This window comes from Populus alba, chromosome 13 (genome assembly GCF_005239225.2).
Source record: "Populus alba chromosome 13, ASM523922v2, whole genome shotgun sequence".
Taxonomy (NCBI): domain Eukaryota; kingdom Viridiplantae; phylum Streptophyta; class Magnoliopsida; order Malpighiales; family Salicaceae; genus Populus; species Populus alba.
The window spans coordinates 5,792,639-5,864,727 of NC_133296.1; the positions used below are offsets into that span (position 1 = coordinate 5,792,639).

The following is a 72,089-nucleotide window of genomic DNA, read 5'->3' on the forward strand; positions in this document are numbered from 1 at the left end:
ACTCCCATTTCATGTACCCAGTCGAGAAAATATTAAATTTTAAAAAGTGACTGAACTTGCTGTTTAAACGCTGCATTATATATATATAAACATTAGATAAAAAGATGCGAACCAAATATATATATATAGACCCAAAAGGGAGATTGAAATTTTTGTTTTTTAATGAACTAGAAGCGTGTTGTGTATTAAGAAACTCCAAAGTCAAGAAAGCTAAAATGGAGGCAGAAAACAAGGAGATAAAGAATTTGTGTAATAAGAAGCCAAAATGCATGTCGCATGTAAATAATTAGCATTTATAAAACATAACTAAAAGATGAGATTTAAGATCAATAAGAAAAAGAAAGAAGATAAATTGATAAGGCAAGAGAAACAATTAAAAAGAAAAGGAAGGGAAATAAATAATGGATTAACAAGGACACTCAAAGGCTTTATTTTTTATAAACCTATATTGTTAGAAAAATTTTGATGAAATAATTATATATCTTAAAATATTATCAAATAAAATTGTAATTGGTTATAGATTTTGTTTGAAATTTAATTATAATCTCGTTTAGTGATCTTTTAAAGTGTTATTAGAAATGTGTCGTTAAATTTTTTTTTAATAATAACGATGTATAATAAACAGAGTTTTAATATGTTTTAGTTGATCTATTTTTCTTTAACTTTTTTTATTTTCTCTTTCATTATATCAATTATTGGATATTAAATTATATTTTTTGACCATTAAATTTTTATAAGATTTTGAGTTGACTTTTATATATGTTAATTAACTTGCATGAAACATGTATTTTGACCTTTTATTAAACAATCATTATTTCTAATAATAGTGATTATATAAAAAACTAATATTAGAAACATGATTGTGTTTAAATTATGTTATTTTTTAAATATATTGTTTTAATATACATTATTTTCCTATAAATTTCATAAAAGTGTGCTGGAATGGTTAAATACCCTAGACATAAAAAACAAAATCAAAACAATAGCCAGAGTAGCTAGCTTTATACTCCATTACGTAATAATGGCGGAAGCAACCACGGTGACAGCGAAAACAACCACAGAACGTAGTTGGTTTTGCTTTTGATCTTCTCCAAGGCCAGCTGAAATAGACAGAATATTGGTCGACTTTCAGTACTCTGGGCAAGACCTGGTTCAGGGCAATGGCCGTCGCCGCCCTTAAAAACGAAGAGAACAACCTCAGATTTATTCCGCAGTAGAAAAATCGTCCCTAATGCGCCGATGTCAGCGACCGACACACCTTCAGAACCACCTCATGCCCCGTCTGATTACACACTCTTTCACGAATCATTTGAAGCCAAGTATAAGATAACGAGTAAAAAAAAAAATGATGGAAAACATGTCAACCAAGAGAATCTGGGTAATGATGTGAAACCTTGCATAAAAAATTGATTTCATTTATGAGCTGCCGGCCACAAAATCATATAGCGATGAAAAATGACTTCGAAAGAATAAATTCTTGAGAACCAGTTTTGATATGATGTGAGACAATATTAATACTAAAAAATTAATTAAATTAAAAAAATTTAAAAAAATAATAACGGAAAAAATCAAATTATAAAAAGAAATTAAACTAATTAAAATTTTAAAAAAATTTACTGGTTCGATTTTATATGCCTAAAATTAAAAAAACCGAACCAAACAGAAACCGAAAAAAACCAATCCAAACCGAAAAAAAACCGAGCCAAACCGAAAAAAAGCTAAACCGAAAACCGAGCAAACTAGTTTAAACAGATTTTGTCCTAAAAAACCATACCGAAATGGATCTGTTTGAATTGGTTTCAGTTCGATTTTAGTTTTTTTTTTTAATTTAGTGTTTGTTATTATTTTTTTGATAAAAATCGAATCAAACCAAAAATGATCACCCTAATTGATATCATTTTTTAAGATTTTTACCATTTCTATTTTTTTTTAATTTTCCCTCCATTTTCTTTTATATAATTTTAGTTTTAGTTTACGAAATGCACTTAAATAGAAAGAAACTAAAAAGGAGGTTAATGAATGAAATAGATAGAATAAAAAGTCAGACATCCAAACAAAACACAAAATGAAAAATAAAATTACCTCTCAAAAGACGCTAGAAAAGGTAGTTTCTCCAAAGATAAGAGGAATCCATTTCAATTGTAATTGAAATATTATCATTAAACAATAATGCCAAAGATTGATAAAATTGAAAATGGACTGCACGTCTTTTCTGTCGTTCTTTCTCCTTTTTTTCCTTTTTAAAATGCAATTTTATCTTCAAATTGAATGGCAACAACTTTAAATGCCAGCCTATTATGTCTTAATCCCTTAGCTGGGCGCCTTACAATTAGGAAAATATTAAGGACTTTTTGAGTGTATCCCTTAAATATTATTTAAGTCTATTTCTTGTTAATTAGGTTTTTGGCTATTAAATAGTTTTAGGACTCTTAAATTCAGATTTTTAGTTTTTAAAATATAATTTTTTATATAAATCTTGATAACTTGCAATTAAATTAATTTTTTTACAGTTAAAAATTTAAAATATATATAAACATTAAACAATTAGTAGTATGTGTGTGTAATTAAACACGTGTGAGCTTGTCACGCATGCTTGAACTTGTAAAGTATAGTGTTTTATTCATATTATTCGAACTTTTAAAGTACACCAGGGAAGAAGTTTTATTAATATCTATGAATTTTTATTATGATAATATGACATTAGAATGAATTTCTTATTTGAATGAGTTATTTTTCTTAATTGTATGTGATGTGAATAGAACTTATAAACAATATAGACATTAATAACAATTCTATGAACTTTTATTCTGATAATTTTTATTTGATATATCTATGGATGTTTATTGAACTTTTGAGATTTTTTTGGTATTGCTCTCTCTTTATGAGCACAAGCTTATGAGTCTTATAACCCTTTTATTCTTTATAATAACAATTTTTATAAGGAATAATAAGAAAATATACTATTAGAAAATTAATAAATATAAGTAGAAACATCTACAGAATTGTTTCATTGGTAAATTGTATTCAATTTTATCAAAAAAAATATTTTCCTTGGTATATTCATTGGTAAACACAGACAAAAAATATTTTTTCGATACATATCAAGGGAATTACGAAATGAAAATGAGGAATGAAAAAAAACAAAAAAATTAGATGACATGTTATTTTTACAGACAAAAACTACTAATGGATTTAAAGTCGTTGGTTAAATCCGTTTGTAAATATATATGTAATATTTAATATTATGATCTAACGAGTGACACTTTCTCTCATTCCCCCACTTCTTCTCCTTCCTCTATTTTTCTCTACAACAAACAACACACCTCCCCTTTTATAAAAAAAAAAACAAACAAAAAAAAAAACCCTCCCACTACAAATTTAGCTACCCTAACACTCAGTTTGTTAGTATCCTTGTTCTGATTCAAATTTTATTAAAGATTCCACACTTCAAGTAAGCAAAACTATCTATTTTTTTATTTGAATTTAATTTTAAAATGTTAATTTTTATTGTATATTTTTGTAGTATATGTATTTTGTTTGGTGTTGTTTTTTTTTTTTTTTCCATAGAAATTTGTTGTATGATCATATGATTTGTACATGTTAGGTTTTGTTTGAGATTTTATAAAATTATATATGTTTGCAAATTGATGAAATTTATTTATTTTGAATTTGCGACTTAGGTGTTTTGTGATGAAATAAATAATGGTTTATTTAGTAGGTTTGTTTTATATTTTTTCAATTTTATTGTTGTGTTGAAATTTTTGGTAAATGTATAGAAATTTAAATTTATGTAGATAATTGATAATGAATTAAGGGTACTATTAAAATAGATTGAATAAATTTCAGTTAAACCAATCTTTGCAAATTTATTTAGTTTACGTAATTAATTAATACATGTTGTTATCAATATTCTATATAGATTTAATATAAGTAATGGATGATTGTTCATAGATGTATCGATATATATTCACTTGAAGGGTTGCGTAAGATGAATTATTATAATAAAATTCAAGATATGATTTGTACATGTTAGGCTTTGTTTGAGATTTTATAAAATTATATATGTTTGCAAATTGATGAAATTTATTTATTTTGAATTTGCAACTTAGGTGTTTTGTGATGAAATAAATAATGGTTTATTTAGTAGGTTTGTTTTATATTTTTTTCAATTTTATTGTTGTGTTGAAATTTTTGGTAAATGTATAGAAATTTAAATTTATGTAGATAATTGATAATGAATTAAGGGTACTATTAAAATAGATTGAATAAATTTCAGTTAAACCAATCTTTGCAAATTTATTTAGTTTACGTAATTAATTAATACATGTTGTTATCAATATTCTATATAGATTTAATATAAGTAATGGATAATTGTTCATAGATGTATCGATATATATTCACTTGAAGGGTTGCGTAAGATGAATTATTATAATAAAATTCAAGATTTTATTAATTATACATTATCTAATCCGAAATATATTAGTGAAGACGGTATTAGATGTCCATGTAAGAGGTATAAGAATAAAAAGTTTCTCGATCTAGGTGTTGTAACGTTGTATCTTATACAAAAAGGATTTGTAGAGAGATACATGTGTTGGTTTGCATATAGAGAACCATATGTTCCTCATGAAAGCATTGTAGAAAGAATAATTAGATCAACTTCTAGTTTTAATAATTCACATGGAGTTGTAGATGACAATAATAATTCATATAGATACTTCCTAACATGCCTAGATTGCAAAGATTATTCATGTCACTAAAGACTGTTAAGCACATGACATGACATCATTCACATGAGGTGGGGTCTAAGACATTTAAACTTTTTACCTCTGAATTGCACTATTTTATTGTGTTTAATTTATATGATATCATTAATGGATTAAATTTGTTAGTATATGTCAAAGAGCATTGAAACTTTTTATTTCTGAATTGAACTTTTCATGTTGTTTATTATATATAGTATCACCGACGGAAAAATTAAGATATTAATTTTAATAATATTATTAAATACTTTATCAAAAAGATTAGCAATGGGATTTGATCATGTTCACATTGAAAATGAACCACATTCAAAGAAGACATCCTAGCATCTATTTCAGATATTTTTTCCAACAACCTCAATTTATTCTTAGCGGAAATCATCGTATAGTTGGTACAATCCTAGGAAAAATAATCCCGAAATTCATAATTTTATAAAACAAATCAAAGCCTTAGCTGCATCCATCATTTTGTAGTGTAGTGGTTAATACAAATAATTAATTTTCTCAAGTAAAAAAGAAAAAGGATAAAAAAATAAAATCCCTCCACATTGACCGACAGAAATGCTGGAACCGTGGGCCCAATAAGATTAATTTCATGGCACTACAGTCCCAAGATTGAAAGCCAGTGCATGACACATGCTGAACCGTGAATGATTTAGGCAGTTTTCACTTTTGTTTCATTTTTTATTTTTTTAATGTATGAATTTATGTATAAACATATGAATTCCCAACAGTATATACCACTATACATCTTTTTGGGCACAAAATAACATGATGGGTGACATGAAAATGACACCAAGGAGATAAAGTTAGGCAAGTGGGAACTCACCAACTCATTAGAAAATAAAATAAAATGGTAAGTTGACTTTGCGGTGAGTAGTCTCTTTTCTTCTTTTACATGCTCGCTATTTTAGAAAAAAGTTTTCAAGTCATAGGTGTGGTGGTATCCCCTCTATATAAAGCACCGCTCTGTGTGCTCTCTCTTGCCATCACTACAAGTTGCTTATCTGCTTTCACATCTATCAGTATCTGCTAGAATTGTCTTGTTTGATCATTTCGATTCAACATGGCGGGTTCTCTGAGGCTTCTGGCTCTCCTTCTGGCTCTCTCTTTCTTGCTATCTTCAGTAGCAGTTCCGGCAACTAGTGAGTTTCTAGCTAAGAGGGTTTTGCTTGTTCATTTCATGATGTTAACGCTTACCTCAAATTATTGATCTTCATTGACTTTGCTTGCTTTCATAGGAAGCCTCAAGTCAAATGACGAAATCCCATCACAAGTCCAAGATTTACTGCCTCAGGTCCTCCCTCCCTCCCTCCCTCCCTCCCTCTCTCTCTTAATTTCTGTGGGATGTGTTAGTGAGTGGTTTTGAGGATTAAATTGGTTGTTAATTAATAGTTCATCAATCATGGAAGTTTTCAGAAGCACCAACAATAATTCAGCATGTAAATGATTCTTTTCTTTCCTCGGTTAAGTGATGTGCTCATGTCTTCTTCTTCTTCTTTTTAAAAAAGAAGTTTTTTGAGAAGGGAATTAACATTTATTTACCATTATGAAGGTAACATAAATCAAACCAAAACCACCAAGATTATGAAGGTAAAATGAATGAAACCAGCATCATGTTGTAGTTGTCAACTGTCAAGCGATAGAATCTTGTTTCTAGTTCTTGTCTTCTCTCCACCACCCAACTACTATCATTCCACACAGAAAGCCCTGTGTTCTCTCCCTCGCACAATTCTTTACTTAACGTACACGACCCTCTCTCTCTCTCTCTCTCTCTCTCTCTCTCTCTGTTGTTTATATGGAATCTAAACCTTAATTACACAATATTCATGAGGGAGTTTTATTTCTTCGCAGGATGCTGTGATTTCGACTGGTGGAGAGATGCTAATTGATGCGGGAGAAGGGTATATTGAAGGGAGGATGGACCTAGAAAGCACAGACTACCCGGGAACTGGAGCAAACAATCACCATGATCCGAAAACCCCAGGGAAAGGTTAGAGTGACAAATTTTAAGATTTTATGTTCGTGCATGAAGATCGAGAAGAAAAGGTGTGGGTGTCGTTGTTCGTGGTCAGCTTGTTTTATGAAGGAGATATATTTGTTTGTCCAGAATAAACCCTTAATCCATTGCTATGAAGGGATCTTTATTTGTGTATAACCTATCTTTAATTCGAAGTTGACGTGCGGTTTCATTTTCTACAAGGGAATGTTCTCTGTATAAAATATGGTTCCTTAACTTTCTTGCTCTTTGTAATTTATTTGTATTTGCTGTTATTTAGTATTAATGTATGCATGATCGTGCAATTTACGGCCTTTATATATATATATATATATAAAACTATTGGATTTCAACTCCTCGTTCAAGCAAATGCTCCAAAAAGCAACTTTGAGTTTAGGCAGCGTAATTAATTTTGCCTGTCATATCCCATGATCCGTATAATTGTACCCCATCCACGTTGATGCTGTCATTCTTGTACGAGACCAAAAAATATGGTAAGAATTTTTACAAAAACATGAAAACACAGATTAATTTTTTTTTAATTTTATTAAAATTATTTTTTTAAAAAGATACTTGATCTTATTTGACACACAACCGGTTCTAATATATTTCCTGCCAAAAAATCATTACCACGAAGTCGTGCTCCTAATTAAATTGTATTTGTGGTTATCATTTAGGTATTTTTAAAAGTGTGGTATAATTGTATTTTAAAATAGTTTTTTACTTGAAAATATATTAAAATAATATATATTTTTTTATTTTTTAAAAACTATTTTTTGACATCAACCCATCAAAATAATTTGAAAACATACTAAAAAATATTAATTTGAAAGTAAATAAAAAAATAAAAAAATTTAAATTTTTTCAAAGCGTTTTTAAAACATAAAAACAAAATCTTAAAATAACAAATTAAATATTATATAAACTTTTATATATAATTCAAGTCTAATTACTTCTTATATTTTTTTATATTTTAAATCATTCTTCAATCTATCAAGTAGATATTATCATACAAAATGGAAAAAATATCCTCTCTTAAAAGACTCAAACCACCTAATTTAAATAATAAACTAGAGTATTGACGTGCCTTGTGTTGTGTGTCCAATCAATTTTTTTTTTTATGTAAAAAAATCCAAGTGATAATTATATATTTAACGTAAAAGAAATTTAATTTTTTTTTTTTTAAAAGGTTACTTGTATTAAGAAAAATGGTTTATGTACATAGTTCAAAGGGGCATACCCCAAAGAAGAAAAACAAAATAACCAGAGAAGACTGGTTCTCTTGGTTCGGGCTACATGCCCTGGATCAAAGCAGGAAAAAAGAAAAAACATACCAGATGATCGTGCCTGTGTTGTTCTAGGCTGGAAGGCTATAGAGTTCCAGATGTCTTGATGGCTTCTTGGAAACTTCCACCCATCCCTATCTATGTTGTCTGATACTTTTGCATTCCATGATAGCCCTGTAGAGGATAAAGTCCTCTGAGGAATAACGTCTCACTTAATCTTCTTCCATCTGGCAGCCAGTAGTCAAACCACAATGAAGTTGATTGTCTTTTGCTCATACACGCGACCATCTGCCCTCTACACCACTCTCTACTCTGCAAGATCTTCCTCCAAAACCAGGATGGGTTGGAGGGCATGTTTATGTGCCAAAAAGGGCGCCCTCTAGACAGGTTGGAATGCACCCATGGAGACCATGTTGACTTCTGGTCAGTTCGTAGATGCCAAACAGGGCGCCCTCTATTCCAGGCATTCAGACATCAGTCCCCCCCTACCTTGGCCCTTGTGGTGTTTAGGAATGTACCTTTCCATAGGAAGGCAGCTAGCAGAGCTCTTTCCAGTTTTCTGATTCTGAAGTATGGGAGAATGAATAAAGTGGTCCAATAGACCTGAATACAGAACACCACTACTTTGATGAACTGCAACCTTCCAGCATAGGTGAGTGAAGATGATGTCCATAGCTTGAACCTAGCTTGGATTCTCTCCACTGGAGGTAGGCAATCTCTATGAGTTAGTCGGGTTATAATAAGTGGGACTCCTAAGTATTTTACAGGGAGGTCTTGTTGCTGAAATCCCAATTGTTGTTGGATTGTGTCCTGTATTTGGTCGTCCACTCCTAACAGGTAGCGGGAACTTTTTGAAAGATTGATGGAGAGCCCTGATAACATGGTAAACTCCTCCATTTAGTTGACGGAGTAATATGGAGTGGAAATGCAATATTCTTGAATCCATGTAACCATTCTGTTTGGGATGCCAACAGCCTTTAGTCCTTCAATGATAAATTGCCAGCTAATTGTATCAAAAGCTTTCTTGAGATCTACCTTCAATGCACATCTAGGAGGCCCCTTATTAAGATGGTTGTTGGGGAGCAGCTCCTGAGACAAAACAATGGCATCCGAGATTTGCCCTATGATGTCTAGCAGAACAGTCTTTAGTCTGGTCACAATGACCTTAGAGATGCATTTATATATAGATAATATTACAGTAGGATATGAGGCGATAGCCGTGCATGCTGGAGGGGCATGAGGGGGTTGTTGAAGAAGCACCTGATTGCAACTTTGAAATCTTCTCCTATTATCTCCCAGCTGCTCTTGAAGAAAAAAGCAGTATAGCTATCAGGCCCTAGCTAGTGCCTTGTCATCTGGAATGGAGTGCGAAACATCTTTGATCTCTTTGTCTGTGATTTGCATGGACAAGTTAATTTGCTCCATTTTCAAATGTTCTAGGAGGGGATATGAGATGGTTTGTTGGAGGAGATGGGGCTGACAGGAGGCCTTCATAGTAAGCTGCTGCTGCTGCCACTCTGCCCATTTCCTGATGATCACTAACGAGGTTGCCTGAAGCATCCTTTAAAGTATGTATCTTGTTGCGTGCTTGACGGTGGATCATAGATTTATGGAAGAAGCTGGTGTTCCTGTCTCCAAGCTAATGCCATTGTACCCTGGATTTTTGCTTGCAGTAGGCTTCTTCATCATCACACAGTTGTGTGTACTTTCTAGTTACCCTCCTTTGTCAGATGGTTCTGATCCAACAGGAGATTTGAGGCTACCCTCTATGGCGAGCTATGATCTGACAGGTTCCTCGGCATGATGCTTGAGTATCATGGCCATTGTTCATCAAAGGGGGGGCTCCCAAATATCCAGTCAAGCCTTTTCTGTATGGTATTGACCCCTTGTTTCCATTGTGCCAGGTGTCTGCCGGTGTAATAACAAGAGAAAGATGTATTTTTTTGTCTTTTATGAAAATATACTTGTAAACTTTTTAGGAATTAGAAGTATACAAAAACAAAACATGTTTTTTTTTTTTGAAAAAAAAATTAATTTGAAAGTTTTGAAATTAATTTGGATTTTTTTTTTATTTTTTTACAATATTTGGATTTGTTTTTACAAAAATTCTTGAAAAATATGGTCAACAATTAAGTTATAATAGTTCTTTTATTTGTTATTTATTTTATTTAAGATAACTTTTTAAAATTAAATATGTTTTGCAATTTCATTCTCATTTGATTTTTTTCCTAACAAATTTGATACTTATTTTTTTTTTTTTTTACTTTAGTAAGTTTTTAAAATTGAAATTTTTTTTCCTGATTTTCCCTTCAACATTAAATTGAGTTGAGAATTAAGATTTTCAATTAAACTCAAGTCTAATATTTTACAGGTTAAGAATTTAATATAAGTTTAAGACATTCGTTATAGTTTGCTTTTTTTTTTTTTGTTAAGCTTATGTTTTTTTAAGTTTCATCCTTCTCCATTTATTTAATTGGAGATTGACTTCATTTTTCTATTTGTTTTCTATTGAATTTCACTTATTTTTAATATAATTTGAATTATCTTACCCTTTAACATTCGATTGTTTTATAATTAAGCTTTAAAATTTTATTTAGTTTGTTTTGACGGGGTAACCCTGATATCACAAACATATCTCGGATTTTGCATGTCATCCGGCTAGACTCGGACAAGTTTTTTTTACATTTTTTGGAATATTTTTTTTCCTTTAATTTCATTCATCAATACTTTCATTTGCCAGGAATTGAGCTTTGAATTTTTTGTATTTTTATTTTGATAAGGTTATCACATTCTTATTTAATTTTTTTTCATCATTATCGAATAAGATCCTTTAACATTTGATTTTTTTTAAGAATTGATTTTTTTTTTAATTTTATCATTCGACAGTTTGATTGATTGAAAATTGATTTTAGTGCTTTTATTTTATATATATATATATATATATATATATATATATATATATATATCTTTTCTTTCAATAAGATCATCCCAATTTTATGTCCATGACTATAGTGTTTAGTTAGTTAACCTGGTTTTACTTGGAGGGCTTTTTTTTTTTTTAATTTTTTTTAAAGTTTTTCCCTTTAACATTGAGTTGTCTAATAATTAAACTTTCTAATTTTTATTCGATTTGCAAAAAATACTCTATTGTCATGGCCAAGTCGCATATTTAGAGTACTAACTCGATGAGTTTAGTTCAAGGTTTTTTTTGCAATTTTTTTCACTTTACCTATTATTTTTATGCTTTTTTTATTAATGTTAGAAAATTAGTCAAGATTATAAAACCTTAATTGAGTCATGGACATGAGTCTCAGATTTATTTTGGTTTTTTTAGAATACTTGCATCACTTCAGTACTTTTTCGCATTCAAAGAAAATCGGGTTGTCACAAGCTATCTATCTAGTCCTACCCAAAATATTAGTGAGAGATATTTTACCCATAATTAAAAAAAAAAAAAAAAAAAAAAAAAAAAAAAAAACCTTCGACGGTTCAGATTTATAGCAACGGGAGAGCCCTTGACTAATAATCTGATGAGCTCTCTAGGCAATGGACATGCCCATATTAGGTCCTCTGTCTAGGCCATAGCCCGTTGATATTTGTTGAGCCCAATCACATGGCACATCATTCTTTTCATTACCTTCAGATTTCTCGCAACCTTTTTTTTTTTTTTTTTTTTCTTTTCCGGATGATGATATTTTCACGAGGTTTCTATCCACCGAGGGCCTCGGTAAAATATCATTATCCTTTTTTTAACAGCTGAGGGGTAAAAATCATAATTAAAAAGGCATAATGAGTTGCCATAGACGGAAACGTTGGCCCATCAAGTACATTGGTTGGGCTTAACCTAGATTGAGCAAGGCCTGGCCTGCTATAAAATTGAGTTGACTGCGTCCTTCTACGATGCATGTTTTAGAAAAAGTTAGATTAACATCTCTTTCTTTTTTGTTTCCCTCCCTTTGAAAAAAATGTCGAAAAAAAACGTTATTTGATATTTGATTTGAAAAAATCTACACTTTAGTTTTATGACTTGATATGCAAACTCTATGAAAACTTAAACCACAACTTGACATTTTCCTTCTTTTTCATTATAGAATTTGATATTTTCTTTTTTATATATAAAAAAAAATAAATAAAGAACGACATTGATGTTAGAACACAAGTATCATCACTCATTTTTACCCCTTTTCTTCAATATAATTTCAAAAAATTAAAAACATATAAAATTATAAGAAAATGCATTTTCAACGCAACATTTAATAATTTTTACCCTTTTGCTTATCATTTTAGTATTTATAGATTTTATAAATATAAAAAAAAAATTAACAAATATATTAAGAAATCTGCATTAAAAGATTCTGATTAAAAAGATTTTATTAATTTATCTCTTAATGCAATTTTTAAATGTAATATACAAATAAAAAAAACACATTTTTAAATCAACGAATAATGAAATTTTCATTAAGATTTCATATATTTAAATAAATTATGAAATACAAATTATAATATCTTAAATACCTTCTCTACGCTCTGAGTTTTTATTTCAGTCAACGAATAGTGTTATTTAATTTAAGATTTTTAATAAAAGCACAAAAAAATAATTGTCATATGAAAACCAAATTATTTTCATAACAAAAAAGGAAACATCGTGTTTTTGACATGAAGTACTACTCAAGAAATTGTCAAGACATAATTATGATGGCCAAAAAGGTTTGTCTATGAATAGTTTTCAAAACTTTCTCTATCTAAAACATACTTCTTTGTTTATGTATTTTTTTATATAAAAATATAATATTTCTTATTTATTAAATATTTTCTTAATAAAGAATTATTATGATTTGATTTGGAAAGCAAGTTTTAAAATGAGAAATATTTGGAAAGCAAGTTTTAAAATGGAAAGCAAGGTTTCATGAGAAATATTTTTAAAAAAGTACACATATTAGTTTCATATATAATTATTTATAATGTAATTGCCAACATTACCATTAAGAACTTCTAATCATATTTGAAAAAGTAAGTTATCATTATATAGTTTTTATAATATAATTATAAAAGTTTTATTTGAAAATAATTTTATTTTAGATTATTAAAAAATTTAAAAAATTAAAAAGCTAGCAAAGTTAAGCCTAAACGTTTAGGCTTGCCTAGACAGCCAGATCTACACGCCTGACATTAAAAAGAAAAAACAAAAGTCTAGGTATGCCTTTTTTTATTTAAAAATGAATGGATTGCATGGTTTTTTTCTAGATAGAAAATGTGTCATCCATTTTAACAAATTTTGGTCACCTCTAATGGTTTAAAAATCAGGGTATTTGAATTCTAAAATTTAAATTTCAATATATTTTCATCTAAAAACATTAAAACAATACATGATAAAAACCTCAATGATCTTATTTTCAAATAAAAAAAAATTATAATCAGTCTTAAAACACAAAACTCAACAACCAAACCGAATAAAAAAACCTTCACGGGTTTGATATATTTTTTTAGTATGATTACATAAATATAATTTTAAAAAATTAATTTAAAGAGATTTTTTTTATCAAAAATTTTAAAAAATATATATCTAAGAAAAAGGCCAATGACCCCAGAAAAAACACTTGGGCATGCATTGTCCTAGGACCTTATACCCGCACACTTGGTTTTCTTTTCATAGTGTCAATGACATGTTGTTCGCTCCTCAATTTTTTGTATGTATAGCACACAATGCGTTGTTTTGTTGACTTTCAAAAACCTAAATTTCTACTTGTGTTTTAGCCTGAAAACACAAAAAATAATATATATATATATATATATATATATATATATATATATATATATATTAGGAATCTTAATAAATTCATTGCAAACTCGAAAAAAAAAATGCTTTTAATAACTCTAGAGAAATCAAAATCCAACTGAATTAAAAAGAAAAATTTGAGGTCTTGGACTACATTTTATGATGTGTTCAAAGAAAAACACCTCCTCTATTGAGCCGGATCCCTGCTAAGCATCCATGGCTGAATGGTTAAAGTGCCCAACTCATGTCTCCAAGAAGAACTCATAGACAAAAATTAGTTTTTATTCATAGCCAAAATGTTGTAGAACAAACACTTTTTTGCTCTTCTTATATTTCTAGGGACTTTCTCTATCCTCTTAAATCCTAGAAACCGAAATGCATAAAAATAGAGTGTGTTTGGTATTGTGGTAGTTGTTGTGATTGTGGTTTGAAAAAAATAGTTTTATAAAAAATACTTTTGGTTGATGTTGATTTGATATTTATGTACGTTTGGTTAAAACTATGGTTAAAATTGAGGTTGAACAAAAAGTAGTTTAATGTGTTTGATTAATAATGCTTTTGAAATTGAGGTTATAAAATAATTTTAAAAATATATATATTAATATTAATGGTTTTTAATTTAAATATAGTAGATTTAACTATTGTTATTATATCATGAAATAAATAATACTTTATATAAAATATTTTTCATTATTTCATTAAACTATCTACAATTTCATCATGTATGAAATATATATAACAAGGACTACAATTTTTTTTGGTTTCTTAAGCACGCAACAACATAGGGTAAAATATAATTAGGAACAAAATTGGAATTGCGATGAAATTTTGCAAATGTTACGTTATCAAGCGATCTTTGTCTAATTTACATAGTGTCATTGAATAATGTTAAATACTAGTTTTTTTGAATAAAACACAATTAAAAAATTAAATGTAATTTTTATTTTACTAGGTCGAACTCGGTTCAATGCATGTTGAGCTTTGTACTGAACTCGGCACGACCGGAACTGATCTAACCGGAACAGTGTAGCATGCTACACTGTGCATGCTAATTGCACTATTCAGTGAACAGTGTTATTAGCATGCACAGTGCGCAAAAAGCAAGAATTCCTTGCTTTTCTTTACCTGTGTTTCGGACGCACAAATAATGTGAGACTTATGAACAGTAAATCACGTTTTTTACATTACCAAATGACTAAAAACTGTAGTGTAATTAAAACGCAGCCACAACCGCATAAACAAACGGCCTCTAGATTTAGGTCTGAAACGTGAAATCTTCAAAACATAGGGACAAAAAAAAGAGTAAAACTTTAGGGACTAAACTATATATTTTTTTTCCTAATGAACTATAAAATAGAAAGAAGGGTTGTTTTTTTTAATTTTTTTTTAGTATTATATATATATGCTCCCTATTATTTTAATTTTTTAATTGACAAAATTAAATTCTATCTTGCAACATCGAGAATCAATTGAATGTTGTTTTTTTTTTATTCGAGAATAAACCATAACATGCAAACTAAAACAAATAATGGGGCTTGAAACCATGTAAATATAATTTGGGAGAGTGAATTTTTTTTTTTAAATAAAAATTTAATGACTATAACTGTATACTTTTTCAAGGATTAAAAAAAAAAAAAAAAAGACTAACTCAGATACAATATAGCAATTTATAGTATAATTGTGTTTGTCTGCCTCCATAGTAAAATAAATAGTAAAAAAAACCTTTTGTTTTATTTTTTATAATAATTTGTGATATCAAATCCTTATATTCTTATAATTCAGGAAAAATTAGTTCTCCACCAAATTTAATTTGATTTTTTTATAAGTCCCGATTTATAATAGTTTCTACACCGGGCAATTAACGAGTTCGGTATACTTTTCCAGACGATTAATATGTAATCTGACGACAAAGAAATGATCACTTTTTTTTGTTGACATTTTTGGGAAGGTCTCACTTTACTTAAATAGAAAATGATCATTTCTGTAAGCAAACTTTTCAATTGGTAGCTAAGCTAGTCTTAGGATATAATGTTATTTGCCTAATTGAACATTAATCTGACCCAATCTGCATGCAAATTACAAGGAATTGGACCCATTTGCCTGCAATTCCCTTGGTCCATTCATGACAACATCCATAGCACATTCCTGTGATTTTATTAAATTATTATTATAATAAAATTCTTAAGTGATTGACTAAAATAACTTACTTTATTCTTCTTATTTCGAGTTTAAATCTTATAATTGATACCTAAAAAATTAAAATTTAATAAATATATTCAATCAGTGTAAAAATGTGTTTTTAAATTCATTTAATAAGGATGGACTTATTTTGATTAAGGGGGTATTTAATAGGGTAGCAACGGTTGTTTTTCAAAGTATTTTTTCGCTTGAAAATACATTTAAATAACATTTTTTTATTTTAAAAAAATTATTTTTGATATTAACTCATTGAAACAGTCTAAGAACATAAAGGCATTTAAATGTTTATTATCAAACCGCAAAATTATTAGAAAATAACCTTGCTAGTAAGAGTAGATACCTTTTTTTTTTGTTTGTTTCTAATCTCTTACTTTTTTTCTTGTTTCTAAGATGAGCAATCTGGCGGGTCTTTTATCAAATTAACATGGTTTGATAAAAAAAAAATTAAGAAATAGCAAAGGAGAAAAAGTTTTGGTAAATAGTACACTTTTGACTCAATTGCTATCAGAAAACACAGTTTTATTAACCACCGTTAATGTCATTAGCGGTTGTTTTAAACAACCACTAATGACAATAACAGATGTTTACAAACGCTAACTACCACTATTATCAATAGCGGTTGTGTTAAGTAGCACAACCCACCCCAAAATTTTATATAAAATAAAGTTTAAACCACCACAATTAAAGGCCAAACAAAACCACAATATTACGAAATCGTAAACCCATAATTGAAACAAAAGTTATTTTAACATTATTTTTATTTGTTAATTATAATCCCAAATTAATGCGTGTGTTTTTTAAACATTGTTTTTATTTATGTGTATTTTTTAAGTTGTTAATGGATGATTTCAAATTTTAAACAATATGTTTATATGTTCATTTATTAATTAATGATATTAAATCGTGCTTATATAAACTAAGTATGAAAATGCATAATATATAAGACAATATTAAAATTAACATGACAATTAGTGAAACAATATTATAAAAGTAGTAATATTAAAAATAACTCTTAACTAGAAAAATAACACAACATAATAATACATCTAAGCCTATCTATGTCTTCTATGACAATGAGTGGATGGATCAGCTTCATCAATAACATGACTTCCATCTGTTTGTGTAGTCTCATCCTCTAAGACAACATCAATTAGGCTCAATGTTTCTCCTAACAGGTCAAGTGTAATACAACATGTCTCACACCAAGAAGATTCATAATAACAAGGAAGTCCATCATCATCGTCGAGATTATGAAGATCAGTCGCAATATGTCAATCATCATATAACAATTGTTTAACCTAATATGAAGAAAATAGAAATTATTAATTCATAAATAAAATACAATGTTTTTTTTTGTCAAAGCTTATAAAAAGTAAATATGCTTACAATATTTTGAATCCAATGTGCATCTGGCTCATACTCCATCTCCTCGCGTGGAGGAACTTGCGTTGAGTTAGGTATAATGATTCAACATGTTATACTCAAGTACTAACACATGTATTCCTCCTTAGAAATTATCGGATACACCTCTCTAAAAATAAAATTTCTCTATGCATAGCATATCGATACACGTTGGAGATGGTGGATCATCCAATTATAATCAACGTGTCTACTCGAATGACTAATGGAATGCAATTGGTCACTTATATCTATGTCAGATGAGATGTGTTGCTTAAAGCTAAATTTTTGCATTATAAGATTCAAACAATGCATTTCAATAAGCTCAAAAATATATGAATGAAAAATATGAAGGGGACAACTGATGTACATAAATCTATGGTTGATGTGCATATAACAGGAGCAACTATATCTTTTGAAAAAGGGTTCCACACAACATAGTAAAACATCAATAATGCAATTATTTCTTATCATTTATCAACCCATGAAAAGTTATTTCCCAACATTTACAAATACAAAAAAAAATTTCAACATCAACCTATGCAATAATTTCTTAACATTTATTAATATCTAAAAAATTAAATATCAACATAAGTAATTAATTGTCATCATTTAACAACATCTACCCATGAAAAATAATTTCCCAACATTACCAATATCAAAGAAATTGAACATCAACACAAGCAATTAATTCTTATCATTTACCAACATCAACATAAATAATTATTTCTTTCTCATAATTTACCAACATACCTTAGTTGACTGTTATCTACTAATTATTTTGTTACAATAAAAATACAAAGCATAGGTTGGATTATGTTCAAAATATCTACCCCCACACCATTTGTTAATAAATAAGCAATGAAACTTATTAAATAAAGTTTCCATGAAAAATATTATTAATCTAAACAACATAATTTATATGTTCAATAACATATTACTTGTAACCTAATGAAAGTTGTAGATCAACCTCCAAAACTTGGATAGAAAAAACAGGTTTCTCAATTCATGGTCACCCCAAATGTAAATGCTCATATGATCATAGCTTTATGTACAAAAAAATACAACAATTAGTAAAACAACTCATATATACATACATACAAAAATAACAAATTTATTACATTTATTTTATATGTAAAAGCAATAACCTTCCTCCAACTTGTTTTAATTTTTCCAAGCTAGCTTGACACAGATGCCTATACAAACATGTAAGGATGCCTGAACCCCAACTATATAGTGGAATGGATTGGAAATCCTCCAATAGTGGTATGTATTACAATGGCACTTGCATCCCATTGAGATCCATAAAAAGTATATTGCCAAACATGTAAAATATGTACGCTCTAACATACATGTACAATAGAACATCAAGTTTAAATTGAAATATAGACAAATGAATATGTTAATTGAATTATTAGTATGCATTAACATATCATTGTAGGATCTCACTATCATAATTATCGGTTAATTCAATAAAGTTTTCCCAAAGCCATCCAATGGATAAAATGTTTCCCTTCAAACATTTTAGAAAGGGATACTTGTCCGATTGCACGCTTGCATAACGTGATTTTATTCTAGATAACCATAGCAGTAACTGCTCGCCCATCTATAGGCAAGTTAAGAAGAATAACAACATCCTACACTATAGGTGTCATCTTCCCGACATGAAGGTGGAACATATGAGTTTTTTTATCTCCATCTCTTAATGAGCGTCGTGAGCAAGTCATAATCCATCTTTATATGCTGAATACATGTAATATAATAAAAACCCGTCTATATGACATATGGGATCATAAGATTTAGAAACAACATCAACTTATGATCTGCAATACATCTTACCCAAATCCTGCATAATAAAAAAAAAGATTTGATGTATTAACATAAATTATAGGGTCATCAACACAATAATTAATTATTTTTTTAAATAAAAAAAACATATATTTCCATTCCCTATGACATATGATCTATGTAACTCCTGCAACTGTAGAACAAAAGGATCAACCGGACCATGATCCATGTACCAAGAAACTCTACGTGTAGATAAAGATAGCGCACCTTTCGTATACGTCTCATCTTAACCAAGTGTACCTATAAAATACAAAATATAATTTAAAATTAGAAAATAAATACTATAAACAAACAATTAAAATTAAATGACAAACAATAATAAATAGACATGTCATTATCTAACTTAACACATACATTTTCTATATTCACAAGTTTTTTTATTATGCCCTAATTGACCATATATATCACATCTATATTGTGAATGCCCCTCTCTCATGTCCATCTCATTATGCAATCGAGTTGAATTTTATCAACCATGATAGGTTTTCCATCTCAAGGGTCTAGGTACACTTGAGAACCATTATACTCATTACACTCTAATTCATCAGGTAAATGATTGAATGGAGTCCTATATATGTTCTTATACATTCGAACACTATAATATTGATCAACATACTTAGTAATATCAAGATGCATTTATGTACAATATGCAAGAGCATGAGAACAAGGTCGATGACAACTCTACCATTTACCACATGTGCATGTTTCATCCGTCAACTTAACTATTTATCTAACATCTAACTTTTTTTTTGACACCTAGTTTATAAAGGGTGTGAACCTGAAAAATGTTATCATTAATATTGAAAAGTATTGCAGTATAATATTTGGATCTAAGTATATTGGCATCCAATTCTAGCAGAACAATAAGAGGCTATAATTGCATTTGTGTAATGTGATCTAAGTATATATACATCATTTTTTGGTTTAACAAAATAAGCTTTAGTCCTAAAAATGTCAATTGGACTAAAACAGAAATAGGCAAAGCACGTGCACTTTTCAAACACATGATTAAAAGATTCAAAAATGTTTGTTGTCATATTGCCATATCAGTAACCCCCATCATAAAAAAATGTTCATCTTTCTTACGGTTCCCTCTCAAGCCATTCTTTCTATTCTGAATGACAATTACCCATATCATAAAAGAATACATTAAATTTACACTTTGAAGATTCATAACACATCCTAAGCAACTTTTTTTTGGCTTAAAAATATTTGAATTTATGATTTGCCAGGTGTCTAACATAATACCAATGATATCCAATAGGTTCAAGCCATATTATTGGCATTGCATGCTTAATACTAGCATGTTTATCCGATATTATACATATAACCGTATGATCACTTGTAATGTGACGTTAAATGAGTAGTAAAAATCATCTCTAGTTGACATTATTTTCTTCTCTAACTAGTGCATAAGTCAAAGGAAAAATCACATTGTCTCCATCAACATCAACTGCAACTAACAACTTTCCACTGAACCTTCTGTACAGGGTTCCATTCATATTGATAATTGGCCTATAAAATTTGAACCCTTAAATTGCAGGATCAAATTCCTAGAAAACACTACCAAAAACAATGATTTCACCATCACGTTATCCATTATGTTTCCACTCAACAACTGTTCCAGAATTTGATTCTTGTAAAGCCACAAACAATCTAGGTAACATTTCAAATGAGTCCTCATGTGTTCTAAAATGTTCCTCAAGTATCTTTTGTTTTGTAGCCCATGTATTATAGTAAGAAATTTTGAACTTATAGTGCACATTAATTTCTTCTTATACATTGGAAACAATATAGGTAAGTTGATACTTGAATAATAGTTGCAACTGTTGATATAATAAATTTAGTATCAAGCTAATGATCATCTTATTTATGTATGCATTGGTATATGTGTGTTTAGTTTCAACTTTGACATCTTAAAGGAATCTGACCTTTTATGGTCTTTCCCATGTAAATACCATTGACACTCAGGTGCATGAACACACTAGTTGAACAAATATTTGATCTAAACATTGAACATGATATTCAAATTCAAGTGAATGTGTAATATGTCATTACTGAATAGCATTCACCAAATCATCTTTAGTTTTAATTTTTTTTCCCAACAACCAAATCATCATTGCCAGCTGATGTTTTTACAATAAACAAACCAATCATTACAAACCATGTCATCAACTCCAGTATCATGACCAAATTCTAGAACATAGGCCTTATCACATCATCATCATTATTTTATGTTTCAACTAAACTCATGACACCCTCATCTTCATTATCACTAGAATCGGAGGAGTCATACTTACGTTGATCACAATAAACAATTTTAATTCTATTTTCATCATAAATTCCCATAATCTTATCTTTCAATGTCTTGTATGTACCAACACTAGCTGAATGTGATAATTGTTTAAATGGTCGAGCAGGTATAGGCATAAATATATTAGTATCTCCATACTACATATTATATGATCCAATAAGTTTAGGTTGGTTACTCACATACAACTCTATCATCTTTGTTCTATTTTGGAAGAACATTTCCATCATATTTCTAAAACCCTCATCATATGAAATCAGTATTGAAAAATACCGATGTTCCTTAACAAGACACCTCTAAGTGATATCTATTTCAATATCATTATAATTCAACTCAAAAGTCTTCCACTTGTAACTTTTTTGGTATCTTCAAATGACACGCCACTGGTACCATTCAAGAACACAATATTTTCGCCAATATAAGTGATACTATTATTTGAATCAAGAACAATAATACCATCACAATGACACAACATAAAGAAGTTTAAAGACATTTGTAAAATAAAATACTCATTTCATCAAAAATAAATTATCTCACAATTCAACACTAACATAAATTGCTATTATATAAACCATAATAATAGCAATAAAACTATAATTAAATTCAAAAGTTCGATTATGATAATTTTTACAACTAATCAATTAAAAAATTTTAACAATTAAAAAATAAATTATGACAATTGAATGTTCAATAAAAAATGATCTCAATTGACAAAATCTACAATTATCATACTTTTCCCAAAAATTCAATGCAAACTCTAGTCTAATTGCATCAATTAAAATCAAATTTATATCAGTTCAAACAATATAATTAAATATGATAACTAACCCAATAATCAATTTAAACTCTAATTTCTCTAATTCAATCATAATTAATTCCATAAATCCCATAAATTATATTAAAATACATATTTGCAATATTCAAAACGTAAAATTATCTAATTATTAAATACAAGATAAATACCTAATTATCAAATAGCAGAAATACCTAATTAAATCAAAATAAAAAATTTATCAATTTAATAATTAAACCCATCAAACTAACAGACAATGCAAACGTCTTACCTTCATTTTTGTGATGTATAGTTGGTAGTTTGACCGGTTGTGGTGGTGGAGAGGCTTGACACAAAAGCTTGGGCTAGCGGTTTGCAATAAAAAAAATAGTAGAAATACTTGTGGATATAAGAGAAAGATGATTCTAGTGTTATGATGGTGGATTGGACGGTGTTTTGGGCGATTAAAGATTGTTTTCTCTTGAGGTTTTTTTTACTCTTAAGAGTCGTGATTATGGAGAAAAAGAATGGAGTTTAAAAATATACTATAAACACGATTTAGAATCACGGTTTTGTAATAAAACTTTTATTCAAAATTGTAATTATTAAAGAATCACTATTGAGAATAACAATTACATTAAAATCGTGATTTTAAATCACAATTTTTATTTAAATTATTATTCTGAATATTAGTTCTTCAACAATATGATAAGCAACAACATTTCTTTAACAACCGTGATGTCCACCAATAATTTTTTTTACAAACTATTCCATTTTTGTAGAACTTTTCAAAACTGTGTAACTTCTGATAACTTTCTCAAAACTGTTCTGGTTTTTTTTTTTTTTTTTTAAAAAATCCAATCCGGCAAAGGCATTGAAGGCGGCGTAAAAGGCGAGAGCCTTAGGAGAGGAGTCTTTTGTAACTTTCTGCTTTTTTCTGACGTGGGCCCGAAAAAAGTCCTTTTTGCTTTTTGCTTTTGTCTTTCTTTCCTGCGTAAGCTACATCCTTAGCCACTACATCGCTTGGTCAATAGGTCACCCCCTTAGCTGACTTGGATGCCAACTGCCACCGAATCCTATTTCCTACACTTTTTCTGAGTAATTCACTTTTAATTTGTCTTTTCCTTGTTTTTTTCTTAGTATTATATAAATAATTTTAACAGGAGTCCTATTTTTCAGATTGAATTTCAAAATCTTTTTAATTTGAGTTTGAAAAAAAGATTAAAATTATAACATTTCAAACTTAAAAAAATTCAAGATTTTTTTTTATTAACGTGGGTGTTTAGATTAACTTGTATTCACCTCGACTAATTCCATAAACTCTAAAGTTAATGATTATATAAGCTTCTAATAACTATTATATTAGCAACTACATGGCTCGAACATAATACTATAAGGGAAAAAAATTCAAGATTATTGTTTACATAGTAACAAGTGATTTGGATCCAAATTATATTATATATATATATATATATATGTTTTAACATTACTCATGAAAAAAATTATTATTTTATTTTAAGTCTAACTAGTCTCATCACTAATTTATTTATCATTAAAAATGTTTTTTTTAATTCCCTCTATTTAAATGTTTTAAGTTTGGATTGTGATATAAATATATGGAGTTATATATATATATATAATTGTTTTAATAAATACTGTAGATTCTGTGGTTAATTTATTTGCATTCCTATTTTATTAAAAAAAACGATTTAATGATTTTAAATGAAAAAAATATTAAAGGTTATTGAGGAAAACAAAAGAGTTAGAAAAAAACAATTATCCAATTTTAGAAGTTTGAGCATTAGTTTCAAGGAATCTGTAGATAAATTCAAAGCACATAATCAATAGTACAACTTGTAATACTTTATTCTCAAAGTTTATGCATAAAATAATCCAGCACCCTATCATCTTTAAGCTGACATAAATATAACAGGTGGCAAAATTAAGGAGATCATGACAGCCTTTTCTCCTATCTATGAACCAACTAAACTTGATAAACAATAAACAAATTGAATATCTTGAAAAAAATAGGGGCAAGAAAGTTTTTTCCTATAAAAATAAAACTTCTGATCCTTCACGTTCTTTATGCTGCTATCCTCTGCTCCTTTTTCAGGGTGGACTTGTTGGAAGTATGCTAACTTTGAGAGGGTTTGTGGGTTTTTAGTGAGGGAGAGAGAGAGAAGCTACTTAACTTTATAAAGCTTGTTACTGTCTAAAAAGAAAAGAAAAGAAAAGAGAAAAGAAAAAAGCCTATCTTTTTCCCTCTCTCTTTCTCTCAATCTTTTTTAACATTCTTTTTACTTTTTGTTGCAGTACTAATTTCTATATGGGTTTTGGTGTCACTATTATTACTACCCTTCAAAGTCTGCAACTTCTATTTTGATACAAAAAAAAAACCATGAAGGGTGAGTCTAAAGATCCAGCTTTCAAGCTCTTTGGTAGGAAGATTCCTGTACCTGATACTCAGTTTCCGGCCGAACCACTAGCCAAGGTACTTACAGGGATATGTGTATGTATATAATGAAAAACCCATTTTGGTTTTTGGTTTTGAGTTGGGGTTATAGTTTAGTTTGCTAGCTGAAAGTCTTGAGATTTTATCTGGGTTGTTGGTTTTGTATTGGTTTTTGAACTAATAGATGTTTTAGGCTGTGTTTTGGTACAAGAAAGAATGAGCTTGAGCTTAAATGAATCTTGAAATGATTGTTGTAGAGGCTGTATGGTGTTGTTTCAAGGTATTGGTTTGTGGTTGAGTAAACGCTGGCATGGAAAGTGGTCATTTCTTGATGGGAAATAAATAGTTAAGGTATTTGCGTTATGAGTTGTTGTAAGGCTTGCAGGTAAAAAATAAAGGATGTTATGTGTTGTTTGTAGAAACATTTTTAATGGAAAATAGTGTTAAAAAGGAGGTGTCTATGCAATGTTCTGTTTCCTCTGTTGTTGAAACAGGAAACTTCCTTTCTTTCTTCGTTTTTCTCTTTCCATTTGCTTATTGCTTAGAAGGCATTTACCTGTTTGAGGAATGATAATAACTGTAACTTTGAATTTTGGAAAAAATTGGTCCCAGAAAATATATAATTTTTTTTTAATGTGAGATATTCAAGATTGGCAATTTTGTGCATGTGCGATTTTAGTTCGATGGTGAACATACGATTTTCATTTCTGATTTTATCGTGAACTTGGTGTACATGGAAAGATGAAACTACTATTTTTAGGGAAATTTGTGAACTATTTCTGCTTTTCTTCTTTTATAAGGAGATAAAACTTTGTGAAAACAGGTTGTGTGTTGCATTTGTTCTTCCTTGTTCATTTTGAATTAAATTCTGAAATATCTTCATATTTGATTCTAGTTTAATTGGAAAAATATAAATTTCTAGACTAACATGATAAAATACATAATATTGTGATCGGAGCTAGTCATGTGATTTTGGTTTTCCAGTTGATGGGTAGTGGGGCTAAAAACAAATAATTCACCATAGTTTTTCTTGTGCTGTATCAAAAATTGATTCAATCATGCCAATCAAACTCCCAAGTGCTTAATTATTTTTTCTTGGAAAGTTATAAGCAAGTTGATGATCAGCTTCGTTTCCCATTCTTTGTATTCTGTCAAAAGTTGCCTTTTTCTTTATAAATATTATGTTTCTTGAATCATGCTTGAACGTGGTAATTGCAAATTTGGTGGCTGCGAATGATCACTTCAAGGCACGCTCATTTTCGTTGAAGATAAGAAGGAAGCAGGAGTGCATTAATCTCATTTGGAAATGAATTAAATTATTATTTGTTTTGTTCTCTTTATTATTATTTAGGGTCTTTTGACATAAAGCTACTCTAATTAAATGCAGTGAAGATATATCAGTCCCTTAATTTCATTTCACCTTTGCTAATCTCTCTCTCTCTCTCTCTTAAATTTTCAATTCTATAACTAGTCAAATGTTTTTTTTTTTTTTTTTTTAATATCAGGGAAGCTGCAGTGAGATAACAAGAGTAGAAACCAAGGGTCCTAGAGAAGACAGCTCAGAAGAACCTGAAATGTTCTCTGGTTCTGGACAAGGCAAGGAAGAAAGCCAAGCTGCAATGCGAGAGAATGAGGCACAAGTAATTGCTAAGCCTAAGGAAGGTCCACTGGAGAGTAATGGCACAGACCAAGAGAAAGTCCTTAAGAAGCCAGATAAAATTCTACCATGTCCACGATGCAACAGTTTAGACACAAAATTCTGTTACTTCAATAACTATAATGTCAACCAACCAAGGCATTTCTGCAAGAATTGCCAAAGATATTGGACAGCTGGGGGATCAATGAGAAATGTCCCTATTGGTGCTGGCCGGCGGAAGAATAAGCACTTAGCCACTCAATTTCGTCAGATATTAGTATCTTCTGATGGGATGCCTATTGCCAGAATGGAAAACTCAGACTCAATCAGTCACCAACTTCAATCTTCTGTTGAGTCTGCAACCACCTTGAGTCCCTCAGTAGCAAATGGAATGGTTCTAAAATTCGGTCATGAAGCACCTCTTTGTGATTCCATGGAGAATGTGCTTAATCTTGGAGACCAAAAAAGATATGTTGAGATAAGTTCAGTCAATCGTCAAGATAATGTAGAGGAGCTGTCTTCATGTGGATCCTCCAAGACAGCTTCCAATGCTTGGGCAAACGAATTGCGAGAAAATATTATGCAGAAAGAGCAAGTTGATGTGCCAGCATCTTCTAACGAACTCAGCGCGCCAAACTCCCTGCCTTGTTATTCTGTTCCTTCATGGGTTTTTCCTTGGAACCCGGCTTGGAATAATGTTGCTTCCATGACCGCAGCTCAGCACTCCACTGGCCAGGCTTGCTCGACAAATATTCCCAATCAAGTTCAATTGTGCCCCACACCAATGTTGGCTGTTCCCAGCATTTGCCCTCCAAACATTCCTTTACAATTTGTTCCTGCTTCTTATTGGGGTTGCTTGCCCACATGGGCTGCTGGAACAAGAAATGAATCATTGAGTGGATCGAATGGCTGCCTTTCTCTATCAACCTCTACTAACACCAGTTGCAGCTCAGGAAATGGCTCACCAACCCTAGGCAAGCATTCTAGAGATTCAAAATTTATTGATGAAGAGAAGGCAGAAAAATGTATATTGGTCCCAAAAACACTAAGAATTGATGACCCAAGTGAGGCTTCAAAGAGTCCTTTATGGGCAACATTAGGTCTTAAGCCTGACCAGAAGGATCCCACATCAAAAGGTACTATCTTCAAGAATTTTGAAACCAAAGCAGAATGCTATGGCCATGTATCTGATATCACTCATGTACTGGAAGCAAACCCAGCAGCTCTTTCTCGCTCTCATACATTCCAGGAGAGTGGCTGAAGGACACCTGCTGAGATTTTCCATTATGAACCTCACTTGCGACCGTGATCTTCTCTAGGCATAACCATGGGGATGTGTTTTCTGTGGAGAGTATACCACATTGATCTTCCTTCACAGCGCATGAGATTTCTGCTCAACTAATTCTGATTGAAGTCTGAAAGGCAGGTTCTTCAGAATCAATCGCTACATAATCAGCGGTTCTGTCAACACATCTCTTCAAGTCGTCATTGTAAATAACAGAGGTTGTTTAATGCGTGGTGGTTATGGTCCGCGGCCTATTCTAGGTTCAACTAATACACTCATACCTACCTTACTGCTTGGATTCTGCAGAAAAATAAGATGAAGCTCTGGCTTGTATGTATAAACTAAAGCCATCATCCATTGGAAGGCTAACCAAAGTTTTCGGAAGTCCAGTATCTTTTCTCAAATGCTGTAATTTGTGTTCTCGTTTGCTATACCTCAACCATGTCAGCTGGAATAGTAAATCTCTTCTAGAGTTTGTATTGTTTTGCACTTGTTTACTTAATCTTTTTGTGCCCGAGTTTGTAAAGTCGAGTAATTTAGGTCATGCCTAGGCTCTTGAGTAAATTTCACCTGAAGTTCTTTTAGCTCGCTAGGGGCTCCAAGAATGATCCGTCTCAGAAACGAAAAGTGTACTATAGTATGAGTCATATAATTTGGAGATAGAAATCAAAGATATTCAAAATATATATTTCTGTCTGCTGTGGAAGCTTAGCAGGCATTTCGGATCATTTTATATACTTTTCAAGAATATCCCAGGTTGACACTCCAGACATGATGCAGGTGAAGATTGCCATGGTGGAGATGTCACATTAAGGGAGAGAATCAGGAAGCAAACAACGCATTAGCTGCTCATGTTTGGATACACGACATGTTGTAACGCCTGCTGGTACCACTGGAACTTTTAATAAAGTCTTGCACAGAAAATTAATTTGCACTTTACAGTTCATATCTCCCACAACAGACAATTTTACTTAATATCATGTAGGATTCCAGTTTCCTTGCTTCATTTGTGAAAAGCTGGTCAGAATTCTCAACTCTTAGATGGCAAGTCTCATCTGTCCACTTTTTCCTCCCAAATAATATGTCACAGCTTTCAAGTCCATCCTCAATCAAAAGAATTTTCATTGTTGATTTACAAAGAAACTAGTCTAAAACATCTGCTCTAGGCGAGTCAATTTTGTCCATGGATTCAAGTAATCAAATGCATTTCCGAGTGCCACTCAGTATTTCCAGCAGGGGAGAACCTTTTAAAACATGGTGAGTTTGTTTTTTGATCTTGTCGTTTTTAAGTTAGTGTATGATCCATTTACATGCTTTCTTTAATCATAATAAAGCTCATCTTTGAACCTTTGCTTATATTCCCTTCTTTTTTTTTCCAAAAAATGTTCCATTTCCTATGTCAGGAACGATTCACCACTCTTAAGGAATATGTGCCATATGAGTAATCTCCATGGAAAGAATGGTTTCAGCAATTTCCTAGATAAAGCCGTAAAGGCATTCTTATCATCATTAAACAGATTAAAGCAGATTCCAATTCTTGCCTTTAAACCCTTCAGAAAATGTTGCTGGGGGAAGGGTTTTTGTGTCCTTTATGACCTTTCCAGCATGTTTGCCAATTTAACTTTCAAAATCAAACGCCCTTTAGCACAATTATACGTGGGTTAAGTAATATTGCTCTTGGGAAAGATTTTTGAAGTCGCATCTTATGATATGCTCGAGTTTTAGACTCCTATGCTGGTTGACAACATAACCAAAATAAATAAATAAATAAGACGAGGAAATTTCTAAGTTTCCTTTGGAAGTTTGGAAACATGAAAGAATTGAGCAGAATAATAGTTTGAGCAAAAGAAGCAAACAGGACTTGCCTTATCGTATTGCTTTTAATCTAAAACGTAAGACCAGCCAAAATCCTGAATTTTACAGATAACAGGAGATCAGCAGGATTTTATCTAATAATCTCTCTTAAACAGTTTAACAACGAGGATCTAAAACAAGATCTTCATGAGTGAAAACAACAAGTAATTTCCAAGTTTCAAAAATAAAACCAATTTGACAGTGTCTTTTCTATATTTTGTTTGCAAAGAACTGCAAGTGACTTGAAAATATATATTTTTAATTGATCTTAATCTAGTAATATGTTGATTAATGGAACCAAATCTCTTAAAGTAAGTTTTACTTTGCGAAGCATATCTTGCTTTCGCTGATAAATGCCAGAGCATGAACAAACATTTCTTTTTTAATGTTCTTTCCGTGCATGAAATAGAGATTGTAAGGATAATTCATTTTTTTTTTATCCGGTAATAAATCTTCTTGTTGGGTAAAATAAAATTATGATTGAGGTTTATATACAGTAAAAAATATATATAAATTATTTTTGTGGTTGCTTTTTAAAAATATTTTTTATTTGGAAATGCATCAAAATTATTTTTTTTTAATTATTTTTTGATATTTACATTAAAATGATCTGAAAATTAAAAAAAAATTAAAGTAAAGAAAAAAAATAAAAAAATTTTTAAATTTTAAAAAAAATAATTTTTAAAATGCAAAAAACAAACAGAATTTTATGAAACTCAGTTAAACAAACCACTTCACAAAAAACTGTGTTTTAAACTCAATTTTTTGATGGGACTTTCACAGTATAAAACACAGTTTGGTATATTACTAAACACCTAACTATATTTTTTACATCGCAAACATAAAAACTAAGACTAAACAAATGCGCCTTAAGAATTTTTTTGGTAGATTATAATCCATTTCTGCTTGAGGAAAAATAATAAACTAATTTTATCATTCCTTTCACCTTGTCGATACCTAATCGGTCAATCTTTCATTAATTCAAATTAAAATCTTGTCAATGGAGGCTGCTATGATTTTTGTTGTTGCGAATTAAGTTGACACTGCTGCTATGTATGGAGTTGCTACTCTGTGTCTATGCTGCTGCTGCGTGTGTTTTGCTCGAAGGACTGCTACTGCATTTTTCGACTGTTGCTTGGAGATTTTGCTGCTACAGAAGTGAAGCTGTTGTGTCTGGTTTTTTTAAGACAGTTGTTGGTTCTTTGTTATCCTAATCAACTCAAGCTCTGACAACAAATGTTTGAAACTAAAACACAAATATTTAACCTCCCTGCCGGGCTCTTATTAATTGATCACCACCCTTTACTACATTTGTAATTATGAATACATTAGTAGGAAACTACAGCCTCTATCTAACTCGTCTAACACAAATTCTTTTTAATCAAGAATTCCTACCTACTCTTGGATTTTATCCAGCAATGAATGCATCAATAATGAGTATCTTTTATTATATAATTATTACATTTTATGTTTATCACAAATTCTGTTTAATTATATCGTAGTCTCTTGTAACAACAGAAAAGCTGAAACGGCTTCAGAATTGACATCCAGGAATGGGAACTGTTCATAGCTTTTTCAGGAGCTTGACATGGAACAGCAGAACACAGTGATGGCCCTGTACAAGTCACTGTGTGTGTGAGAGAGAGAGAGCATTCTGGAGCGTGTTTGGCAGTGTAGTAGCGGTTGCTTTTCAAATAACTTTTCATGCCGAAATACATGTCAATGATTTTTTTTCATTTTTTTAAAATTATTTTTTACATTAGTACATCAAAATGATCCAAAAAATACAAATTGCACTCAATTTTTTTTTTTTTTAAAAAAAAAATTTACCAAAACACATGTTGCAACGGAAAGACAAACGATGCCTTGACCTTTGAAACAAGCTTTCCATTGACCCGTAAAAGAGAAAAACAACTAAATTTAATTTCTTCCTTTCCTCCATTTTTTTGTTTTTTTTAACCGACAGAATAGCTGTGGTCTTGGCATGCTACCATCAAATTTCGACCATGTTTTGAGAACCATCCTGGGTACTGAATCTAGGTCAACTTTATAAAAATTTATTTGAGAATAAACTTAGCATCCTACAACTTTTCTTTCATGCTTGTATTGCGCAGAAACAGGCAAATAATTGCATTCAACGTGCAGGCCTGTTCCCTTGTCATTTCATTAATGATTCAACAGTTACAGATTTTTTTAAAAAATATAATCTTTTGTTTTTCCTGGTATGAAACTCGAAGGGTATGACTTCAAATTTTGAAAAACAATATAATAAAGCTGTGGGGAAATAAATTCCAAGACATGAATTAATTTTCTTATGTTTATAACATAGATTTTTTAGATTATTTTAATACATTAATATAAAAAATAATTTTTTAAAAATAAAAAAATATTATTTTTATATATTTTTAACTAAAAAATACTTTAAAAATTAACTATAACTATACTTTCGTTTTCATAACATGCTTATACAGTAAAATCAGATATCAAAAAAATAAAAAAAGTTTGGACAGTGCCAGTACCATTAGGACGAGGAAAAGAGACACCCAAAAAAAACGTTGTGGATGTCCACAAATTGATTGACTCGTTTATTTTTGCGTTATACAAATAGCACTTTGTTTCTGCTTTTTCTTGACGGTTGCCCTTTAAAGTTAAACTCTTCACGGAAATTCAAATTTTTTTATTTTAAATTAATTTTTTTAATATTTCTAAATTATTTTGATTTACTATATAATAAATAATTTTCAATATATATATATATATATATATATATTATTTTAATATAATTTACAACCACAACCAGAACTTTAAAATTTTAATTTTAATGAAGTGACCAGTAATCACGGGGTCGCCACTTATCTGCTTGTACAAAGGGTGATCTTAAAGAAAACTTTTGACAGCTTTCAAGATAGACACTTGGAAAGATATTGTCGATCCTGTGACTCTCTCACTATATATTTTCATTATACATAGCTAGGACTAGCATGATGAGAGGCATTTGGAGATTAATTCTATGATCAATATACTTAAATATCAATTACATATAGTCTTGTAGTCATCGATATGTTCTTATCATTTGGACATCTCATATTGCAAGTTGTAGACAGCTTCTTTTTGCGATTTAAAAATATTTTTTATATTTTTTTTTACTTTAAATTAATATTTTTTGATATTTTTAGATTATTTTTGATACGCTGATTTTAAAATAAATTTTTAAAAATAAAAAAAATATTATTTTAATATATTTTTAAATAAAAAATACTTTAAAAAACAAATACAATCACAATCATAAACATGCCTGTTAAACAAAATTTAATTTTTTTTAAAAGGGGAATGACAAATGGTTCCGGAATTTTGGCAAATATACAGATGGTCAGAAGATGATATTATTTTTTATCATCATTATTTTCTCACCAGCTAGCCTTGGGATTTGCCTGTTGTTATAGTTTAATGATTGGCTTCATCCATTTAATTTATTTTATTTTCAAAGCAATGATTTTTATCTTGAAGGAAACTATCAATATTCGCTGGCTGCATAACAAGGGCATCTTTGTTGTGTGCTGGGAGGGTATAGCCATTTCAAAAATCAAGTTCTTTGAAATGATTATTAAAAAACTTCCAAGTAGGAGCCATGCCTCCCTCAAGAAACTAGTCGTGCTAGCTGCACCTCTCTGTAACTCTTCATCTATAAATACCCTCAAAGTGGCCATCGACTCCATAGCTAAAACTTGAAAGTTCAAGAATTTCTCTTGTACTGGATAAGAAAAAATGGGAATGAAATCTTCATTTCTGCTCATTCTCTTCATCGTTCCGGCTGTATTAGCCGATCTAAGAGTTGGGTTTTACAAACCAGCTTGCCCTGACGCAGAATCTATCATTTTTCAGGCGGTGCAAAAGCGGTTCAACAAAGATAAATCCGTAACCGCAGCCTTGCTTCGCATGCATTTTCATGATTGCTTCGTTAGAGTAAGATTTTCCTCCTTGAAAACTACTGAGATTTATAGAGCAACAGATTGATTATTTAACTTAGTATTCTCATAAACTTTGCCTCTTCGAGGTATTAATGTTACATTAGTGCAATAAACATGTAAATGTGTGCGCAACTTGGGTTACACAGATTCATGCATAAAGGTAACACGAGCAACTTCTTATTGCGCAGGGATGTGATGCATCTATTCTTATAGATTCAACCACTCAAAACCAAGCAGAGAAAGATTCAGGACCGAACCAGACCGTCCGTGAATACGAGCTTATTGATGAGATCAAGAAAGCCTTAGAGGCTAAATGCCCTTCAAAAGTCTCATGTGCAGACATCATAACAGTTGCAACCAGAGACGCTGTAGTTCTTGCTGGAGGACCAAACTACACTGTGCCTACAGGAAGACGTGACGGGCTAGTCTCTAGAGCCGGTGATGTGAACTTGCCTGGACCACAAGTGGACGTGTCTCAAGCATTTCAAATTTTCAGAGCAAAAGGTCTAACCCTTGAAGAAATGGTGATCCTTTTAGGTGCACATACAGTTGGTGTTGCACATTGTAGTTTCTTCAGTGAACGTCTTCAAAATGATCCATCAATGGATCCTAAATTAGCTGCCAACCTGAGAAATGTCTGTGCTAATCCAAATACTGACCCTACTGTATTGTTGGACCAAGGCACAGGTTTTGTGGTTGATAATGAGTTCTACAAACAGCTCCTTCTGAAGAGAGGAGTAATGCGTATTGACCAGGAACTTGCCATAGATAGCTCTACTTCTGGTTTCGTTTCACGTTTTGCGAGAGATGGGCATGGATTCAAGCAGCGTTTTGGAAATGCAATGGTGAAGATGGGGAGCGTTGGGGTTCTTGTTGGAAATGATGGAGAAGTGAGGAAAAATTGTAGAGTTTTGAATCCGAAAAACAAACCTACTGTCCCAAGTCCCCCAAAGAAAGGCAAGGTTTCACCTCCCAGCAAAAAAGCCAAAAATAAAAAGCAAAAGAAACCTAAGAGTAACGGGAAGAAGAAAAAGAATACAAGAGCACTGTAGTTGAGATTGATGCTGTGCTTATAATTATAATATATTTTGCAATTTTTCTTTTTCAAACACTGTCACAGTCATCCGAAGAAATAGCAAATATTGCTGTGTGCTTCAGACATTTTCTTTTAACTTTTGCAAGTACTTCTTTATTTTTCCTTGTTTAAGAACAGAAGAACTTGTAACTTGCATGGGGAATATTTGTCTCATTTATGCATAAACTATGAAAATAAAAAAAAAAACAATAAAATTTACCCTATAATAATTCTCTCTATATTTCGTCCGTAAAATAGATCACAACTCAACAAGACATGCATTTAGAATTTCCTAGCAATTTATTTTTGCAAGGGAGATGGATATAGATAGCTAGACATGTTCTCAGATTCAATGAATTCAAGATATTAGAAATAAATGTATATGCACAAGGTTTGCCAAGCATATAATTATCTCAAGTATTTAAAAATTGCATTAACACCAATAATAATAATAAAATATAAAAATATCAACAAAATTACAAAAAAGAAAATTTCTCTTGTTTATAATAGGAAAGAATTTATAGGCTCAAAATATATTTAAAGGGTTCAAAATTAAGATTAGGATCACTTCGGGTATGCCTACCAGGTAAGTATGTGTTTAAAAAAACTAAAAAGTTTCTTTCTTTTATTTTTGTTTTTGTTGTTTTTTTTTCTTTTGGCTACTAAGTGGTAGGTTGCCTCTTTTTATTTATACAACATGTTTTGGATCATGCTTGCTAACCTATATATTTCTTTAATAGATTTTTCATCCCATTTGCTAAGATGGTGGAATGAGATGTAAAATGATACTTTTTATTATTATTTTGATCTCCGAGTTGGATTTTAAATTTATGATAACAATAACTTTTTATTATTATATTGATCTCTCTAACTCATAACTTTGGTCTTGCCCTGAGTCAATTTTTAAAACTATAATGGTAATTATTTTTCTTTTTACATTGACTCGGGTCAACATGGGATAACCTTTTCAACCTATGACCGAGACCTTGCACCAGGTCGAATCTCATATTAAAACTATCATAATAACTATTTTTATTTTTATGTTGACACGGGTCAACTCGGGTTAACCCTTTCGATCCAAGACTTGAGAAATGCCGTAGGTCGAGACCCCGAGACATATAAAAAAATTATAATAATAACTAATTTTATCCTTATGTTAACTCAGGTCAAAGAGGGTCAATGCTCAAATCAAAACGTGACCTAAGCCTTGCTTTGAGTTGATCCTCGAGTTAGGTTATAAAATTATAATAACAATTATTTTTATTTTTTTGTTGACTAGGGTCAACCTGTGTTGACCATCTTGACCCATGACTTGGGTCTTGTCATGGACCGACCTCCAAGTTAGATTTTAAAAACTGTGATAATAATTATTTTTATCCTTATATGTCTTAATTGGATAATTTTGAAATTTAGAATTTTTTACAAGGATATTTTATTAATAAAAAATAAAAAATAATATCTTTAAGAACATGTGCCCTTTATACTTCTTGTTTTTGGAAGTACAAAAATTCCTCCAAATTATACCAATGAAAATTTTATTTTTATATCAATATCTATGTTTCTTGAGCGAAACACATTTATGTTTTCAATATCTTAATCCCTTCTGTTTTGGAATAGTAACAAAACACTACCTAACAAACAACTAAATGAAAAACAAATAAGAATACCAAAATTCCATATGGAGTTAAACTAAAGGAATTAACTAATTATTTGTTTAGCATTTATAGGTACTAATCTAGATTAATGACTTGTGCTACGCTGTAGGTTAGATCAATTTTTTTTAGAATTACAAAAAATACCCAAGCATTGCTAACGTGTTTGTTTTCTACCAAGAACTTTTTTGTGTCATAAATTCAAAATTTGATGCACAATGAATGATATCTTTTTTTTTTTTTAATATTGAGATAGTGATATACTAGGTGATATTTTTTTCTAAATACTTAGATGACAACATATTAGATCGACCTATGCTAACCTGGGATAACTAAATATGCAACACAAGTCATGAAACCACGATAATTTCATAGAAAGAAAAAAAAAATTCATGAAGTTCAATTCTTAATCACCAAAATGTTGAAGGGTGGAATAAAATAAAAGAATTTAATTTTAAAAAAAAAAAGGATAAAAAACTTATCCAAGTCCACCTGAATTAACCTCCTATTTTCATAAGAATGTAATAACTTGATGTAGAGCAAATTTAAAAAAAATATATATTATAAAGCTATATTTTTTACCAATTCAATGTTGAAGGATAAAATTAAAAATAAAATCAATTTTAAAAATAAAAAAAATCTAGCTAACCAGGGTTAGGCTATCAAACATGTGACCCGAGTCAGCATATTGAGGACAATCTAACCCTTGTTAAATCAATTCTCAGTCAACTCAATGATTAACCTAACATTGGATTTTTTAGCAAGTTAGTCTAGCTTAACTCAATTTTTAGGCAATCTAATGTTGAAGGATGATAATGAGAGAGAAAAAAAATTAAATCCAATGATTGAGGACCAAAACTGACATCCTAAAATAAATGATAGATCACTTTTTAATTTTGAAGAGAGTCAAACACGAAAATCAAGGAAATGATAGAGAAAGGAGAAGTAAGAAAGAAAGAAAGATTGGGTCACTAAAGCCAAACCAAATTTCCTCCGTGTACATGTGTCGCCGTGGAAGGAGGAGGAAGTCAAGATGAATCAAACGACATTGTAGAAGGCCGACAATAAAGGTCAGAGGTTGTTAATAGAGGTTAGAGGTTGTCACACGTGCCGTCCAAAAATGATGGCCGTTCTCACAGTACTAACCATTTTTTCTTTTCATTCTATTCAGTTCCCAAACAATAATTTTATATTCAAATTTAGTTTCTAAATTTTTAATTATTTTACCAAATCAAGCATCAACTAAATGCTGTATTTTTCTATAGCACCTTAAGAGCAGAGCATGAAGTCAATTCAAGCGTCAAGTTCGGCCAATTTGAAAGAATAACATCGAAGAAAAGAGAGAACTTAGAGTGAAAAAGTCACATAACTATTACAATTCGCACTAATTATGTGAGTGTACAGTGCTTTAGCTAAACGTTTCAGTCTCTTTTAATTAATTAATCTAATAAGAGTTTCCTCTTTCATAATAGACAAGCACTTTCTATACAAAGGGCCACCATGATATTAAGAGGACCTCTGTCTTGTTTGGGCCCTCGGCTCTGAACAATTGCTGTAATGACCGGCTCAATTAATCAATTTATTGGGCCTAAAATACTGAGATATTTTTTATAACTAGGCTATCAAACGTCAACTCAATTAACAGCTCTTGAGGTGATAGTTTATCGGTGGGAGAACGGACTTGTTTCATTTCTTTGTATCTAGATTTGAATTTTTTGTGCATGTCTGTTATTTTTATGATATTTTATTTGTTTATTTTATTTGAAGGGTGTTTAATGAATCTGAAAATTAATTGTGATGTGTATAAACTTGTTTAGATATCAAGAATTTTATTTTTAGAAATCTGAAAATTTCTCTTGTTTATAATAGGAAAGAATTTATAGGCTCAAAATATATTTAAAGGGTTCAAAATTAAGATTACGATCACATCGGGTACACCTACAAGGTAAGTACGTATGTGTTTAGAAAAACTAAAAAGTTTCTTTTTTTATTTTTTGTTTTCATTGTTTTTTTTCTTTTGGCCACCGAGTGGTAGGTTGCCTCTTTTTATTTATACAACATGTTTTGGATCATGATTGCTAACCTATACATTTCTTTAACAGATTTTTCATCCCATTTGCTAAGATGGTGGAATGAGATGTAAAATGATACTTGTAAGCAAACATCAAGTTATTTATTGAAATCAACATACAATTAAGTTTATGTTAAGAAAATGCCACACATGATTAGGAAGAATTTTCACAAATCCAAGCAAGTTTGCTATAAAGTTATCATGGTAAGGCCTATAAGCTCATCAAACTTGCACTACAAGATTTCACAGTTTTACCGACGGAAATATTCCGTCGATGTGTGATAGAACGTTCGTCGGTAAAGTATTTACCGACTATATTACCGACGGAATACGCCCGTCGGAATACCTTTTGTCGGTGATTCCACATTCCGTCGCTATATCGGTCAGTAATATAAAAAAAACATTTTACCGACGGACCGTGCGCGCCAAAAAAAAAAGTTTCCCGCTTGGAATATACCGACGGAATATTTTCCGTCGGTGTTATGTAAATACCGACGGACTATATCCGTCGGCAAAAGTGTCGGTGATATTTCATACCGACCGAATAAATCCGTCTGTAAATTCGTCGGCATTTTTATACCGACGGATTATTTCCGTCGGTGATGGGATGGAATACCGCAGACACTGTCCAATGCCGACGGATTTTTTCCGTCGGTAAATCCCTGTGTAATTTTTTTTTTAATTATTTAGAAAAAATAATATAAATTAATAGTAATACAAACCAATTATGCAAATAAAATTTATATTAAGCAACAAAAACTCAAAGTTAAATAATATTCATTACAAAATGAATGTGTTTAAAAAAAAAACAATTAATATAAAGGTGGAGGAGGAGGAGGAGGAGGAGGGTGGGGGTTAGGCGGCCAAAAAGGATTAGGCGCACATGCTCCACCTTGTGTCATGTTCATGACCATTTGACGAAGCTCTTCATAGGCCGCTCTTTGTTGTTCAGACTCTGCTCTGCGTTGTTTGTCCGCCAATCTGTGTTGTTCGTTCGCCAATCTTTGCTCTTCTTTGAGTTGTGTGTACGCCTCTGATAGGTGGTCGCACCTTTGCTGCAAGGCCACAAACTCCTTAGATTGGGAGCTCGATACAAATTGGGAGCTCCCACCGGTTGAAGCAGTACCGGTCGACCGCAACTTGGCAGCGGTAGTGTTGGAGAGCCCGTAAACCCGATTTTTATCGGGTCCACCTGACGATCCAGCCTCCATCCACAAATCCGGATCGAATTCCGGATGGGTCGAAGGATCATCCCCGTATCTCTCCCTCAACCGATTATTATAGGTCTCCTGAAAAAAAAAATCATATTCAATTCAATAAACATGATAATAACTTATAAAATAAAATGGTTGAACAAACACACCACAAACTGTTGAGCACAGTTGTCAACGAACTGTTGCGTCCCTTTTTGGCGGTCATGACTCTGCACGTGCGTCTCCACAAACAGCTCCATAGGGCTCGGCTCACGTCCAAGAGACGTAGCCTATATATAATGAAACAAATGTATTAATAACAAATTAATTGAACGATATATTTCATTTAAATTAATCTTACCATCCGTTTCGCATGTGCAGCAAACGGAACGGAGCCGCCGGTGTGCGTTGTAACCGAGCAATGAATTTGCCGATTCCGGTTGCCGGCACCGGACTGTGAGCGTCGAGTGAACCGCTCAGACGTCACGTGCTGAAGATAGTGCGGCCATATATCTTCCGGGATGTATATTGGTTTGAAATCTCTCCAAACCGCAATTTCGTTCCAGCCTTGTAACCCCTTATCCCTCGCTGTTTTTTTTGCTTTTTTCTGGGCGTCATACCAAAAATCACGCAACCTAATTCACGCACGAAAAAATTACATTTCAAAACATAAATAATTATGTTAAAAAAAGTCGTATTGTTTTCGATGTTACCTAATTGCCGCGTGATTTTCCAACACCCTCCTCACAACACTGTCATGTTCATCGTCCCAGCAGAATCGATGTTGTATATAAAAAAATAATCTTTTAAAATGATAATAAATTATTTACAATTATAACTTGAATTTATTAGAAATAAGCTGAAAATTATATATTAACACGAACCTCAAATCTACGAAACCATGCATTGATTTGAGGCATCCATTCAGGATGTCTGGATATCTGACTCCATTGAAACAATGGAATCTCCATTGACGCTTTAAACGCCGATGATATTAATCGGGCGGCCTCAATGTTTGTGAACCTGAAAAGAAATGAAATTAATTTGTGATTACTTCATAAATTATGTTTTAAATTTGTTTTTTTTATATAAAAAAAACTAAAACATTAACAAACTTACATTGAAAGATCGTCCTTCCACTGTGCCTCGAACTGGCGGGTAAATTGATTCCGCTTCGAAGGCATGCCGCGTCTACGATGTGAAACATCGCTGGAAGAGGCAGCATCGGTTGACGGCGTAGGTGGTGTAGGTGCCTCTTCTTGAGAGGCACCTAAGTAAACATCATCATCGCTGCTAGACGAACTTGATTCGACTAGACGACCAACTCTTGTTTTCATTTTGCGCACCTAAACAATTTTATATTAATAATTGTATAATAAAATTCAAAAGTTAAAAAAAAATCGGCAGCACCTCCCCTATACTGGATACTACCCAAATCCACAAACCTGCAAATATTAACAATAGCCACAACCAATCGAACCAATCTATACTAATTATTCCAACATATTCAACTATTAATCCTTACAATTCAATAAATTCAAAACAATAAAAAATATGACAAAAAATATATTCAATAAATTCAACAAATTATAATTCAACAAATTAATCATTACAATTCAACATTAACAATTATAATTCAACAAATTCAAAAAAATTCAAATATTCAACTTTAACTAATTCTAAGTTAAATTAACTAATAACAATTCTAACAACACAACAAAAAAAAATTTCAATAAATTCAACAATTAAATTCAATTATTCAACAACTAAATTAACAAATATTCAACAAATTCAAAAAATTCAAAAAATATTCAAATATTCAACTTTAACTAATTCTAAGTTAAATTAACTAATAACAATTCTAACAACACAACAACAAAAAATATTCAATAAATTCAACAATTAAATTCAATTATTCAACAATTAAATTTACAAATATTCAACAAATTCAAAAAATATTCATAAAATATTCAAATATTCAACTTTAACTAATTCTAAGTTAAATTAACTAATAACAATTCTAACAACAACAACAAAAAATATTCAATAAATTCAACAATTAAATTCACAAATATTCAACAAATTCAAAAAATATTCAAAAAATATTCAAATATTCAACTTTAACTAATTCTAAGTTAAATTAACTAATAACAATTCTAACAACACAACAACAAAAAATATTCAATAAATTCAACAATTAAATTCACAAATATTCAACAAATTCAAAAAAATATTCAAAAAATATTCAAATATTCAACTTTAACTAATTCTAAGTTAAAGTAACTAATAACAATTCTAACAACACAACAACAAAAAATATTCAATAAATTCAACAATTAAATTCAATTATTCAACAATTAAATTCACAAATATTCAACAAATTCAAAAAATATTCAAAAAATTCAAAAAAAAAAGGAACGAAATATACATACCTTAATAATGTGTCAAATTCAAAAGAAAAAATGAGGCGAAGCGGCAGGGCTGGAACTTATAGGTCAATTTTATCGACGAAATCACCGACGGACTTAACCTTCGTCGGTAACAGGGCAAAATTCCGTCGGCAAAAGGTCAAAATTCCGTCGGTATTTTTCGAATTTCGCTCCGAATTTTTAAAAGCCCGCCAAATTTTTCGCAGTCCGTCGGTGATTCCGTCGGTAATCTGACAAGTTCAGAGGCGCAATTAACGCACTTTGGAAAACGCGCGGTCCGTCGGTAATTCTGTCGGTAATATGTGTAACCGACAAATTACCGACGGACCTACTCCGTCGGTAATTCGGTGTTGGTGGCATTTCGCGTAAATATTTTTGAACTCTCTGTGAGATACCGACGGATGATTATCCGTCGGTATGGACGTCGGTGATTGTGGCATTTTGTTGTAAATATTTTTGAACTCTCTGTGATATACCGAAGGACTAGAATCCGTCGGTATGGACGTCGGTGATTGTGGCATTTTGTTGTAAATATTTTCGAACTCTCTGTGAGATACCGACGGACTAGAATCCATCGGTGTATGTGTCGGTGAAGCCGTCGGTAATGTCGTCGGTGGTGGTGGCATTTCGCGTAATTAATTTTGAACTCTGTGAGATACCGACGGATCACTATCCGTCGGTAATATTGCATGATGCAGGAAATGTTGTCTTTGTATTGCCTGTTTACCTTCCTGCAGAAACTTAACTGATAAACTGTCCATCACATAAACACAATAACCATATTGCTTAAACAATAAATATTTTGTTTTACAAAATACATCATCAATAATCTAAATTATATGAGACAAATGTTTTTACATAGGGCTTCATTTTCATAATTAGTCGGAATTTTCTTCTTCTTCCTCGTCAATTGAATTGTCATCATCTTCATCGCAATCTTCAATATGGATATCATCTTCTTCATCGACATTTGCTTGTCCGCTAGAGCTGAGAACAACATTCAACTCCTCTCCGTCAATATCAACAAGACTATAATCGAGAACTCGAAAATTTGAATTTTCTTCCAATTCAATCGAAGGAGCAACTCGATATGGTTCAACCAACTCACGAACTTGAAAGACTTCATCTCGCACACTTGTGTCTTCGTTCTCATCCTGAACAACCTCGACACGACCCCGTGGTTTCGTTTTTAAAACGAACAACCAATCAACTCTTGAACGATCCTTTCTAAATGAAGGGGTGTATGTGTAATAAACTTGTTGACATTGCTTTGCGAAAACAAAGACATCGTTTATGTTGCGGAGTCTAGCTTTTAAGTTGATTTCGACCAGACCATGGTGCGGATCAACTCTGATTCCTCCGTCCGTCGTGTCATACCAATAGCATTTGAATAAAAATACTTTATTCTGCTCGCTATGATATTGCAGTTCGACGACCTCTTCTAATCTACCATAGTAGTCAACTTCTAACTGGCTACTTGTGGATCCCTTAACACAAACACCGCAGTTGTATGTCTTTCTTCCTTGCCCGTATTCTTCAGTATGGAAAACATATCCATTGACAAAATACCCGTTGTAGCACCTAACTTTTCTTTCAGGGCCGAGGCTTAGTGAAGACAATGACTTGGGCGCACTCCTTCCCATTTGATAAACCTTGTAAATATATGTAATTAAATGTACATCAATACACGGTAAATGAACGAGAATCTCGTAATGACATGCATACGTTAGAATGAGTTTGTGATAGTGCTTACATGTGTTCTGAACCATGTGGCAAATTGTTCATCTTGTAATTGAAAGATCTGGGATTCGGTCAGCTGCGAGTTATTGGAGAGCAAATATTGCCGATGTTACCTGCAAGTGATAATGAGTGTATGATATTACAAGATATAATTAACAGTATATTACTGACAAAGTTTAATTACTATTACACATATATAGACTTACTGAATAAATGGTCTCAGCTCATCACAGTTAAATAGAACATAGTTGTGTGCTTGTTTGAATTCTATTTCCGACAAATATCTTCCTCTTACGGCATTTTTAGGTGTGGGTCGTCCAGTATTGGAGAATATTGACAAGTTCCCACTAGAAGGCACTTCACCGCCATCGTCATGCCGTGGAACGCGATTGATTCTTGTTCTCAGATGAGGTTCGAAATAGTACGAGATAAATGTTGATATCTCTTCAACAATATAGGCCTCAGATATCGAAGCCTCAACATGCGCCTTGTTCTTAACCTTTTTTTTTTAGATTAAACAAGTACCTGCATTGAAGTACAATTCAAGTATTTTCAAATAAGAAAAACATAGAAAATACTTTAAGATATGAATCCCATTGCAACTGTAATATCTCACCGTTCGAATAGGTACATCCATCTATACTGGACCGGTCCTCCAGCTTTTGCCTCGAACGGTAGATGTATAGGGAGATGCTCCATTGAGTCAAAAAATGAAGGAGGAAATATCATCTCAAGTTTGCATAGTGTCTCGATGATATTCGTTTGAAGCATCTCAATGTGCTCAACATTCATCTTGCTGGAGCATATATCTCTGAAGAAATGACTGATCTCCGTTAGTGCATCCCATATTCCCTTTGGCAACAAATCACGAAAAGCTAATGGGATGAGTGTTTGCATAAACACGTGGCAGTCATGGCTCTTCATTCCATACAATCTGCAGTCCTCTATGTTAACAAGCCTTGATATGTTCGATGCATGTCCATCCAGGAAACGCAGACTCTTAAGCCATTTATAGACTAGCAGTTGTGCGTTTTTCTCTAACACGAAGCTTGCCCTTGGTTTTGCAACCCGTGACTCGTCATAAACCAACTCCATATTTTTACGGTTATAGTATAAAGCTATATCCAATCTAGCCTTCATGTTGTCCTTTGTCTTCCCCTTCACATCCATGACGGTGTTGAAAATATTCTCAAACATGTTTTTTTTCGATGTGCATGACGTCAAGGTTATGTCGGAGAAGATTAGTCTTCCAATACGGAAGCTCCCAAAAGATACTTTGCTTTACCCAATTATGGGTCAAACCAAAACCAGGAAACTTTTGCTTACCTGATTGAAGGCCAAACACAATGTCACCATACTCTGATACAACATGATGCAATTCTTCACCAGAAAGACGCGGGGATGCAACATCTTTTTCAACTCTACCAACAAAGAAATTTTTTCTGTTTTTTCTGAACCTGTGATTAAGTGGCAAGAAGCGACGGTGACAGTAAAAAAAAGAAGCTTTACCTCCGTTTGCTAGCGTGAATGCCTTGTTGTTTTCCATGCAGTATGGACATGCGAGTTTCTCATGCGTGCTCCAACCAGAAAGCATTCCATAAGCTGGAAAATCACTGATAGTCCACATCAAAGCCGCCCTCATAAGGAAATTTTGTTTCCTCGATATATCATAAGTCAGAGATCCGGAGGACCACAACTACGCCAGCTCATCTATCAACGGTCGAAGACAAACATCTATATTCCACCCCGGGCTGCTTGGACCGGGTATGACAGTAGATAGAAACATGAACTCCGGCCTCATACACATTCCCGATGGCAAGTTATAAACTGTGAGAATGACCGGCCAACAAGAATAGGGAGCAGCAAATGACCCAAATGGGTTGAACCCGTCTGTACACAACCCAAGTCGAACATTCCTTGATTCAGCAGAAAAGTCCGGATGAACACTGTTAAAGCGTTTCCACGCTTCGCCGTCAGAAGGATGCACCATCACACCATCAACGGCATCGTGTGTTTGGTGCCATGTCATGTGCTCAGCAGTCCTTGGTGACATAAATAACCTCTGCAGTCTTGGTGTGATCGGGAAATATCTAAGTTTTTTATATGCCACTAGAGTCTTCCCCCTGCTAGTTTTGGGTTTGTAACGGGAATGCCTGCATGTCATGCACTCGGTCATCACAGCATTTTCAAGGTAGTATAACATGCAGAAGTTAGGGCACATGTCAATTTTCTGGTATCCTAAACCGAGGGGTTTCATCATGGACTTCGCAGCATAGAAGTTCTCTTTGAGCCTGTTCCCTTCTGGTAAAATGCTTCTTGCCCAATCAATAATTTTGTCATACCCGGCCTCACTCAACCCGTGATCTGACTTGATGGTGAACACCTGTGCCACAGCTGATAATTTACTGTGGTTTGTGAAGCCATCCCATAATGGTTCGTCAGAATCTTTCAACAAATCAAAAAACCTAGCTGCCTCTGCATTAGGTTCTTCTTCTACGATTGGACATTGATTGACATTATCTTGATTCATTCCCATTGCATCCATAACCATGTTTCTGTAAGGATTAGTGTTGTCATTTGCCGCTTCATGCACGTTGCTAGCACTAGAAGTTGACCCAACCACCGTTTCTCCCATTCTCATATTACTAACAAATACCTCTCCATGTGCATACCAACACTCTTTATTTTGACACTTTCTGCATGGACACCTAATACCGCCTCTAGTAAAATTTCTGGGAATAGATGTTGCGAAATTAATAAAACCCTGAACCCCGTTACAATAATCCATCCTTCGCAATCCTTGGGGTGAATCTAGATACATCCATGAACGATCATCCATGACTTCTATCGAACCTCTATAAAAAGGACCCATTAATTAAGCAAGCTCTTAATTATTTCAAAACACAATATGTAATTCGGTAATTCTACAAATTAAGTTTTAACAATTTTCAAACAAATACAATCTTACAAAATCTAAAACAAACCATAAACAAGTATAAATTATACATTCATATACTACAAGTTTGTTTGAGAAATAACAATAAAACATGTACATCTACTAAAAAAAAATAATACATATACTAAAAAAACAATAAAATTAACATTTAAATGTTAAAATTTTAAAAGATAGAATTACTTACAAAAATGATAAAATCCGTCGGTAAATCAGAACACGGATGCTGTGACCATAAAACAAATACAACTTGTTGTGCTGAGATGAGAAAGATTTTTGTTTTGGGGCGAGGGGGGGCTGGTTATTTTGCAGATGGGGAGGGTTAGGATTAGGAAGAAGAAGGAGAAATGGGGGAGGAGAGTGTCGGCAGAGTGGCCATATATTCACTTTTGCCGACGGAATTACCGACCGTTTTTATTCCGTCGGTTAATCCGTTGGCAAAAACCGTCGGTAATTCTGACGGGCAATCGACACATCACCGCACGGACCTGCTATTCAAATCCCTCGGTGATTCGTCGGTATTTTTTAACGGTGCACCGGTCACACGTCACCGGTACGGATCTGGCATTTCAAATTCGTCGGTGATTCCGTCGGTATTGTTTGACGGTGAACAGGTTCCATCACGCGTACGGGCCCCAGTTTTTAATTCTGTCGGTGATTTTGTCGGAAAAATCACCCGCCAAAACCCCCGCGCCACCGCCCGCCCTTTTTTCATTAATTCTGAATTTTCGGTCGGTAATTCGGTCGGTAATTACCGACAGCCTATTTCTGTCGGTAATTACCGACCTAATTACCGACGAATATTTTCCGTCGGTGATTTCGGCCGAAAATTACCGACAGAAAAAATTCCGTCGGTATGTCCGTTGGTATTTAGCGAATTTCTGGTAGTGTTGGGTTGATTTCCATATAGAAGTTTTAAAATTATAATAATTATTATTTTTATCCATATGCTGACTTGAGTTAACCCTAACCCTCCCAACTCATGACCCTGACTGTCCCAACTCATGACTTGGGCCTTACCACAAGTCAACCTCCGAGTTGGATTTTAAATTTATGATAACAATAACTTTTTATTATTATATTGATCTTTCTAACTCGTAACCTAGGACTTACCCTGAGTCAAGTTTTAAAATTATAATAATAATCATTTTTATTTTTATATTGACTCAAGTCAACATGTGATATCCTTTTCAACCCATGATCAGGGCCTTGCACCAGGTCGAATCTCGTATTAAAACTATTATAATAACTATTTTTATTTTTATGTTGACACGGGTCAACCCGGGTTAACCCTTTCAATTCATGACTTGAGTAATGTCTTGGGCCGAGACCCCGAGACAGATAAAAAAATTATGATAATAATTAATTTTATCCTCATGTTAATCCAGGTTAAAGAGAGTCAATGCTCAAATCAAAACGTGACCTGAGCTTCACTCTGAGTCGACCCTCGAGTCAAGTTATAAAATTATAATAACAATTATTTTTATTTTTTTTGTTGACTAGGGTTAACCTGTGTTGACCATCTTGGCCCATAACTTGTGTCTTGTCATGGATCGACCCCCAAGATAGGTTTTAAAAACTATGACAATAACTATTTTTATCCTTATATGTCTTAATTGGATAATTTTGAAATTTATAATTTTTTACAAGGATATTTTAGGAATTAAAAAAAATAATAATATCTTTAAGAACATGTGCCCTTTATACTTCTTGTTTTGGAAATACAAAAATTCCTCCAAATTATACAAATGAAAATTTTATTTTTATATCCATATCTATGTTTCTTGAGCGAAACACATTTATGTTTTCAATATCTTAATCCCTTATGTCTCGGGATAGTAACAAAATACTTCCTAACAAACAACTAAATGAAAAACAAATAAGAATACCAAAATTCCATATGGAGTTAAACTAAAGGAATTAACTAATTATTTGCTTAGCATTTATAGGTACTAATCTAGATTAATGACTTGTGCTACGCTACAGGTCAGATCAAATTTTTTTAGCATTACAAAAAATACCCAAGCATTGCTAATGTGTTTGTTTTCTACCAAGAACTTTTTTGTATCATAAATTCAAAATTTGATGCACAATGAACAATATATATATATATATATATATATTAATATTGAAATAGTGATATACTAGGTGATATTTTTTTCTAAATACTTAGATGACAACATATTAGATCAATCTATGATAATTTGGGATAACTAAATTTGCAACCCAAGTCATGAGACCGCGATAAACTCATAGAAAAAAAAAATTCATGAAGTTTCAATTCTCAATCACCAAAATGTTGAAGGGTGGAATAAAATAAAAGAATTTAATTTTAAAAAAAAAAGGATAAAAACTTATTCAAGTCCACCTGAATTAACGTCTTATTGTCATAAGAATATGATAACTTGATGGAGAGCAAATTAAAAAAAATATTACAAATTAAGCCATATTCTCTACCAATCCAATATTGAAAGATAAAATTGAAAATAAAATTAATTTTACAAATAAAAAAAAATCTAGTTAACCAGGGCTAGACTGTCAAACACGTGACTCGAGTTAGCATATCGAGGACAACCTAACCCTTGTTAAATCAATTCTCAGTCAACCCAATGGTTAACCTAACATTAGATTTTTTAACAAATTAGCTTAGGTTAACTCAATTTTTAAGCAACCTAATGTTAAAGGATGATAATGAGAAAAAAAAAACAAAAAGAAAAAAAACTAAATCCAATGATTGAGGAACAAAGCTGACATCCTAAAATAAATGATGGACCACTTTTCAATTTTGAAGAGAGTCAAACATGAAATCAAGGGAATGAGAGAGAAAAGAGAAATAAAAAAGAAAAGATGATTGGGTCACTAAAGCCAAACCGAACTTCCTCCATGTACATGTGTCACCGTGGAAGAAGGAGAAAGTCAAGATAAATCAAACGACATTGTAAAAGGCCGACAATAGAGGTCAGAGGCTGATAATAAAGGTTAAAGGTTCTCGCACGCGCCATCCAAATATAACAGCCCTTCTCATATTGATATTCATTTCTTCCTTTTCATTCTATTCAGTTCCCAAACAATAATTTTATATTCAAATTTAGTTTCTAAATTTTTAATTATTTTACCAAATCAAGCATCAACTAAATGCTGTATTTTTCTATAGCACCTTAAGAGCAGAGCATGAAGTCAATTCAAGCGTCAAGTTCGGCCAATTTGAAAGAATAACATCGAAGAAAAGAGAGAACTTAGAGTGAAAAAGTCACATAACTATTACAATTCGCACCAATTATGTGAGTGTACAGTGCTTTAGCTAAACGTTTCAGTCTCTTTTAATTAATTAATCTAATAAGAGTTTCCTCTTTCATAATAGACAAGCACTTTCTATACAGAGGGCCACTATGATATTAAGAGGACCTCTGTCTTGTTTGGGCCCTAGGCTCTGAACAATTGCTGTAATGACCGGCTCAATTAATCAATTTATTGGGCCTAAAATACTGAGATATTTTTTTATAACTAGGCTATCAAAAGTCAACTCAATTAACAGCTCTTGAGGTTATAGTTTATCGGTGGGAGAATGGACTTGTTTCATTTCTTTGTATCTAGATTTGAATTTTTTGTGCATGTCTGTTATTTTTATAATATTTTATTTGTTTATTTTATTTGAAGGGTGTTTAATGAATCTGAAAATTAATTGTGATGTGTATAAACTTGTTTAGATATCAAGAATTATATATATAAAAAATTAATGGCATGGAACAGATTTTGGGATAAACATTACTGGAGTAAGTATTTTGCATTTTCATATTTATTTTGAATTCTGGTTATAGTTTAAAATATTTTTTTATTTAACAATATATTAAAATAATATATTTTTTATTTTTTTAAATTTATTTTTGACATTAATATATTAAACATAATTTAAAAACATAAAACAAACAAACTATAAATAAAAATTTACATTTTCTTCAAATTAAAAAATATTATTTTAATATACTTTTAAATAAATAAAAAAGAAAACTAGCGCAATTAAAAAAAAAACTAGTAAAGTAAATGGTTAGGATTGTGATTTCCGATACCGCAAACGCAAGGTGAGGTGTGATGTGCATGCACCAGTGGCATCAAATCAATCAAAGTCACCAAGAACAAGCTGTGAAGTGACAGTCACCACCCACAGTGGAGATTCCTTTTACTGTAACATAAGTTGGCAGTTTTCCATTTGTAGCTAATGTCCAAAAAGCCTAGAAAACCTTGTAAAGGTGACAGATTAAGGCGTAGGCTACCAGACTTTCACAGACCACTTGCAACAGCACCTATATATTATAATTAAAAGTTGTTGTTTTTCTCTCTGTTCTTTTACTTTTCTCTTTCTGGGCAGGAATTCGCAGATCTTTTCAAGATCAGACACCGACCAACATTTAGTTCTGCTTTTAGGGCACAGATGTTGAGCATTTTTCTCTTTAATCCGCTCGACATTTAACCAGACCATCAAACCATGTTGGGACAGTCGGCAGAATATGTGCGTGCAACATTGACTTCAAAAAATCAAACACCGGCAGTGTGCACACGAAGAGGTGGGGAAATTTACAACTAAGAGCCAAGCGAATTAAGACAGGCCTTATAATGACTGTTCTTCCTTAACCAACATCGACCATTGTCTTTGTGTTTTTTTTTATTCATTTCTCATCATTATTGGTTAAGTTTTCTTTGAAGGTGATGGTGCAAATGTTGGTAAAAGTGAAATCATGTTTGAAGCACACGATAGCATGTCAATGTGCCTACCATCATATTGATTCTCTTGCCAAACATTAAAAACTAATTATTAGACGTTATTTTATTAATTCTACTTATTTTTTCTTGTTGTGAAGCAGAAATTATATTCGGTGGTTTTTTTATTTTTTTATTTAAACTCCAGTATTTAGAAGTTTACTAATCCCTAACTAATACCATCGACTCGGGACAATCCATTAAAAAATAAAGCTTTTTCATTGATGATATACTTTAATTACAAGACTTAAATTCAAGATTTTATTTAAAAGAAACAAGTGTTAAACTATTTTAACTACTCACCATAAATGATATATTTTTTCTTGTTTTAAAGCAGAAATTACATTGTTTGGCTTTTTTTTTAATCCAAACCTTGATATCTAGAAGTTTATTGGACTTTAACTAATCCGGTCGAACTAGGACGGTCCACTAAAAAATAAAACTTTTTTCAATAATAATATATTTCATTCACAATACTTCAACTCAAGATTTTATTTATAAAAAAAAAACACTAGATCACTTATACCAACTACTATTAGTACAATGGTTGGTTTCAGCTTGATTGCTTTGATTAGCAAAATTAATTATGTGGCTAGACAAGAAATTAAATTTATGTGGTCTTTGATTATTTACAAATATAATGGAGAGCCCTATTATACATATTTTACTATTTATAAGAGCTATTATATTCAAAATGAAAAACAATATTTATAATGCTTCAAGGAAAATGAAAATGTAATAAATTTAGTTTAAATAAAAAAAAAAAAAAAACAACAACAACTATAATTCATATGTTCATATAATTAAACAAATAAAAGGACTTGCGTTGTTCAACAATAAAGCCAACATCATGATAGGAGATGCCAATTCTTTGTATTTCTTTCTCTCTAAAGACAAAAAAAAAAAAGAAAGAAAAAGAATGCATAGTCAGAAATATAATTTAATGGATTTGTTCAATAAGGTTATTAATTTTAACTTTATTTTTTTTAATAGAGTATTTTAATTCATAATTTTTTTATCAATCAAGTATCTCAACTCTCGTCTTATTTCAACGAAAGAATTTTCCAATCGGGTTCCGTACCATATGGAACCAATTACTCCAGTCCAGTCCTCTCTCTATATATTAGCACAGAATGTCTTTTGGAAGTAATGAAAAAATCATTAACTATGTTATAAATATTATTTTTTCAATTAAATATCTATATTTTTCTTTCCTTTTCAATTTCTGTATTGATCACGTGTCTATTAAATATGCATGTGATAGATCTATTCTAAAACGCATTAATCATAAAACAAAAAACTTAAGGAAATATCTCTTCCCTTCTTTTTTTTTTCTTTCTAGGGTTATTAATAAATCCTAAAACATAATAGCCTTAAACTAACACACAAAAATTGAAATTTCTCTATTTAGAATATGATGTTACAATAGCCTTAGAGCAAGACTCGAGTTTCGTTTCAAAAAAGATTAACTCAAATTAACACAAAAATAAAAATAATTATTATAAAAATTGTAAAATTTTATTTGAAAAGTCAACCTGAAAAAAGATCCAAGTCATGGATTAGAATTGTCAACCCAAGTTGTTATAATAATAAAAGTTATTATTATCATAATTTTAAAATCTACTCAAGGGTCGATTAAGGCAAGGCCTCAGTCACTGGTTATGGATGAAGCTCGATATGAGTTGACCTAAATCAATATATAAATAAAAGTTGTTATTATTATACATATTAAGAGTAAAATTAATATAATTTTTCATATTTTACTCTATCATGTCTACCATAACTAAATAAAACATAAAGATAGTCATTTTATTTTGTACATTACTATCAAATACAATTTTATCTTCTTCTTTTTTTTCTTATCACTACTATCTCCACTATCTTCATTTCTTTTATCCTAAAACAATAATCAAATGTTACTTAATAGATTCCAATAAATACAATTAATAAACGGAAGAAATTAAGGATTATCAAATGCATGAAGAAATACGAGTCAAAATTATATTGGTTTCAACTAAAAAAAACCAAAAGAAAGATTGGTCAGAAATTCAAAGAAGATTATTGAAATAATATTTTTTTTAAAATACAAATATAAATTAATTTTTAGTTATTTATTTATTTACTTCTAGAAATTGTTTTATATTTTATTTTAAAAAGTAAGAAATAAAATACAATAGAAATTAATTTTCTTCTTAGCTTTTTACTTACTTTTCCTATCACGAACTGATTACCAGATACAAAATATTATAATTTTTAAAAGATACTCTAGTTATATTGTATAAAATAAAATTAATGAAATTTACTTCTTCTTCTTGTTTTTTTTTCTCTCCTGAAAGTGGACAAACATAAAACCTGAGACGGGTCTTTCCATAAAGTTGAAATTAAAAATAAAATAAAATAAAGGAGTCGAGTGTGGATAGAATTCTAATGCTCAATTAACCAAATCATAGAGATGGAATGGACGCACGTGTCTTTATAAAAAAAAACTGATATGACAGGTGCCTAATGTCATTAAACCGGTAGTTGCACTTGTTGAAAAACAATCGAGGTAAAGACACTCAAATAAAAAATAAAAATAAAGTCACTTGATTTAAAATAAAGAAAAAAGTACACAAGTATATACAAGCACTAAATTTTTTATACCTCATGTTTTTTTTACGGGACCCCATCAATAATTGAGAATACGGGCAAAATTAAGAAATAATCAGTTTTAAGCTTTATGAAAAATAAAATCAATAAATTTTTAATTTGTTGGTGATTTTATTTGTAAATAATAATAATTAATAGTGCAATTAAAAAGTGAACAGTTCCGATAAAATTAATTTATCGATGATTCCCTTTATAATTGACATGATGAACAATTTACTAATGAGTTTATAAACGGATTTTACGGACAATATTAATATCATTAGTAATTTAATCAGTATAAATGACACATCATTATATTTTTTTGGCTTTGTTTTAATTCATTCTTTTCCCACTATAAGTATCTCGGTATATACCGAGAGAATATTTTTGTCAATAAAATTCATTGTAATTTATTGAATAAAATATTCTATCACTATTCCTATTTTTACTTGTCAATTTTCTTGTAATGAATTTGCATGAAAGTTTTGTATGGTTTGTTTGACTCTATACTAAAATGAATTCAATTGAAATATTGCACTTGTAAAAAAAGAAAAAAATCCATTTATCCAATGCTATAATTTATATTAATCCTAATTATTAAATTTGACTAGTTCAAGTTAATTTACCAAGCTTGAAATCTAATTTAAATAGTGTTTTTTTTCAAATGATTTAAAAGTTAATTTAGTCAAACCTAAGTGATTTTTCAAGTCAACTCATGATTTTATTGACATACTCAAACTAATATGATACTTGACCAGATTAACCTCATTAATCTTTTTTTAAAATCTTGTTTAAAATGATATTATTTTAGATTTTTTATTAAACAAATTAAACTATTATTTTGAGATAAACTCATATTGATTTGATACTTGCGAGTTACCTGAACAAATCTAGAACTTAAGACTTATGTCAGGTTTGATAACTATAATATAAACATAATTTTCTTACTTTAAATGATTTGAGAATGAAAAGAATAGGTTGATTTTGAACTTGTAAAATACAGGTAAATATTTATGATAATAGCTTGTAAAATCTGAAAGACCAATCGATTCCACCTTAGAATTGATGAATTATGAATCGGAAATGTTTTATTTTCATAAAGAATAAGATATGCATTGAAATCAGAACCTTAGAACCACTATTTTTTCTTTAAAAAAAAAAACAAAAACCTAATTCAACGTTCCAATCAATTAGATTACCTTTTTTTTTTTTTTTAATGTTTTTACATTACTCACCAAGCTTTTCATCTCCTTCGTTGAGAAAACCATTTCAATTTAATTTTTAAAAGGAAGGAATGTTGCACTAGAGAGGAACATAAGGAAATAACGATGCTATGTATTATAAAAACTTTCGTCCTGGTCTTGATTTCTCAATTAACTTTGCGATCGGGTTGAGTTATTGAGGGTGTTGAGTTTACAAAGAAGTTTGTTTGGTAGAGAAAGAGGTTGAGTTATTGAGTTTGAAAGATATTAAGTAATCAAATTAATTTAATTAATTTATTAAGTTTGTGATCAAATTATTTTATTAAGTAATCAAATTTATTTTATTAGAGAATTTTTGTTAAGAATATCCAAGAGTAACTATTTTTTTCATAATTAATTGAAATCTTGATTTCATTTAATGTTATTATTAGCACTTTTAATACCAATAATAAAACATTTGCTAAATTTTTTAACTCCTACATAATTAATACAACTTCCGTCTCGCTCTCCTATCTTGAAAGCTTCTTAGGATTTTCTTTGTGCACGTTAATTATTTTCAGGTCTCGTAGCGTCATAAAAAAGACTTAAAATTTATATAACATGTCTTGAGTTTAAATTAGAGTATGTATATCTTATAAGAGTCTTAACAACTAGAAATTTACTCGTTCATCCTGGACCAACAAAGTGCGTTTTCCGGAGAATAAGGTTTTCTCGAATAAAAAAAAAAGGTTAATTGATTTTAGATTATTGATCATATAATAATAATAATTATTATTATTATTATTATTTTAATTAATTATATGATTTTCTTTCTTAAAATAAGCTTCTATTTAATCACAAACTACAACGATTGAGAAGATATTTTGTTTGGTGGAGTCAATGTAGCTGTGTTAGTAAAGTTAAGTTTCGTTCAATTTTTATGTCTCCTTGTGAATAACAAATTATGATCTTCCTCTGATTACTAGTCTGGGATCGAATGATGTTGATTCCTCTTCCATGAACAATTGTCCTCTATTCTAATGGGTTAAGGCAGGGCCATCTAAGATCTGCATAATGTTTTGTTATAATTTTCCATAATTTTTACCCTTGAAAAAGATAAAAACAATGAGTTCCTATTCACTAAGAGTTTGAAAATATGATAGTAATTGATTTTTAAAAAGTGTTTTTGGCTCAGATATAAATTAAAATAATATATATTTTTTATTTTTTTAAAAATTATTTTTGATATTAACACCTTAAAATGATAAAAAAATATATATAAAAAATTTAATTTTACGCAAAAGATTTTTTCAAAATTTATCCAACCCTGTTTGGAATGTTACTATGATCCTAAATAACATTATTTATAGAATAATTATTTTTATGGTTGAAGTTACTTTTAAATTGTGTTTTTTTAGTTGAAAAAACATTTAATGTTTTTTAGGGTTTTTTTTTTAATAATTTTAATGTGTTATTGTCAAACACAAAGTAAAATTAAGTTCAAGCATAAGCCTATTTGAAGAGTATATGTCTCTAAACAAGTCATGGGTTTTTTGTTTTTTACTATGTTATATACTATATATTGGGTAGTAAAATTTACATTAAAAATATTACTTATAGTATGGGTCTTTTTTAACCAAGTACCAATGTCAAATCAATGTAATTATGAAAGAAAGTCTCAACAAAAATAAATTAACCATTCCAACTTGCGTGTAGAGACTTTTACAAATTAAAAATTATTTTTCTAAGTTTTATATGTTACTCCTACTTGCATTGGGTGGTTAAAATTTGCATCAAGCATAATACTTATTAAACCAAAATCAATGTCAAATCAACGTAATATTCTAAACTGAGAATGAAGGTCTCAACAAAAATAAATTAAATTTTCCAACTTGCATACAAATATTTCTACAAATCCAAAACCATTGTCCTAAATTTTAGATGTTACGTGGAATATATATATATATATATATATGCATCATAAGTAGACAACATGTACTATTATATATTAAGTTATTCTACCTCTTGTTTAACTATTTTGGTAGTTTGTACGGTATTTTCCAAATTGATTGAAATTTAATTTGATTGATGACAAAGATAAGAATAAATGAAGTAACGTTCGTGCTGTAAAGTTTTTTTCATTCTAAAATAAATTAATTACTTTATAAATTTGTCTCAAACATTTTTCAACACATCTCATTCTTTTTTAAAAAAAGAATATCTTTATAATGAGGTGTTTATGATTATACAGATTGAATTATAAAAAGAATATATGAATGTATATATGTTAAATACATGATGTTAAGAGGAGATAGACCATTCTAACTCCTTGAAAGAATTAATTATAATGCCTATAAAATAGATCTACCAGGTAAGTATGGTGTTAGTATTACTTTCAATATTTCTATTATCTCTTTACTTAATATAGATGATAATTCATACATGAATCATTTTTTAGGATAAATAGGATGATACACCAAAAAATTTATTATAAGTTCCAATTGAGTCAATAACAAGATCAAGGGTAAATAAGCTCAAATATGCATTCAATGATCTTATTCAAAATATAAAGGCCAATGTGGATTTCAATGAGGCAATATCAGCAAATGAAAATTAGATCTTATTCAATTTGATTTATGCACATGAGGGGTTTAATCCATCAACTTCATGGGCTAATTAATTTTGACAGTTAGAGATTTTTTTTTTTTCTAATGCATAGTTTTACTTTAATAAGAATAATGTTTTATCCGACCATTAGATTGGGTTGATATTTTTCTTATTCTATATTAGGTTAAAATTTTAGGACAATAGGACATATCAAAAAAGGATCACGATAAGGTCCATATGTTACTATGCAGAAATTGTATTAGTTTTCTAATGGATTTATTTTTAGTTTTATTTAAAATTCTTTTATTATTTTTCAGCATTGTTGAGGATATTATTGTCTATTATAAATTGAGTTATTTAGCTTCTTTTTAGTTTTTTTTTTTGGGAAAGACTTTGATTTCAACAATTATTGTTGTATGTGTGAGGTTTTGCTTATATTTTTTATTCTTTATTGAACCACTTCGACTTATTGATGAATTAACCAAGCTCCATGGTGTCTTTAATATTTTTTGTTGATATCTCTTTATAGGTGTTGCATGAAGGTTCGGTTACTTATAAGTCTTGGTGTCTTGGTACAGGTTATCGTTGTGTCAAGTTCAATTTCAAATCAAATCTTAGCTTTCTTGTAAAGTGTCTTACTTGATTATGGGTTTTTGTTTTTTTATGGGATCGCATCACCTAAGGTGATGAATCATCTCTTGATTACTTAAATATCTTGATATAATTTGTGTTATATCTGCTATCTAATCATTGGTTACTATTGATTAGGACAACATATATGTATTAAAGATCAAAACATAGCATTCCCCATAGAAGATAACTTAATGATCTCTTTAATGAAATATTCATATGGGTTATTTCAATGTACATGTCAAGTGACAAACACCTATGTATCTTGTCAATGATTGTGCTTCCTAATTTAATCAAATAACTTTCAATTGGCTCATTCCTCCAAATTTATGAGGCAACATAACAACATAAATAATCAATTTTAAACAGCTAACAAATGAAACTTTGTATTAAGAAGCTAGTAACCCATGAATATAGATGCAATATCAGGTACAAATAAACACCAGAATTCTTGTAAACGAAGGGGAACGAGGGAACCTCGACGTCTGAAACAGCAAAAGTAGTCGGTTCCTGCAGTTTTCGTGCAATGCAAACGCAGAAATAGAATATATATGAAAATGAAGTGTTAGATGTTGTAGACAAGTATAGATACACGTAAAAAAGTGTTCGATGTATAAGCCAACCTTATGGCCCCTTTCCTTCCTCTCGTTTAATATAAAAAAGATCAGATCAAGCGAGGGGACGAGAGGACTCAGTGAGCCATGTTTCCTTATACGTCATTGTTAATAAATTATTGCACGGTTCTGGACCGTCTATTTGGACTCTTTCTCTCATCTCTGGCATTAAACAATTCTCTAGACTCAACTTTCCATGCATGCCTGCACATGCACTTGCCAAAGCTGGAAAACCCTAGCCAACTTTGCCTGTCTGCCTTTCACATTACCATTTTGACCACTCCTTCGAGAGTTTTTTCCCATGCAACCTCGATTTTTAGTTAATACTAATAAAGAGAAAGCGATAATCTAATTATCTGCAAATTACCTTGCAACTCTACAAGATTTGGGCTCACAAATCTTCTTCACTGTTAACATTTTTTTTTTTTTGAAAATTTTCATCTTTTTTCATTTCATTCTTTAATATTTTTTATTTTAAATTTATCTTTATAAATTATTTCGATTTATTTTCTATAAGGTTATCATAATCTTAAATAAATATCTCAACCTTTAGTTCGTACTAAGTTTATACTCGATTTTCAAAGAATCTATTTTTGTTATTGTATAATTAAATAAAAAATAGTTTAAAAAAAAATTCTTCAACTTAATGGAGTCCATCACCATGATTGCGGACTGGACCAGTTAAGTCATAAGGCTCGAATCGATCTAATATATCATCTTCTCAATATTAAAAAAATGATGAATTTGAATTTATTTCAAGTTAAAGTTTGTGCATGCTACCTTTACCCCCCCTCAAGCTAATTGGATCCCCTTTAATTCTCTAAGTCAACTTGATCATATAAAGATAACTTCAACAAAATTTAAAGGGTGTTTGGAAGTGTGGAAGTAATTATTTTTCAATGTGTTTTTCACTAAAAAAATACATCAAAATATTATTTTTTTATTTTTAAAAAATTATATTTGACACTAACATATTAAAATTATCTGAAAACATAAAAAAAAAATTGATTTAAAGTAAAAAAATATAATAGATTTTTAATTTTTTTTTCAAAAAATACTTTTAAAATACAAAAATAAGCATGCCCTTATTGTTAAACTCTTATTAGGTAAGAAGTCAAATTGAAAGATTTTAAAATTAAACTATTAAATCAAGTTTGATAAGAATATCAAATATGAATCTTTGTTTTAAATTAGTGTTTAACTAAATTATGGATGTGATCGTGAATGTGTATAATGAATTCAATTTTTAACTAGTTAAATTATTAATTTTTAAGACTCTTAAATTAAAGATATGTTTAGAAAAACTAGTTTATTATTAACTATTGGAGTAGAATTCAGAATTATAAAAAGTACATATATGAAGGGAAATATACACAATTTAGTTAATTAAGCAACATGCAAGTGGGGAGCTTTTTCTAGGATTTGAATTTTTACCCATATTTTTAATCATTGCATGTTGCTTAATACTAATAAAGAGAAAGCGATAATCTAATTATCTGCAAATTACCTTGCAGCTCAACAAGATTTGGGCTCACACATCTTCTTCACTGTTAACATTTTTTTTTTTTTGAAAATTTTCATCTTTTTTTATTTTATTCTTTAATATTTTTTTATTTTAAATTTATCTTTATAAATTATTTTGATTTATTTTCTATAAGGTTATCATAATCTTAAATAAATATCTCAACTTTTAGTTCGTACTAAGTTTATACTCGATTTTCAAAGAATCTATTTTTGTTATTGTATAATTAAGTAAAAAATAGTTTAAAAAAAATTCTTCAACTTAATGGAGTCCATCACCATGATTGCGGACTGGACCAGTTAAGTCATAAGGCTCGAATCGATTAATATATCATCATCTCAATATTAAAAAAAATGATGAATTTGAATTTATTTCAAGTTAAAGTTTGTGCATGCTACCTTTACCCCCCCCCCCCCTCCAAGCTAACTGGATCCCCTTTAATTCTCTAAGTCAACTTGATCATATAAAGATAACTTCAACAAAATTTAAAAGGTGTGTTTGGAAGTGTGGAAGTAATTATTTTTCAATGTGTTTTTCACTAAAAAAATACATCAAAATACTATTTTTTTTATTTTTAAAAAATTATATTTGACACTAACATATTAAAATTATCTGAAAACATATAAAAAAAATTGATTTAAAGTAAAAAAATATAATAGATTTTTAATTTTTTTTTTCAAAAAATACTTTTAAAATAAAAAAATAAGCATGCCCTTATTGTTAAACTCTTATTAGGTAAGAAGTCAGATTGAAAGATTTTAAAATTAAACTATTAAATCAAGTTTGATAAGAATATCAAATATGAATCTTTGTTTTAAATTAGTGTTTAACTAAATTATGGATGTGATCGTGAATGTGTATAATGAATTCAATTTTTAACTAGTTAAATTATTAATTTTTAAGACTCTTAAATTAAAGATATGTTTAGAAAAAACTAGTTTATTATTAACTATTGGAGTAGAATTCAGAATTATAAAAAGTACATATATGAAGGGAAATATACACAATTTAGTTAATTAAGCAACATGCAAGTGGGGAGCTTTTTCTAGGATTTGAATTTTTACCCATATTTTTAATCATTGCATGTTGGTGGCAAAATTGTCAAACAGGATGGTCTATCAAATATTGATTAATGAAAAAAATATTGATTAATTGATCAAACTCTGACAAATTTTACTTGAGCTCTTCACTAATTCATATGTTGTAATGTGATATATTGAACGGACGATATAATTAATCAAATACCTTGCATCTCTCTCGGTAACACACACATGTAATCAATTAATTAGTTCATAATTAGCTTCTAAATTCTTGTTACTAACATGACTCTGGAGTAATCTTTGACTAGTGTTTCTGTGTGTATATATTTGAGTAAACTAACACGGCCAGGTGATGGGAGGTTGACTTGGAAGAGCAAGCTTAACATAACAATTTATAAATTAGGTAAAGTTGTAAATTCAATCAATGAAATGCTGTCAAAACCAAGGATGATTATGTAAATTCTCAAAGTAATATTCATTTCATCGCTATATATAGCTTCACCTCTCTGAGCATTCTACCTTGTGTTTATGCACTTTGTTTTGCTCCTATATTACTAGTTTTTTTTTTTTAAGGGGAAAAAAAAGAAAAAAAAAAACTAGTTCTTGGTATCATCAACAAACATTTATTTTCCTCATTTCACAGTAATGGAAGATAATCAAGGCCAAGACCCTAACAGTCCAAGCAACCATGCCACCGAAAGAAGCGAACCGGTGAGGTCACGGTGGACTCCAAAGCCAGAGCAGATACTGATACTTGAGTCCATCTTTAACAGTGGAATGGTAAACCCACCAAAGGATGAAACTGTGAGAATAAGGAAACTTCTAGAAAAATTTGGTTCTGTTGGTGATGCAAATGTCTTCTACTGGTTTCAAAACCGACGATCAAGATCTCGCCGCCGGCAACGCCAGATGCAGGCTAGTCTGGTTGCAGGAGAGCAAACAATTAATCAACAGGCACAAGCTAGTGGTGGTGCAATTCAATATAAAGGCTGGAACACTTCTACTGGGTTTGCAAATTCTCCTTCTTTTGTTCAATCCCCGTCTTCTTATCTTGTCGGTTCCTCTTCTTCTTATGGAGTTGTTGATGAAGATCATGGTGGAGAGAGTCTGTATTCTTTCTCTAATCAAATGGCCTTTCAAGAAGTGGAGCAAACCTCTGGTGTAACTTCAATTTTATACCCATCGGAGACTTCTAATTTGCATTACCAAACTGCTGGTGAGTGCAAGGCTGCGTCTCTTTTTCTTTCTTCTTCATTTCTTTTTTCAATTTCTTATTTTCCCAAAATGGAAGCCACAATTTTGCCCTAAATATTATCTCTATGATCCGAACCCTCGTCCTCCTTGAACCTGAGCTAACCCCATATCTCCGAAGTAGCTCTAGCGGCCAATTCCTTTCTTTTCCTTCCATCTTTGTGAAGATGGGTGTGATTTTTCTTCAAGAAACATGTACTCCTGCTATCCCCTCAAATAGTTGTTTAGAAGTGGAAATTTCTTTTGCTACAACCTATTTAGATTTCAATTATGGTTTTAAATTTTTGTTCTTGATCAAGAGCACAAGAGTGCTACGGAATAAACTAGATAGGAGCTTTTAATGATGTGACTGTAGCTGTATGCTTTACTCTGTGAAAGTTTCGTTGTACTTGTCCGTGAAAAACAATGGTCCCCCCTTCCTGATTCACTTACAGTACCTAGAAAAATTCCACATGAAATCCTTAAGTTTTGAGGGCCTCAAAATTATCCAGTGTCCTTTTCAGTTTTTTTTTTTATTATGAAGCACTAAGATCGATTACAAAATTTTGAAATTTCACCGTCTCAGAATTGAGATTAAGGAACTTATAGCAGAAATTCAACTTTCTTTCTAAACCCCTCTTGTATTTGGACTGACATAATGCTATTCCATTTCCCTCTCCCTCCTTCTCAATTCGCTCGATTTTGTTTTCAAATTTAAGATTTGGAAAAAGGGTTAGACAGAAAATCAACTATCGTCATGTGCTCAGTTAATTACTAAAATGAGGCTGGATCAAATGAAATCTGTTGGTGCATGATGAGCTAAATTTTCTTCTATCTCTGTGCTGTTGTTCAGGATTCATCACAGTTTTCATCAACGGGCTTCCCACAGAAGTTCCAAGGGGGGCACTTGACATGAAAGCAATGTTTGGTCAAGATGTAGTGTTGATCCATTCTTCTGGAGTGCCCGTACCCACTAATGAATTTGGGTTTCTAATGCAGAGCTTGGATCATGGTGAAAGCTATTTCCTGGTAATCATCTCTGGAACATAACTATCCACTTGCGTGTTTCAGAGGCTTCCAAAGTCTTTCTGATCTTTCTTTCCTGTCTTCTGCTTCTCTCTTCTCCTTCGTCTTTGCCTTTGTAGTGCTTTCTCTATGTGGAAGCTTGCTTTGGAGCCATTTTTAGTCTAGTCATTTAATTATTACCACTTTCTCATGTTCAGATTTAGTTAATTCCTCACTTACCATTTCTTGCTTGATTTAGGCAGGAGAGAATTTTTGGAATTCCATGAAAAACTCTCTCTTCTCTTGGTGGGACGATTTTTTTTTTTTTTTAATCAGTTCAAGATTACATAAGATGGAGTAGTACTGTTTACAGTTGGCAATTCCAATGAAGTATTAGTTTAAGGTTGCCATTAGGGTTTGCAAGCAAGGTTTAGCAGTCCATCGATCAATGCATTTAAAATTATGTTATGAGAGTCCCTACGCTATCTCTCTCCTATATATTCCTTTTCTTCTTGGATGCTTCATGAAACATACCTCAAAGAACTCATTAAAATACTGGGCTTCTTGCTACAGGTTTCAAGATCAACTTAAATCGGTGTTAAAGCTGCGTCAAGAAGTGGGAGCTTCCTCTACATGTTGGTTTGCTAAGCGGATGTATTAGGAACAATATTTTACTATGATGGACGATTGGGAAGGGAAAAAAAAAAACGAGAGAGAGAGAGAGAAACTATTAGCATTTGATCATCATGTCTTTATTTGCCTTCTTTTCACTTATTTTTTGTTTTGAACTTTTTTTTCTGTTGTTTCACAGGAAGCTTCCAAAACTCAATATAATTACAGAAAACGTGTAGCAGAAAGACATTTTGTCAGCTTTTGTTAGGTCATTAGAAATTAGAAAAAGATAGGCATACCTTTTATGCTAGAAGGAAACAGTACACCAAGCTTATCTATTCCTTTCTGGCAAAAAAAGGAAAAAAAAAAAAAAAAAAAGGAAAGCAAAACTTGCATATAACCTTGCGAAACTAGTCACAGAGCCCCTTGTGATGTTCAAGACTTTAAGTTAAACCCCATGATTACGGGGCAGAGTTTCGATCCAAAATCACTTCCCTTCAATAAGCTGAGGACTAAAACCTCTTGTCTAAATGCATCTTTAAGGTAATGTAGTTAAAAAACTGTCGCCACTTAACAAGTTGAAGCAAACGAGAATGGCTGCTAACAAGCTTTATTCATAGGAAGTACAAGTAAATATATTTACAACATAGTTTCTATAATTCAGCACTTCCTATAGTTAATAAGCTTAAATGGTGAAAAACCTATACTGTATAATTGGAAAAAGTGGTAACGATTTGGTCAATAATCAAGTAAAGATTTTGGATTCATGTCCTATCGTCATACAATTTATGCAATTTCCAGGCTCTCATTAATTAACAATATGGTTCGTCATTGCCTCAAAGAGTGGTATGAGCTAATTAACACAGTCAGTCTCCAGTTGTGGACCAGTTACGGACGTGTAACTATATATATATATATATATATATATATATATATATATATATATATAAGCATAGTACATATACCCAACTTGTTAAAAAAAAAATCGGTCAAGTACCTTAATCCAAGACCAAGCAATATTTAAGATCATTTCCTACAAAAGATATCTCAAAGGCGTCGCCCAACGCATGATTCAGACTTTAAATTCCGAATTAAAGGTCTCGAGTTCAAATGAAATGTGCCATGGGATTTAGGGACGGAGGATGACTGCTCTTTGTATGCATATATAGAGGTTAAGTTCCATTAGGTCTTCCATTGAGTTAGAAAAACAAGGATACAAAAGATATAGGAATATGGAAAGCGTTATTTAGTCCAATGTCTTATTGACGATTCTATCTTCTCTTAATGGACCTTCGATTTGTGTAGATCTGCTAATAGTTGTACCTTTCATATACTTGTAACGATCGCGAATACTCTTTTTTTTATTATTAGTATTATTAATAATTGAAGTTTTATTGAACTTGCATAAAATCATTAAATTAATGGGATTCTGAGTTGTTCAAATGAAAATCATATAGATCTCATATATAGAAATGGGTTTCCTTTCATGAGAAAAACTTCCCCATTAGATAAAGTGAAGGAGAGCTCGTGGCGATTCCATTATGCAACGCCAGAATCATCGATCTCTTCGCATTTCACCACTCCATCAAAAATTTCCTTTGCCCCTACCATACTCCAGCTTGGCAGTTTCCACCGCTTGTCTAGGATTGAACCCTGAAATTTGACAGCAGACTTAAAAGGCCACCTATAGATTGATTCTAAAAAGAAGAAATAGAAGTAAAGACGAGAGTGGGTCTTGTGACTTCTCGGTCAAAGGAGAGATTAGCCCACATTACATTATGCTTAATTGTTATTACATAAATGAAGATGGTGAGGTTTGAACTTATGGCCGTTTAGTTATCAAGGCTCTGATACCATATCAAATAATTATCTCAACTCGATAACTTAAATTATTAGGTGAAGTCCCAAGATATGAGTTATATTATTCTCTATCACATAGAAGCCTCTTAAATGACATTTTCTTCAAAAATACTTATATCGAGAAATTAAAATTAGAGTTTTAATTTAGTAAAATTTAACGGGTTGATTTGGTGGTTTATAAAGTTTATTGTTTCCTCAAACTATTATGTTTGAATTTTAAGATTAACATTTGGAAAACTTTATTGAATTCATTTGAATGTATTAGATCAATATTAAGAGTATGGCTTCAAGATATGAGTTAATATAGAGAATGTTTAGTCGGGAGGAGTTGGTTTCTTTTGATTTATCTGTTCTCTTTTTGTTGTTATCCCCTGTTTCATGCAACAGTTTTTGTGCTTCCCTTTCCTCTGTTTGTTCTTCTGATGTAAGTTAGGCTACTATCTTTGTAGCTTTTTCCTTTCAATAAAATTTCGACTATTAACAAAAAAAAACAAAAAAAAAAAAAAAAAAAAAAAAAGAGTATGGCTTCAAGATTGTATATCAAAACTAAAATTTAAAGGATTAATTTGATGGTTAAGAAAGTTTTCTTGGTTTTTTAACTTTTGAATTCGAATTTTAAGATCAATGTCTTGAAAATTATATTAAATTCATTCGAAAACAAACGTATGAAGAGTGCACCTTTAAAATGGTATGGGAAAGTACTAACTCTTGACTGAAAGGTGAATTGTCTCGAAAATACCTTTACCATTAAAAAAAAAGAAGAAGCTAATAATCCAATACTGACTGCTAAAAAGTAAAAACTATCACTAGAAAAGACGGACAAAACCATGTTTATATGGTCAAGGACTCTTTGGATTTGTTGATGGACCGCAACCAAGTCCTCCTTCTCACAGTATAATCAAGAACAATTTCATGCCACTGCCTGCCTAATCCTGCAAACCAAACCTGGATTTAACAATGATATCAGCTATTGATGAGCACCCCAATTACTGTATTTTCATATATGAGGTTCTTCATCTTATCATGGCGTTCTTCTTCCAGCTGACTTTGGAGAAAGCATTTGCATCTCCATCAAACATTAGAATCACGATCCCTTCATTTTGTTTGGATTAGAAATTTGGGGCCCAAATGCTATAAAATTGCACAGCATATGATTACAATTTTGGATTAAGTTAGGACCAACATGTATCGCAAACCACTTTCTGCGAGATTTAGGATCGCAATCATAAGTATAATTAAGATGCTCGCAGAAAGACGTCGCTCCCAACGTCTCCTCGAGGTATTCTAACAAATGGCATTAAAACATTCTAACGCAGAAAGTTTAATGATACAAAGTAGATGTAATCATGTACCAAACTTCAATCGCTCAGATGTTCCTTTCTATGACTATATATATATATATATTGTTCTTTCCTTCTTGCAATTTAATAAGATGTCTAGCTCTATGATATTTGAGAACCTAGATAAAACCATGGCTTTATCTGAGTATAAAGAGAGATAATAAATCATCACCAGGGGAATCTTAGAAGACAATGGACAGTAAAAGTTTGCATAAAAAATGTGTGTGTGAAGGGGGAAGGTTCAGTGCATGCAGCTAGCTGAATTTTGGCAAATCAAAGGAGTGAATTAAGCACTTGAAAGAAAAAAGTTCCGGTTGTTTAGATGAATGTCGGGAATACAACAACAGTACTCGAATGGCTATCACTTAATTATTACATTCACTATGCTAGATTTATAGCAACATTCCTCCTTCTAATGATATAGCACACGAAATCAGAGCTAGATTAATATGACTTAGCATAACAAGCGGATGTCTCGCTATGCTCTAATGATTTTTTTTTCAAATTGTAAAAGAGATTATAACTGGAAATCTTTTAAAGAAGGAAAAACATTTGTTATATGTATGTGGCCTCACAATGATTGTTTTTCTGGATTGAAATAATCAGGAATGATGTAAATGAAAAGGATAAGTAATTCTTATCATTTATCAATATAAAAAAAACAAAAGGAAGTCGTCGTTTAATATTTTAATAATTAAAAACCCTAATTGATCTCCGAATTTAAAAAGAGGGGACTAATTACATAAATAAAAGGTATTAACACCCCTAATACATCTTACTTGAGGTAAGTTGCATTATTTATTTGTCTAATATAAACTAAGAAAAAGTTTTTTTTTTTTTCCTAACCGGTAGTTCATCTAAGGTTTACGAAAAGTCTTGTTCACTAAGGAGATTTTTATCTTATCAGATTAAAAACCTATATGTTCTTATGCCAAAAAAAATAAAAGATCTTTTTATTTAATATCAGGAATATGTCTTATGCATACATTCATAATCGCGTGCATTAAAAAGAAACAACATAAAAAGTTTTGGTGTTTTTTTAAATATAGGCCAAAATCCTTTGAAAATTTACGAACTTGTTGTAAAATTCATACAATATTTTTAAAAAAACATGTCAAAGTATTTTAGATTTTTTAAAAAAAAAATTCTTAAATAAATTTAGGATTTTTAGCTAATGCAAGAAAAAAAAAATTATTTTGTTTTTTTTTTTACCTGACTAAGTCAACTTGAAATTTTTTGTTTGGCCATAAACCAAACAAAAAATTCTGGTTTGACCTAAAAAAACGAAAGAAAAAAAAAAAGATTAAATACTCAAAAACTCTTAAACAAAATGGATCAAACACAAAAAAAAAAAAAAAATTAAAGAACATGAAGAACACCTGAAACAAAACCCAGTAAAGTGAACTTCTATCCAGGCTAGATATTATTCTACCCTTATATTTCTTATTGATATTACTTCTTCTTTTTTCTTTTCCTATTTTCTATTTAGCCCCTTCTTGATCTTGAGGGGATATTAATTTATAAGGTTTTGGAAAGTCTTAAATCCATCTATAACCTCTTGATCTTGAAGGGAGTATTGTAAATTCTTGATAAAAACTTATTGAGGATCCTTTGTTTGTGAACACAAGAAAATTAAATTGTTTTTTTTATGATAGTTGCCCTGTTGAGACTAACTATATCACCTATTTTCGAGTCTTTGTCAAAGAAATTTTGATGTTATCTTTGTTTGAAACCACCTGAATTTAATAGAGAGGATTCAGACCTTTCATTTGGATCCATTATTACTCAATTTGCAATTATATAGCTCCAAATTCATTCGTTTAAAGGTGTCATTTTGATCCACCTAAAATTTAAAAATTAAGTGTTGGTTGATTAATGATAAGATGTTGAGGACTTTCATGAAAAAATTGGGTCGTAAACAATTAATTTCATGGAACTAGGGTTGTTGAGGGGATTTTTCTTTTTCATTTGCAAAAATTCTCATGTCATTTGGAGATTTTGAACTCCACAACAAGCTCTTGAAATGGGTCAACTTGATTATTGTTAACTACCAAGAAAGAAGATGAACAAAGGCTTGATGATGGGTTAGTATGATTAACATGTATGATATGGATCAAAGTGGGTTAGGCTTTATTTTAGCTGGAACTATATGGCTAATGAAGGATTCATTTAACCTAGTATTTTTATTTTTTAAAATAAAATTTTTTTCATATCTATAATTGTTATAAACCCTACAAAACAAATATAATTATTCAGACTTTATTTCTTAACACAATTTTACTTTATAAATAACAAAAAATATTTTCTCTAATTTTTTTAATATATATATAATTATTATCATTATAATATTATATTGAAAACGTTATAGTTTATTATTTTACTTTATAATTGATGTTTAGTTTTGTAATTAAGAATAGATGATGATGATGAAGAAGAAGAAGAAAAAGAATAACAACTAAGAATATATATAAAATAAATACATTAGTGTTTCTTAGTATTGTTTTAATATCTCTATCAAATACTAGGTGATATATTATGTAAGTTATGCAATTGATGTATTTATTTTTAAGTACATGATATAAGTCGATTTAGAAAATAATAAAAATCGTTACTCTACATTATATACATGATTTCTAAACAATAAAAAAAAAATCTCTAATGATGTATATATAATCCCACTAATCCATAGTGATTTACTAACTAGTTCATATCACTAGTTATGTTTTATAATATAATTCTATTGGGTAAATTTTAATTTACCCCTCCATCAAGATTTATGTGTTGTTTCAATTTCACCTAAAACTTTTATTTCAATTAGCTCAATATCTTTCATTATTGCTCACATCAACACAACACATGCATCTTTCATTTTTGCTCATATTCTCCTCTCCTTTCATATTTTTTCAATGGTAATAAAAAAAAATGTGTAAATTTAAATTATCCCTCTAAATTTTATGAAATATCTCAATATCACTCAAAAAAAAAATTATAATTAACAAAAAAAAACAATTAGAAAAGATATATTTTTTTAGTAAAACAAATATAATAAAACTTAAGAGGGTTGGTTTCTCAAAAAAATACTTTAACCCTACCAACATCAATTCTCACTTAGCAATATCATATTTGTATTTATCAATACTACAGTTAAAAAAAAGAAATTTGAATGAATTTGAGAATTTATCCTATCCTCGTTCTACCATTCCAATAATATAAGAATTCGATTAGTTTTTTATATAATTTTTGTTCAAAATTACATAGCAGATATGGTTTTAAATTTACCCTTAAAAAAAAAATGCATTACATAAAAAAAAGCCCTCCCCGACCCTATCTAATACCAACCCTAATAGTTAATCTATTTGTGTACTTATTTTTTCACTCACAAATTGAGGATCATCTTTGAGTCAATGGATGTAAAATAAATGTTTGATTGGTTTTATGTGCAAGTGAGATATTTTTTGTTTTTCAATGATTATTATTCTATAATAAGATAGAATGATCAAACTCAAGTATTGATGTGTTGACATTTAGCAAACAAATGGGTTTTATTATAATTTATTGTTATTGAACTTCAAAGATATATATTTATGAATTTATTTGTCATTTATATGATTTTGATATTATCAAACGATGATGATGATGATCATAAAAATATAAGCCATATTAGGACATACAAATGCTAGACCATATAATACGTTAATCAAATTAATATTGATATTTAAGGTAGGATCCACCATTCTAATTAGTGAATAGCTATTTCAAGCGCACGTTGGCTTGATATACAAAGTTTTGGGATAATTATAAAAATCTACTGTATTTTATTTATTTATTTTTACTTTGCATTTTATTTAAAAATAAAAAATATATACTTTATAACCTGGAATTTATAAGTTCATAGCACTTTATTTCCTTACTAAAAAATAAAAAAAAAATATATGAGATTGTTATTATTATATTTCAAGTAATAACTAAAAAACTCTTATATTAAATATTATAACTTTTCTATAAATATTATAACCAAAACAAGCCACTTCTTACTAACATTACATCACCTCTTCTTAAGGGCCAACTCCCTAATTCAAATTGAGAACCACTCACATCTATTTCTCTTTGCCACCACAACACCAAGCTAAATCATCATATAAGTCCAAAACCACAAAACCCACACCAGTATCATCTAAGCAACACTATGTTGTTTAGGGTGTTTGATTTGGGTTTGTTCACCATCCATCACCCTAAGTTTAAAGTTACATTCATAATTTCCTTCTTTTCTCTCTTTACTAAAACAAAAGTCTTCTTATTAATCTGAAAACCTTACATAAAATTTATCAAACCCACTTATAAATATTTACAACAAATAAAACAAGAACAAAATAGAAAACAGATTTAAAAATCAATAAAAAAAGATCAA

At 30.7% G+C, this 72,089-nt stretch overlaps 4 protein-coding genes across 5 annotated transcripts; all 4 read left to right on the forward strand.

Annotated features, from left to right (window-relative positions):
* Positions 1-5,702: 5,702 nt before the first annotated feature.
* Positions 5,703-7,064, forward strand: LOC118042426 (uncharacterized). Its single transcript, XM_035050088.2, has 3 exons — positions 5,703-5,905; positions 6,002-6,057; positions 6,615-7,064. Exons 1-3 carry the CDS (start codon positions 5,827-5,829, stop codon positions 6,756-6,758), a joined length of 279 nt encoding a protein of 92 aa, XP_034905979.1. The 5' UTR covers positions 5,703-5,826; the 3' UTR covers positions 6,759-7,064.
* Positions 7,065-24,381: 17,317 nt separating this feature from the next.
* On the forward strand, positions 24,382-28,224 carry LOC118042427 (cyclic dof factor 1). Its single transcript, XM_035050089.2, has 2 exons — positions 24,382-24,840; positions 26,307-28,224. Exons 1-2 carry the CDS (start codon positions 24,748-24,750, stop codon positions 27,696-27,698), a joined length of 1,485 nt encoding a protein of 494 aa, XP_034905980.1. The 5' UTR covers positions 24,382-24,747; the 3' UTR covers positions 27,699-28,224.
* A 5,082-nt stretch (positions 28,225-33,306) lies between these two features.
* LOC118042428 (peroxidase 44) lies at positions 33,307-34,774 on the forward strand. Its single transcript, XM_035050090.2, has 2 exons — positions 33,307-33,539; positions 33,733-34,774. The coding sequence occupies exons 1-2, from the start codon at positions 33,342-33,344 to the stop codon at positions 34,594-34,596; spliced, it is 1,062 nt and encodes a 353-aa protein (XP_034905981.1). The 5' UTR covers positions 33,307-33,341; the 3' UTR covers positions 34,597-34,774.
* A 27,397-nt stretch (positions 34,775-62,171) lies between these two features.
* On the forward strand, positions 62,172-64,726 carry LOC118042430 (WUSCHEL-related homeobox 11). Of its 2 annotated transcripts, XM_035050092.2 has the most exons (3): positions 62,172-62,850; positions 63,718-63,893; positions 64,443-64,726. In XM_035050092.2, exons 1-3 carry the CDS (start codon positions 62,280-62,282, stop codon positions 64,458-64,460), a joined length of 765 nt encoding a protein of 254 aa, XP_034905983.1. In that variant the 5' UTR covers positions 62,172-62,279; the 3' UTR covers positions 64,461-64,726. The 2 variants fall into 2 exon arrangements, with proteins under 2 accessions (XP_034905983.1, XP_034905982.1); XM_035050091.2 differs by lacking the exon at positions 64,443-64,726 and having other exon boundaries at positions 63,718-63,914.
* Positions 64,727-72,089: the final 7,363 nt, after the last annotated feature.

Bases quoted from the DNA above. Each gene is read 5' to 3' on its own strand.
- LOC118042426 (XM_035050088.2), top strand. From the start codon at position 5,827: ATGGCGGGTTCTCTGAGGCTTCTGGCTCTCCTTCTGGCTCTCTCTTTC. The intron at 5,906-6,001 runs GTGAGTTTCTAG...TTGCTTTCATAG, and splicing joins AGTAGCAGTTCCGGCAACTA to GAAGCCTCAAGTCAAATGAC. The intron at 6,058-6,614 runs GTCCTCCCTCCC...ATTTCTTCGCAG, and splicing joins TCCAAGATTTACTGCCTCAG to GATGCTGTGATTTCGACTGG.
- LOC118042427 (XM_035050089.2), top strand. From the start codon at position 24,748: ATGAAGGGTGAGTCTAAAGATCCAGCTTTCAAGCTCTTTGGTAGGAAG. The intron at 24,841-26,306 runs GTACTTACAGGG...TTTTAATATCAG, and splicing joins CGGCCGAACCACTAGCCAAG to GGAAGCTGCAGTGAGATAAC.
- LOC118042428 (XM_035050090.2), top strand. From the start codon at position 33,342: ATGGGAATGAAATCTTCATTTCTGCTCATTCTCTTCATCGTTCCGGCT. The intron at 33,540-33,732 runs GTAAGATTTTCC...CTTATTGCGCAG, and splicing joins TTCATGATTGCTTCGTTAGA to GGATGTGATGCATCTATTCT.
- LOC118042430 (XM_035050091.2), top strand. From the start codon at position 62,280: ATGGAAGATAATCAAGGCCAAGACCCTAACAGTCCAAGCAACCATGCC. The intron at 62,851-63,717 runs GTGAGTGCAAGG...GCTGTTGTTCAG, and splicing joins TTTGCATTACCAAACTGCTG to GATTCATCACAGTTTTCATC.